The sequence below is a fragment of the Camellia sinensis genome, chromosome 11 (genome assembly GCF_055761805.1).
Source record: "Camellia sinensis isolate YWXY chromosome 11, ASM5576180v1, whole genome shotgun sequence".
Taxonomy (NCBI): Eukaryota; Viridiplantae; Streptophyta; class Magnoliopsida; order Ericales; family Theaceae; genus Camellia; species Camellia sinensis.
This window is the reverse complement of record NC_138971.1, coordinates 130,957,212-131,029,300: the sequence shown is the minus strand read 5'-3', so window position 1 is coordinate 131,029,300 and position 72,089 is coordinate 130,957,212. Positions and strand designations below refer to the sequence as shown.

Sequence of the window (72,089 nt, the reverse complement as noted above, 5' to 3'; positions counted from 1 at the left end):
CTTTTTAGAAGAAATTTAAATTTGTTTTCCAAATTATATTTCGATGATCAATTTAACTCTTATACTTCTTATAATTTCAATTTTACACTTAAAACTATTTAATTTTGGATCAATTTCAACTCCGTTGTCGTTTGCCGTCTATAATTAGACGATAATTGTTGCAATCTTTATTTGAAATTTCATTTTACCCCATAAATTATTTCCCAAAATATCAATTAGATCCCTGAACAATATAAATATGAGGTCTAATTGATATTTTTTAAATAGTTTGGAAGACAAAATAAAATTTCAAACAACATTTCGATATCACATCAGTAATGTCTGTTTGATTATAAACCGCAGAATGAGATAATCAGGTGGCGTTTGGTAACACTTACGTTTTCAGTTTATATTTACAAAAATTTAAAAAACTGCCATAAAAACTTGTTTAGTAATATTTTGGTTTATAAACTAGTGGTCTCAGTTTATAAATTTGACCAAAATTTGTAAACTTAAAAAATGAGTTTACGATTTCAGTTTTTTTTTTTTGACCACCTACCACTCGTCACCACTTGCTACAATTTTCCACCACCGTCTTCCACCGCCACCACCACCCTCTACCGCCGTCTTCTGCCGCTACCACCCACCACCGTCTTTCGCCGCTACCACTTGCCACCACCCGTCACCACCATCTTCCGCCACTACCACATGCCACCACTTTCTACCACCTTCTTCCGCTGCCACCACTTTCCACCACCGTCTTTCACCGCCACCACCCGCCACCCGCTACCACTTTCCACCACTGTCTTCCGTCGCCACCACCCGCCACCACCATCTTTTGTCACTACCACTCGCCATCACTTTCCACCACCATCTTCCGCCGCTACCACCTGCAACCACTTTCCACCACCATCTTTTGCCGCCACCACTCGTCACTTGCCACCACTTTCCACCACCATCTTCCGCCGCCACCACTCGCCGCCACCATCTTCCGCCACTACCACCCGTCACCACTTTCTACCACCTTCTTCCGCTGCCACCACTTGCCACTACCCACCACCTCCCACCACTTTCCACCACCGTCTTCCGCCGCCACCACTCGCCACCACCCGCCACTTTCCACAACCGTCTTCCACCGCCACCACCCGTTACCTGCCACCACTTTTCACCACCGTCTTCTGCTAGCACCACTTACCACCCGCCACCTGCCACCATCTACCACCACTTTCCACCACCGTCTTCCGCTGCCACCACCTACTACCACTTTTCACCATTGTCTTCCGCTACCACTATCTGCCACCACTTTCCACCACCGTCTTCCGCCACCACCCTCCATCACTGTCTTCTGCTGCCACCACCCACCACCTACAACTATTACCTATCACCCGCTACCCACCATCATCGTCTTTCATTACCACCACTCACCACCACCCACCACTACCGTCTTTCGTCACCACCCACCCGCCACCACCGTCTTGCGCTGCCACCATTCGCCGCCACTCGTCACCACCCACCACCCGCCATGCCACCATTTGCCATTTCTTACTCTTTTAGTTTATATTTTTTAAAATTTTCAAACATTTTGTCCAAACGCGTTTGTAGTTTATGTTTTTTTAAAAATAAACAAAAATCAATTTATAAAATTTTTGTAAATATAAACTGAAAACGTAAATGTTACCAAATAGACCCTCAGTGTTTGGAATGGACTTATGTCATGTTTTGTTTTGTTTTGTTTTTTTTTTTGTTTTGTTTTCTTTTTTTTTTCTTTCCATTTTTAGTGATTTTTAAAATAAAAAATTTAAAAGTTTTATGTTTCTACATTCAAGCCAACGAGATGAACTAAAAAATTTAAAAAGTCCAAAAAAAAAAAAAAAAAGTCCTCAAAAGATTTAAAAAAATAAAAAATAGTAGACTTTGTAGAAAAAATTTCAATTTACTTCCCAAACTATATTTCGATGATCAATTTAACTCTTATACTTCTTATAATTTCAATTTGACACTTGAAACTATTCAATTTTATATCAATTTCACCTTTGTTGTCACCTACCATGTATAATTAGATGACATTTGTTGCTGTCTTTATTTGAGATTTCATTTTATCCCCTAAATTATTCCCAAAATATCAATTAGATCCATAAACAATATAAATTTGAGGTCTAATTGATATTTTTTAGATAGTTTGGGGGGCAAAATAAAATTTCAAACAAAATTTCGATACCACATCAGTAATGTCTGCTTGATTATAAACGGTAGCTAACAGCCGGGGATAAAATTGATTAAAAATCAAATAATTTAGGTATAAAATTAAAATTATAAGAAGTACGTAGATTAAATTGATCAACGAGGTATAATTTAAGAGGTAAAATAAAATTTTCTCAAACTTTTAAGCTTATTTTGACTTTTAATTTCTTTTTGAAAATTTTCAATTTTGTTTTATTTTTAAATTAGTTTACACAAGACGGACGGCAAAAGTAAAACAGTTTTTATTGCAATGAGTTGTATTGTGTATATTCAAGATAATGTAGGGTGACAAGTGGGTTTTGGAGTTCCTGCAATGCTCATGTTCTTGTCGTCTTTTTCCTTCTTTTTGGCTTCTCCTTTCTATGCCAAGGTGAAGGTGAAATCGAGCCTGGTTGTTGGGTTTTTTCAAGTAATTGTTGCCTCTTACAAGAACAGGTATTTTGAATTATCATCGCAAAGCTCGAATGTGTCGTACTACCACAAAAAGGATCAATGCTGGTTATTCCGAGCGAGAATCTAAGGTATTATGCAGTCAATTGTCCACATCATGTGTCGCACCCCAAATCCGGGGCATGATCGGCCGTGGTTCACAGGGACTCAGCCCAAGGCACGTGTAAGCCTAAACATGAACCCAAAATCACAAAGAATAAATGTGATGATAGCCTATAAATAAATAAATCAAAACCCAATCCAATGACAAGTCACAAGTATAAATGGCAAAACCAACCATAACCAACTTCCAAAATATATACTAAATGGAACACAAATCGCCCACAAAATAAAATAATTCTAAATAAAAATCCAACCACAATGTATGCACAAAACCCGACATAACAAGCTAAAACAAAAATAAATGAATGTCCTAAAGGTCCATGCAATTGAGTCCCCACTATGCCATAAGTCCAGTCTAAGTCCTTCTAATACCTGGAAGTGATAAACAACTAAGTCAGCTGATAGCTCAGTGAGTTGCAACATGGATAGCAAATACAGTTTTTAAAATAGGGTTCAATTCCAAAATAAAATATATATCACAGAAACTAGATTGACATACAGTTTTGATACAGATAATCTGTTTAAAAAAGAAGGTTCCACAGCTCAACAGTTAAAATACTTATGTCTCTTAAGAACATGTTAAATGACATTTTTCATTTAAAACAGATTACAACATGAACACCAATAATTTTCTGGGTACCAAGAAATAACAAGTAACATGCCATACAGTTCTCAAGGCTATAAGCCCCGTTGGATCCAATACTGAACTAAGAGTAATCCTCAGGGTGGCAACCCGAGCCTTTTCTCTAAGACGATCCGACTGAAGGTCACCTAGCTTAACTTAGGTCTTTTCCTTACAATCGTTGAGCACTAGAGTCATCACGGCCCAACCCGGATCTGTTCCTTAGTGGCCAGAGTCACCACACATAGTGGAATAATTTCCCTGGACTAAAATATACAAATGGTCCCAATAATCAATACGCATCAGTTTCGCAAAACATGGTGGTTCACCATTATAAGCATGAGACCAAAACAAATAGTTTACAGTATGCCAAGTTCACACACGTTTCAGAAATAATTTGATTCCATTGATAATGTAATAATTTATCAAAATAGTTTAGTCCTGAAACAATAATTAAATTTTCCAACAGTTGAGGGTAGGGGAATATTTATAAAAATATGTAGCATGAAATTACTCAACTGAAAACGAAATAATATAATTCTCGAATAGAATATGAAAGTCCAACTAATGTCTTGAACCAAGTATGAAGACTACACGTCACTACTAATTTAAAAATATTAAAGGGAATAATAAACTAAGTACCCCACACTAAAGCACACTAACACAGCTCAACCCCACTCACCGTTACTCTTAAATGATACCTAACTTCATGTTCTTCAAGGTTTAAAATTACCCAAGACACGGGTTCCGATCGAAACTTAACCAAAAGTAACTTTAAGATAAAACAGAGTTTTAAATAAGTTTTCTCAATCTATTTGCTAACTTTGAAAATTAAAAACCCACTCCATGCTGTTCGAAAAATTCCAAAACCCTCCAAATATCAACCAATATATGCTAAGTTTCAAACCCAATTGGTCTCACTTGATTTTCTTATCAAAATAATTATCTACAATTTATTATATCAAAACAGGTCATTTTCTGCAGCACTTTAAAGAAATTGACGGTTCTCTTAGTATACACGAGCAATCAACACAAGGACAAAAATGTAAGAAACTAGACTCGTAACCAGTTCTAATGACGCTGATTTGATAATTTCTGGATTTATACCCAAAGAGAACGATGCTTCCGAACTTACTGTTTTAAATTAGTTTTCTGGACAGATTTGAACGCATTAGTTTATATGGATTTTGACTCCCAAAAATTATGAGAAAATTCAGATATGAAATTCAATATGTAATTAATCTACTATAAATATTTCATTTCAAAATTCATTCGTTTGATATGATTTTTTAATTTCTAAAGTTTGTTGGCAGATGAATATTCTTAGGAGCAACATTATGAATTCAATTAAAATTTCTAGAATACTATTGCATACACACATTGGCTCTTCAAAGGCCCACGACCTGCTAAAAAAATCAATCCCCCAACATCATCTTTACTTAATTCCTAAACTACAATGTTGGGTGTATGAACTCTCATGAAACACTCCACCGATGTATACATCATCCTTGCAATATAATATTGGTTAGGCATAATAATATATCATCCATCGTCTACCCAATTAATTAACCCACCAACCATGCAACACTCACAACGGCAACAAGGCAATTGATAAAGAAAATAAGAACAAAAAGGAAAGATAATGAGGAAAATTACCTTGCTAATGGACACCACAAAATTGAAACAATCTTAGGCACCCTTTACCCAACTACCTTGTCATCTCTTTCCCTATCTCTTTTCTTTCTCTCACGGCTGCTATGTGTTGAAAGTGTTGTGGAAAAATATTATCATAAGAGTTAGGGTTTTTGTTAGGAAAACTAGGGTTGCTTTATATATGTATATATATCTAAACTTAAAAGATTCTAAATTATTATCCTATGTTTTATTTTATTATATTTCCTCTCATCATTAATTTAAATAAAATACAATTATTATTAAATCAAAATATATTTACTAACTTGCCCCCTATTTTTTTTTTTAAAAAAAATAATAAATTTTGCCTCTAAATTAAAGACTTTCACCATAAATTTATTTTAGGTTTAAAATTAATTAAAAGACCCTCCAACAATATTTAGTTTACACTTTAGGATTCACCATCAAAATATTTGAGATTGTAAAATTATTATTATTCAATTATTTACTTTATTTTTATATTCGGGCTCTCACATTGTCTCCTCCTAAAAGAAAAGTTTCGTCCTCGAAAGTAACCTTAGTAAATCATGAGAATAGATGTGAGTACTTCTCGCACATCTCGTCCTTGCGTTTCCAAGTCGCTTCTTCAACTAGATGATTATGCCATAGTATCTTAACCAATTTGATAGCTTTTGTACGCAACATTTTCTCTTTCGAATCCAAAATCTGAATAGGCATCTCCTCATATAAAAAAAAAATCCTCTCTAATCTGAAGCGGCTCATAATCTATCACATGCGACAAACTGTGCACATATTTCCGCAGCATAGATACATGAGACACATTATGCACTCCTGCCAATCTAGGGGGCAGAGCAACACGGTACGCAACCTCACAAACCTTCTCCAATACCTCAAATGGACCACTGTATCTAGGAATCAACTTTCCTTTCTTTCAAAACCTGAGGACTCCTTTCCATGGTAATACTTTCAAGAATGCTATATCCCTCCACACGAAACTCTAAATCTCTCATCATACAAAACCTCATAAGGAACTACTCTCAAACTAGAATGATAACTATTATTATACGCAAACTCCATGAGCGGCCAATAATCATCCCAATTACCTCTCCACTCCAAAGCAGAAGCCTTCAACATATCCTCTAGGGTTTGAATAGTCCTCTTCGATTGTCCATCTGTCTGAAGGTGATAAGCTGAACTAAAATTTAACCGAGTTCCCATAGCTAACTGTAAGCACCCCAAAACTTAGACACAAAACAAGGGTCCCGATCTGACACTATTGACACAGGTGCACCATGCAATCTACCAATCTCCTTCACATACAACTGCGCAAATCGAGCTAGAGAATAGTTCATCTAAACTGTAATAAAATGTGCTGACTTGGTTAATCTATCCACAACTACCCAAACTGCATCATGATTACTACTAGTACGAGGTAATCCGTACACCAAATCAATGGTAACATCATCCCATTTCCACTCTGGTATAGGTACGGGTTGTAGTTTCCCCGCGGGTTTTTGATATTCTACTTTAACCTGTTGACACACCAAACATTGAGCCACAAATTCTACAATATCTCCCTTCATACCGTTCCACCAAAAATGTTCATGAAGATCCCGATACATCTTAGTGCTTTCAGGATGAATGCTGTAACTAGACCTATGTGCCTCTGTCATAATCTCCTTCTTCAAATCACCACCAGCAAGAACACAAATTCGGCTACGGAATCTAAGCAACCCATCATCACTAACCACAAAGTCTACATGCTTACCTCCTGTCATCTCTCCTTTAATACACTTACACTGGGGCTCAATCTCCTGAGCTAAACGATTCCATTCTCTCAAGGTCAGCTGAACTGTCAATTGACTACAATAAGCCCTATCACCAGGCGTAACAACCTCAAGCCTCAAACGTCTCTTGTCTTTCACCAAACAACTCTCAATAAACAAAGCAACTACATTTCCAACTGCGACCTTCGTACTCAAGGCATCTACAACCATTTTTGCCTTTCCCGGATGATATAAAATATTTACATCGTAATCTTTTAGTAACTCAAGCCATCTTCTTTGCCTCAAATTTAGTTCTTTCTGTGTGAAAATATACTTCAAACTCTTATGATCAGTATAAATTTCACATGACTCTCCATACAAATAATGTCGCCAGATCTTAAGAGCGAAAATCACTACTGCTAACTCCAAGTCGTGCGTAGGATAATTTCTCTCATGTACTTTTAACTGTTGTGATGCATAAGCAATCACCTTCCCATGTTGCATGAGCACACATTCTAAACCCTATCGTGAAGCATCACTATAAATCACAAAACCACCACCATCTGCCAGTAAGGCAAGGATTGGAGTTGATGTCAATCTCTGTTTAAACTCTTGGAAGCTATGCTCACAATCATCATTCTACTCAAACTTTACCTCTTTCTTGGTGAGATTGGTAAGTGGCAAAGCAATATGGGAGAATCCTTCGACAAACCGTCTATAATAACCAGCAAGCCCTAGAAAGCTACGTACCTCTGTCACAAAAGTAGGTCGTGACCAATTAACAATTGCTGCCACTTTCGTGTTATCCACAGATACCCCATCTTTACTCACCACATGACCCAAAAAGGATACATTGCTCAACCAGAATTCACACTTCTTAAATTTTGCGTACAGTCTTTTCTCCCTAAGGATCTGCAGTACTACCCTCAAATGCTACTCATGTTCCTCCTTACTCCTCGAATAAATTAGGATGTCATCAATAAACACCACTACAAATTAATTCTGCTAGGGTCTAAATACTCTGTTCATTAAATCCATGAACACGGTTCGTGCATTTGTCAGACCAAAAGGTATCACCAAGAACTTATAATGCCTATAACGGGTTCTAAAAGCGGTCTTAGGAACATCCTCATCCCTCATCTTCAACTAGTGATAGCCTGACCTCAAGTCAATCTTAGAGAATACCTGAGTTCCCTGCAACTGGCTAAATAGGTTATCAATGCGTGGAAAATGGTACCTATGCTTCATTGTGACTTTGTTCAATTTTCTATAGTTAATACACAACCTCATAGACTTATCATTCTTCTTCACAAACAACACAAGTGCTCCCCTAGGTGAAACACTAGGCCTAATAAAACCTTTGACTAACAACTCCTGTAATTGAGTTTGTAACTTCCCCAACTTCAATAGTGCCATTATATAGGGCGCTTTACAGATAAGTGTTGTATTGGGGACCAAGTTAATGGAAAATTCTACCTTACGGTTTGGAGGAAGACCAGGTAGATACTTTGGAAAAACAACACCAAATTCCCTCAGTACAGGTAACTCCTCTAACCTCTGCTTTAGTTGTTCGGTACGCACCAAACAAGCTAAATAACCATGACACCCTTTTCTCAACATTCAGTTAGCTTGAAGGGAAGAAATAAAATAAATAGAAGCCCCTTTTCCATCTCCCTGAAAGAGAAACTCATGTTGCCCCGACATTTCAAAAACTATCCTCTTTCTAAAACAATCAACAGAGGCATGATGCTTCGTCAACCAATCCATTCCCAAAATCACATCAAAATCCTTCATCTCTAAAAAAATCAAATCCATTGGAAAATTTTACCATCCATCTCTATCTCACAAGATCTACAAACATCTCCTAATACTAATATTTTTCCTAATGGAGTAGACACGGTAATACAAACATCAAAGGCTCACAAGGAATAGACAATACATGTAGATATCTAGGTGTCAACTCTTAACCTTCAAAATGAAATCCAGAAATCCATGTAGATATCTAGGTGCCAACTCTTAACCTTCAAAATGAAATCCAAAAAGATTTAACTGTAGTTTAAACAAAACTAACTTAACCACACACTACTAAGGACTATAGGGACCTGGACCTCGTCTAAATGATGAAATGCAAGATATGTAACTCGATAAACTACAGCTCTGATACCACCATTGTCACATCCCAAATTCGAGGCATGACCGGCCGTGGCCCACAGGGACTCAGCCTAAGGCACATGTAAGCCTAAACATGAACCCAAAATCACAAAGAATAAATGTGATGATAGCCCATAAATAAATAAATCAAAACTCAATCCAATGACAAGTCACAAGTATAAATGGTAAAACCAACCAGAACCAACTTCTAAAAATATAAACTAAATGGAACACAAATCACCCACAAAATAAAATAATTCTAAATAAAAATCCAACCACAATGTATGCACAAAACCCGACATAACAAGCTAAAACAAAATAAATGAATGTCCTAGAAGCCCATGCAATTGAGTTCCCGCTATGCCATAAGTCCAGTCTAAGTCCTTCTAATACTTGGAAGTGATAAACAACTAAGTCAGCTGATAGCTCTGTGAGTAGCAACATGGATAGTAAATACAATTTTGAAAATAGGGTTCAATTTCAAAATAAGATATATATCACAGAAACTAGATTGACATACAGCTTTGATAAAGATAATCTGTTTCAAAAATAAGGTTCCACAGTTCAACAGTTAAAATACTCATGTCTCTCAAGAACATGTTAAATGATATTTTCCACTTAAAACAGATTACAACATGAACACCAATAATTTTCTGGGTACCAAGAAATAACAAGTAACATGCCACACAGTTCTCAAGGCTATAAGCCCCGTTGGATCTAATACCAAACTAAAAGTCATCCTCAGGGTGGCAACTCGAGCCTTTTCTCTAAGACGATTCGACTGAAGGTCAGCTTGCCTAACCTAGGTCTTTTCCTTACAATTATTGAGCACTAGAGTCATCACGGCCCAACCTGGATATGTTCCTTAGTGACCAGAGTCACCACACATAGTGGAATAATTTCCCTGAACTAAAATATACAGATGGTCTCAATAACCAATACACATCAGTTTTGCAAATTCGCCATTATAAACATGAGACCAAAACAAATAGTTTACAGTATGCCAAGTTCACACATGTTTCAGAAATAATTTGATTCCATTGATAATGTAATAATTTATCAAAACAGTTTAGTCCTGAAACAACAATTAAATTTTCCAACAGTTCAGGGTAGGGAAACATTTATAAAAATATGTAGCATGAAATTACTCACCTGAAAATGAAATAATATAATTTTCGAATAGAGTATGAAAGTCCAACTAGTGCCCTGAACCAAGTATGAAGACTACACGTCACTACTAATTTAAAAATACTAAAAGAAATAATAAACTAAGTACCCCACACTAAAGCGCACTAACACAGCTCAACCCCACTCACCGTTACTCTTAAATAATACCTAAGTTCATGTTCTTCAAGGTTTAAAATTACCCAAGACATGGGTTCCGATTGAAACTTAACTAAAAGTAACTTTAAGATAAAACAGAGTTTTAAATAAGTTTTCCTAATCTATTCGCTAACTTTGAAAATTAAAAACCCACTCCATGTTGTTCGAAAAATTTCAAAACCCTCTAGATATCAATTAATATATGCTAAGTTTCAAACCCGATTGGAGTTATCTACAATTTATTATATCTAAACAGGTCGTTTTCTGCAGCACTTTAAAGAAATTGACGGTTCTCTTAGTATACACGAGCAATCAATGCAAGGCCAAAAATGTAAGAAACTAGACTCGAAACCAGACTCGAAACCAGTTTTAATGACGCTAATTTGATAATTTTTGGATTTATACCCAAAGAGAACGATACTTCCGAACTTACTGTTTTAAATCAGTTTTCTGGATAGATTTGAATGCATCAGTTTATATGGATTTTGACTCCAAAAAATTATGAGAAAATTCAGATATGAAATTCAATATGTAATTAATCTACTGTAAAAATTTTATTTCAAAATTCATTCGTTTGATATGATTTATTAATTGCTAAAGTTTGCTGGCAGATTAATATTCTTAGGAGCAACATTATGAATTCAATTAAAATTTCTAAAATACTATTGCATACCCACATTGGCTCTTCAAAGGCCCACGACCTGCTAAAAAAATCAGTCCCCCAACATCATCTTTAGTTAATTCCTAAACTACAATATTGGGTGTACGAACTCTCATGAAACACTCTACCGATGTAGACATCATCCTTGCAATATAATATTGGTTAGGCATAATAATATATCATCCATCATCTACCCAATTAATTAACCCACCAACCATGCAACACTCACAACGGCAACAAGGAAATGGATAAAGAAAATAAGAACAAAAAGGAAAGATAGTGAGAAAAATTACCTTGCTAACGAATACCACAAAATTGAAACAATCTTAGGCAACGTTCACCCAACTACCTTGTCGTCTCTTTCCCTCTCTTTTCTTTCTCTCACGGCTGCTATGTGTTGAAAGTGTTGTGGAAAAATATTATCATAACAGTTAGGGTTTTTGTTAAGAAAACTAGGGTTGCTTTATATATATATATATATATATATATATATATATCTAAACTTAAAAGATTCTAAATTATTATCCTATGTTTTATTTTATTATATTTCCTCTCATCATTAATTTAAATAAAATACAATTATTATTAAATCAAAATATACTTACTAACTTGCCCCCTATTTTTTTTTAAAATAATAAATCTTGCCTCTAAATTACAGATTTTAGACAAAAATTTATTTTATGTTTAAAATTAATTAAAAGACTCTCCAATAATATTTAGTTTGCACTTTAGAATTCACCATCAAAATATCTGAGATTGTAAAATTATTATTATTCAATTATTTACTTTATTTTTATATTCGGGTTCTCACATGAGTCTTTTTCATCTTGTACAAAACCTTTTTTCTGTCGTGAATCTAAGTAGAGTAATAATGATGTACAGGCAAAATTTCTTTATCTATGATTTGACTTAATCTTTTATTTCAAAACAAAACATGTATGTTTATGAATTTTATTTGGTAAAAAAGTAGTTTTTAAAGAAAACATCGAAAACGTTTTCAAATATATATATATATATATATATTGAACTAGTTTTCAAATGTTTTCAAATATTTTGGAAAAGTGTTTTGTCACCAAATAAAAAAAATAAAAATAATCTGAAAACAATGAATATTTTCAAACTTTTCATATTGTTCTTATTTTTGAAAACACGAAAAATGAAAACGATACCAATGAGACCTTTGCTTCCTAAATTGCCCAAGTTTTGAAGTAGATGTGATTTGTGGGACTCATTTGGAGAATTTATGATGTTGATCCTCTTGCAATTGACCCAAAATCATATTCATGAATAATTGTCTAACATTAAACCATGAAATTAATATTGTTCTCATGGATTATCTCTATTTTCTATTTAGTATATTTTTCTCTAGGTTCCTAAACAAAGCTTGCATAATAAGAGATCCTCAGCAAGACTCATCCCCTGATGGAAAGACTTCAGACCGTTGGATTTGCACAGTAGATCAAGTACAAGAACTAAAATCCCTAGTCAAGCTTATCCCATTGTGGTCAACCGGAATCATGATCGCCATAACCATCAGTCAAAACTCTTTTCTGGTCCTCCAAGCATCGTCCATGGATTGCCACATCACTTCGAACTTTGAAATCCCAGCAGGCTCATTGGGCATGTTCCTCGTCATTTCCCTAACCCTATGGATCGCTCTCTATAACCGTGTAATCCTCCCCCTAGCCTCCAAAGTCATGGAAAAGCCCGCGGACCTAAGCCGCAAACAAAGAATAGGTATCGAGCTTTGTTACTCCTTCTTATCCATGGTAGTTACTGCCATTTTGGAGTGCATCAGGAGGGCTAAAGCAATCGAGGAAGGGTATTCTGACATTTCACATGCCATGGATAACATGTCAGCACTTTGGTTAGTGGCTTAGTAGTTCTTGAGTGGGTTGGCTGAGGCATTCAATGGCATAGGGCAAAATGAGTTCTATTTTTCAGAGCTCCCATGATGTATGTTGAGCATTGCTACCACTCTCAATGGGATAGGAATGTCGATTGCAAACCTTTTTTTTTTTACCAGCAAAAGTAAACTTTTTTGAATTAGAACCAAGGAGAAATCCTTACATCTTACTTCAATAAAGATAAAAGAAAGTAGTGTTAATAGCATCATTGTCACGCCCCAATAAAAATAACTTAAACCCATCAATATAATCATACATTTATATACAAAAGATCCACATTTCCTCAATTCATCAGAGTACTTCATTTCAAAAGTATTACACGTTAACAACAAAAGCAAATGCCCTACGGGCTTACAGCTTTCCAAGTTAACACTTGGTTACAAAAGAGAGAACTGGCTCGGTTACACATTGAGCACTTGGCTTGAATTTACATGTAATACATCAAAAAGAAAATAAGGCAACAAAAGTATGTCTGCCCCTAGCCTCCCAAGCTATGTCCTCAGAGGTGGCATGTTACCTGTACCTGAAAATGATGTTCCCATATAGGGTGAGCCACAACCCAGTGGGAATATACTAAACCGACTATGAACAATACCTAAAAGATTAGCAACTGATAGATGGTCAATACTTACACTTCAATTTACATCTTATTAAAATTCCATGACAGTCAATTCAATATTACAATTCACTTTCCATTTCTTATTCAACTTTGAGTTTGAAAACAAGGCTCAGTACTCTGGCCAAAACATTTGATGAGATTGTAGTTCATCACTAGAACACTTTCGAAATTCAAGGTGGATACACATTTTGGTGTTGTATCAATAACACATAAACTACTTCCATACTTCACAAACGATAATGATATACATTTTAGTGCTATATCAAATCAAACAAACTTTTCAATAGATAAGCTTATGAGCTGCATCACTACTACAACAGATAAGCATATGAGCTATATCAATGCCACGACAGATAAGCGTATAAGCTATATCAACATTTCAATAGATAAGCATATGAGCTGTATCAACACTTCAACATTACAATGGGAGAGCATATGAGCTGCATCTCTGGGTCCATCCCCCATCTTCCCTTAGCCATAAACCGGTTTAGAGGTACATCCCCCATCTTCCCCTAAACCATTAACCGGTTTAGAGGTACATCCCCCATCTTCCCCTAAACCGTGGAGTACATCCCCCATCTTCTCCCATACACAAGTAATGCATATAAACACAGAATCACATACGCAATCAATCAATACAAAAAGTTAACGTATTCCATCAACTGTCTATACATAATGCATATAAACACATTGGCCATACGCACAATCAACCAACACACAAAGTTAATGTATTCTATCAACCGTCATACTCTATGACACATCCAATTGATTAGTTTTAGTTTGCCTAATCATCATGCATTGTCTACAACAATCAACACTACCCTCCACCGGTAGCCCAAAGCAATTATTTCTAAGCAGGAAATAAATGCACAATTGGATGATATATCAACATTTCAACTAGATGAGCAATAAAAGATTCAGCTACACTCTTTAGTCCCATACATTCCCAATTTCAACATTCTCAATTCAATTCCTCGTTTTCTTCAATTAATCATATGCATTAATTAATTCAACCAATTAGGGCAAATTACCATAACTCACAAAACAACCCTAAGGTTCCATTTCCATCAATGTCCCAACATTGATCTCATTTCTCTATGCCTAACATGCATATAGGTTTATATATTTAAAACCCCAACTTTTGTTACACAAAGGCCCAAACTTTCTCAAAATTACCCAACAACCCCCAACATATCAAAATGCTAAAATTTAAAGACAAAGTTCATAAGATGGAGTAGGTTATCCCTACCTCAAAAGCTGGCACTCAACGGAGAAGACGAAGAAACTCAACGTGCTCCAATGCTCAATATTTTTGGATCAAAAGGTAGCCCTCAACGATCAACCCAACTTTTAAAAAGACCAAAGGTAAGGAGAATACCCTAACTAGATCAAACCCTAGAGAGAGGTTAGGTTTCTAGTGAGAGAAGCTCTCCAATGGTGTTTTAGAAAAGTAAGAGAGAGAGTGTGGATGTAAAAAGTGATTTAAAATAGCCTAGTTGTCAATTGATATACGACTCTCTCGCTCGAGCGGAGAACACAATGCTCGAGCGTCAAGGACAAAAAGCTAGGTACACTCGAGCGCAAGAAGGCCCGCTCGAGCGCCAAGGCACAAGAATAAAGTACATCCGCTCGAGCGCGAAAACCAGTCTGCTCGATTGTAGATTTCTCCCTTCCAGAACTTACACCAAAAAGTACCACCCGCTCGAGCGCTAACAAGTACGCTCGAGCGTGACTCGCTCGAGCACAAGAAATCAGCTCGAGCGTAGAAAACACATCTGCAGAAGTTTTGCAGAGGCACGAAATACTGAAACTGTGAAAACCCCGCTCGAGCGCAAGAAGACTCGCTCGAGCGGACCGTTCAAAAAAAAAAAAAAACTGGGCAACAACAATGGGAACTAAAGCTCTACCAACCTGAAACAACTGAGCCTAACACATTCTAAAACTCAAACAAAAGAGTTTAAAGGTTGACAACACGATAGGTACAACTACCAACTCCACGGAACCGCGTCCGGAAAACAACAGAACAGTAAAGGGATAACCGGGATCGCTATAACCTCCCCCCTTAAAGAATTTCATCCCCGAAATTAAGGAGACACCTAAACACAAGGCCAACAAATCACAGAGCACTCAACACCCGAGCCCCAAGGAAAGAAATTACTCTCATAACAAACCTTCGATTCATTCTTACCAAGGAAGAGGCTAACCAAGGGAACACGTTCTAAATGACAACACTATAGGTACGAAAGCCTCAACAAACCAAACCTCTCCCGAAGCAATTCACCAATCACCAACTAGTGCTTCAAGCTAAGTCACTACTCAACAACACGACTAAAGCAAATCTTTAGAGTAGATAATAAGAAAACATTTTCTTGTTCAAGAGGCATTTCTCAAAGATGCTTAAATTTTCAACGTTAACGTTCCGGAATAAATCTTGCACTCTCCATGCGAAAACCCAAAAGTTTTGCAAACATTCTTCACAAACACGGTGTTACCCAAAACGCAGAGTCATCCACAGTTTATTTGCCCAAAAGATTAATCTGGAATTCTTTAAAATCCTTGAATTAAATCAACTTTTCAACAATGCCCTTAGATGGCCCAAACACTGGGAAAATTTTGTTTTCCATTTCTTTCCAAAACAGCACTATCCACAACCATCACTCACACAGTGATGCCACAACCGACACAGAATATAACATTTCTATAATGATAGTTAATAGAAATAACAGCAGTACTAACAACACATAAGGCATAAGAAAATCATGGTTTTGCAATTTCGTCCCAACAATACCCCCCTTTAATACATAAATGATACACATTTTAGTGCTGTATCAATATCAAGCCAAACATCATACATACCTAATGTATAAAAAGCCAATCCTTCACAATGATCAATCAATACATATATCAGATGTATTATTCCAACTGTAAGATTCAATGACAAAACATGTTCGATTAGTTTCAGTTTTCCCTAATCAACATACAAAGTCTACAACAAACGAGACTAAACTCAAGGTGACCAATGCCAACCCAAAACCCGATACCGACAAGCTGACTAATCAACTCAATAAACTCCACACTCAGTAATCCACACACTGATGTGCCACTCAAACCACTAACCCCAACCACGAAGTCTTTACACAAACCACAAATTTTGGAATCTCACCGGATCTCCTAGAATTGAACCGCATCAACACTGCGTCCAAGGAAATCACCGTCCCCCACCATGACTATCTAGCAAGCCTGCTTACTTCCTTAACTGAAGACCGACATGGTCAACCTCAATCACAACAATCCAAACATGAAGGACCACTTTGACCAACGCTATACTCATTACTCTGGAACACGAACTATTCTTCCTTCCAAGAATGCTACCGGCATCCACTCACAACCCAAACCCAACGATTGATAACCAATCACAATACGAACACTACCCCTATACAACCAATGGGGTCACCATGGACTCACTAACTAGCAAGATCCAAAACACGAACCAACATATAGGTACCATTTCCACTAACTCGAGATACAAATCTCACATTCCCTCGAACATTCTCACTTAGTCTTGCCAACACCGCGCAACTCTCGAAACCATCACATCTAACACAATCAACCGTACTAGGCAAAACCTCCTTATTTTGCAAGCCCTCTTACTCCCATACCGAATCCCACAATAACTCATAAGGTCCACTCGTTACTCTATATCTTACTTGTCACTCATCTCGAGAGTACCATCAAGAGGTCCAGCCTCCGTGCGGAACCACTAGTCAAAACTACCGCTAGGCAACCATCAAGAACCAAACCCCGACACCGTTACAGGTTGCCGACAAGGCTTTCAAAGATTCACTCTTCTAATTATCCAGCAGAGTAAAGGTTCTCACCCTCCTCACTATTAACCCACATCCCTATCCGCAAACACCATACCATTGTGACTCCATCCACGGATCACACCCTAACTACGGGCTGCACACCCAATCAACCCTTGCGATAGCATCTCCCGACCTAACCAGTGTTAAGGTACAAACCTATCACATTTGATCAAATAAAGGAGCCCAAAAACTTAGGAAATACCCATATACTACTACTCGAGATATAGCACCAACTGCTTACAATACATCACTCCCTGATGCCAACAACCATACCCTCACGTAGGGGCCAACACTCCCTCACTCGAAACAACCAACCAGTACATATGCCAATTCGGCAGCGTTACCTACCACGAAGGTACAAGTCTATTCCTAATAAGGTTATGCACTATGCCCTCGTAAAGCACCATGTTAAATACATACTACACCTAGTATTACTCGCACACTTCACATCCCCTCGAGGAGTCCTCACGACAGTAGATCAACATCACTTTCACGCACATAAGGTCAAATAGATAACACTAATGAAATTTCGAACACCCGGTAAGTATAACTGTTCTCGCCTCCTTGTAATCCTGATTAAGATAAATATCTCTCAGTAATCCTTTCAAATTTGAAAGCATGGCTCATCAGCCCTCATCTCTCCCAGACCAAAATGCACGCATAAAAAGGGCATTGATACCAAAAATTTTATGGTTTTACATCAACTTACTACATTAATAAAACTTTAGAGCTACAACATGCTCCAATTCACCCAATCCAGGGAAATTAGCAAACAAAGCATATATGTATATATATATATATAGATAAACAAACAGTTTAGATGTTTCAACATTCCCAAAACACATTGGTTACACAACAGAACCCAATGATCACAAAACAATAATCCACCGATTACAAAACGGATTAGTCAAAACAAAACCATCCCATCGGTATTACCACCACTACCGTTCCTTGCTAGACCGCCGAAGTTGGTCATCCCCGAACATAAGGTAACCTACGAGATTACAAGCCACGGACAAGAACTACTGACGTGCCCCCTCTGTCCACACCTGGAACAACTACAAACTTCCCCAACTGGGGCTTGGGAACTCGACTCTACTGAGGCCCTCACAATCTGGCCTGTTAGTCCCCCAAAACGATACTGTTCCTGCCCAGTCGAATGAAACTGAGCCTGGCTAGGTTGCGAAACCCCTAAAGAAGCCCCCGGCTGAGTACAGAAACGTCGAATATGACCTGGCTGATTACACATCCAACAAGTAGGCGGTGCCTGAGCACGAGACTGGTTCAGAATCTGAGCTGATGATGACCCCAATAACTGCCTCCCCACTGAGCATTTGATCGGTCCAAAACCCGGCTGGTTAGATGATCCTAGTGGTACAATTACTGGTTGAACTGCTAACCCTGCCCCCTCCCTCTGTGGGCAACCCGAAACCTTGTGGCCCAGTAGACCACATTTGAAACAAATGACACCCCTCTGTTTACGTTCTCCCGAACCCAAATCCGACACTGGAAGGGTAGTTCTAGCCCGACCTCCCTGTTGCGAGTTTAAACCCCTCTGCCTCTTAAAAGGCCTACCAACACCCTGAGTCACGGGAGTTGCCGAGATGGCTCCCTCCCCACTCTGCCCCATTGCTAGCACCGCAACCTTTACATGGGTAGCTGCCTCAACAAGCACACTATATCTCTTTTGCCAAGACCTCGCTATCCTTACATGGATGTCGTCACGCAGCTTACTCTCAAACTCGAAACAACGCAAGTCCTCTATTTCCACCAATTCTGGAGCAAACCTCGACAGGTTAGCAAACCATCTTTCGAACTGCACCAAAGGTGTAGTACCTTGGCGTAACTCCACAAACTGTTTCCGCAACTCTTCCCGAGCGGAAGGAGGGAAATCGCAACTTCCTCGCCTAGGCATCCTAGTAAAAGTAACAGAGACACGTTAGCACACTCATACATGTGCCGAAGCTAAACACTTACGTCTTAATACATGGACAACTGTAATTCACTCCACGTAAGCCCATAAACACATAAGCACTTACGAATTTTATTTCCGGATAATGATAGTCCCGAGGCGTTGCTAGAGTTCCGGTTAGAAACAACATTGATCAAGTGCCTTTCCAACAAGACTCCCAGAAATCCAAGGATCCAATCAACATCCAAGAAACTACATTCTATACCCAAATAATCACATAAACATGTTATCACATAAGTACATAACATTACGTCTAAGTCTCTAACAAGTGAGACAAACCCATTGTGATACTAATCACTTCCCACGTACCCAAAGTATTCGAACCCGGTACGCTCTGATACCAAGTTGTCACGCCCCAATAAAAATAACCTAAACCCATCAATATAATCATACATTTATATACAAAAGATCCACATTTCCTCAATTCATCAGAGTACTTCATTTCAAAAGTATTACACGTTAACAACAAAAGCAAATGCCCTACGGGCTTACAGCTTTCCAAGTTAACACTTGGTTACAAAAGAGAGAACTGGCTCGGTTACACATTGAGCCCTTGGCTTGAATTTACATGTAATACATCAAAAAGAAAATAAGGCAACAAAAGTATGTCTGCCCCTAGCCTCCCAAGCTATGTCCTCAGAGGTGGCATGCTACCTGTACCTGAAAATGATGTTCCCATATAGGGTGAGCCACAACCCAGTGGGAATATACTAAACCGACTATGAACAATACCTAAAAGATTAGCAACTGATAGATGGTCAATACTTTCACTTCCATTTACATCTTATTAAAATTCCATGACAGTCAATTCAATATTACAATTCACTTTCCATTTCTTATTCAACTTTGAGTTTGAAAACAAGGCTCAATACTCTGGCCAAAACATTTGATGAGATTGTAGTTCATCACTAGAACACTTTCGAAATTCAAGGTGGATACACATTTTGGTGTTGTATCAATAACACATAAACTACTTCCATACTTCACAAACGATAATGATATACATTTTAGTGCTATATCAAATCAAGCAAACTTTTCAATAGATAAGCTTATGAGCTGCATCACTACTACAACAGATAAGCATATGAGCTATATCAATGCCACGACAGATAAGCGTATGAGCTATATCAACATTTCAATAGATAAGCATATGAGCTGTATCAACACTTCAACATTACAATGGGAGAGCATATGAGCTGCATCCCTGGGTCCATCCCCCATCTTCCCTTAGCCATAAACCGGTTTAGAGGTACATCCCCCATCTTCCCCTAAACCATTAACCGGTTTAGAGGTACATCCCCCCATCTTCCCCTAAACCGTGGAGTACATCCCCCATCTCCTCCCACACACAAGTAATGCATATAAACACAGAATCACATACGCAATCAATCAATACAAAAAGTTAACGTATTCCATCAACTGTCTATACATAATGCATATAAACACATTGGCCATACGCACAATCAACTAACACACAAAGTTAATGTATTCTATCAACCGTCATACTCTATGACACATCCAATTGATTAGTTTTAGTTTGCCTAATCATCATGCATTGTCTACAACAATCAACACTACCCTCCACCGGTAGCCCAAAGCAATTATTTCTAAGCAGGAAATAAATGAACAATTGGATGATATATCAACATTTCAACTAGATGAGCAATAAATGATTCGGCTACACTCTTTAGTCCCATACATTCCCAATTTCAACATTCTCAATTCAATTCCTCGTTTTCTTCAATTAATCATATGCATTAATTAATTCAACCAATTAGGGAAAATTACCATAACTCACAAAACAACCCTAAGGTTTCATTTCCATCAATGTCCCAACATTGATCTCATTTCTCTATGCCTAACATGCATATAGGTTTATATATTTAAAACCCCAACTTTTGTTACACAAAGGCCCAAACTTTCTCAAAATTACCCAACAACCCCCAACATATCAAAATGCTAAAATTTAAAGACAAAGTTCATAAGATGGAGTAGGTTATCCCTACCTCAAAAGTTGGCACTCAACGGAGAAGACGAAGAAACTCAACGTGCTCCAATGCTCAATATTTTCGGATCAAAAGGTAGCCCTCAACGATCAACCCAACTTTTAAAAAGACCAAAGGTAAGGAGAACACCCTAGCTAGATCAAACCCTAGAGAGAGGTTAGGTTTCTAGTGAGAGAAGCTCTCCAATGGTGTTTTAGAAAAGTAAGAGAGAGAGTGTGGATGTAAAAAGTGATTTAAAATAGCCTAGCTGTCAACTGATATACGACTCTCTCGCTCGAGCGGAGAACACAACGCTCGAGCGTTAAGGACAAAAAGCTAGGTACGCTCGAGCGCAAGAAGGCCCGCTCGAGCGCCAAGGCACAAGAATAAAGTACATCCGCTCGAGCGCGAAAACCAGTCCGCTCGATCGTAGATTTCTCCCTTCTAGAACTTACACCAAAAAGTACCACCCGCTCGAGCGCTAACAAGTACGCTCGAGCGTGACTCGCTCTAGCATAAGAAATCAGCTCGAGCGTAGAAAACACATCTGCAGAAGTTTTGCAGAGGCACGAAATACTGAAACTGTGAAAACCCCGCTCGAGCGCAAGAAGACCCGCTCGAGCGGACCGTTCAAAAAAAAAAAAAAAAACTGGGCTACAACAATGGGAGTTAAAGCTCTACCAACCTGAAACAACCGAGCCCAACATATTCTAAAACTCAAACAAAAGAGTTTAAAGGTTGACAACACGATAGGTACAACTACCAACTCCACGGAACCGCGTCCAGAAAACAACAAAACAATAAAGGGATAACCGGGATCGCTATAATCATTGTGAACCTTATTCATCCCAACTAGGTTGGCACAAGAAAGCCACCCAATCATATACTAACACATGCCAAAAGCTAGTTGATAAGAACTCAACCAACAAAAAAAGGAACCAAGACAAAGAATCACAGAAGCACACATTAACAGAACAACACAACAGCCGCAGCTGAGCAACACAGAGCAGCTCTTCAGCAGCAACAACCCAACTGCAAGTAGTACATTGATAGAAAAATCCACCCCTGAGAATGAAGCTTCACCAAAGAGGCAATATGCAACTAATGGACACACAAATGATCACACTAGCACACCCTAACATATTAACACAGCAGCAGCAACACATCAGCAGCAGACACAACAAAACCACTATACCCAAAGCAAAGAGATATACATCAACACCAGCATCCACTAGCACAACAACGCATCAGCAACAGACATAACAAAGCCACTATACCCGAAGCAAAGAGATATACAACAACAGCTACAATTCAAAGCCCCCTGATGGATTCCAAATTATACAGTAGATCATTAATTGAACAAACCACCCCTTGAGTGTGATACTTCACCAAAAAGGCAATGTGCAACTTGATGGACTCATAAACTTCACACCAGTTAGCCCCTGAACCAGCAAATCTAATTTCATTCCTAACCTTCCACACAAACCACATAACCACAGATGGCAAGGCATCCCACATACTCTGGAGCATTTTCTTAAATTTAAAACCACTCCACCAATCCAAAAGCTGAGTTATATTTTCATGCACAACCCACACCAAACTCCACCACTTTACTAAGTCAGACTAGATACACCAAGCAAATGACAATGAAGTAGAACATGACTCACATCTTCATCATAGAAATTACAAAAGCAGCATAGAGAGGGACCACTGGGATCCAGAGCTCTAATATTCTGAAGAAACACATGGTTTAAGTCTGCCTCTCTATGCCAACCAACAGATGAATTGCATTTTAGGAGGAGAGATGCCTTTCCATAGCAAACTAGGCACCAGTAAACTTGATCTGTCAGTGCAAAAAAGCCATTCATAAGCTAATTTCACTAAATAAACCCCTGAGGCACCAAAAGTCCACACCAATTTATCCTCAACACCAGATCTTAACACTGGGCTAGAATTAAGCAATTGAACAAGATTAAAGAGATCTACAGATTCCCAGCAATAGAGTTTTCTTCTGAAGTTAAACACCCACCCACTAGAAGAAGTCCTTTTACTCAAAATATCAAAGACAGAGGCCTCATTATCCTGTGAGAGAATAAACAGTCTAGGGAAAGACAATTTTAAACAACTAGCACTAATCCATGAGTCATTCCAAAAAGAGCATCTATTACCATCTCCTAAATCAATTCTAATATGAGAGTGCAGATAATCAAAGAAGATAGGCTTAGATACAACTACTGACAATATGTCAGTCCATACCCTAGAGCCACTGATCTGGATATCAGTTGAAGGCAACCAAGATTTTGGATCATACTTATATTTACTGCAGATAATTTCTTTCTAAAAAGCCTTCTCCACACACCCAAACCTCTACCACCACTTAGCCAGAAGGCACAGATTCACATCTCTAATCCTTCTAATACCAAGACCACCAACTCTCAATTCTTTAGTAACTTCAAGCCACTTAACCATATGAACCTTTTTCTTAAGATTAGAACCCCCCAATAAAAAGGAAGCCTGAATTCTATCAAGTTCTATAGCAACTCCTTCAGGTATCTTGAACAAAGATAAATAATAGACGGGAAGATTGCTCAACACAGATTTGATCAAAGATAATCTTCCACCAAAAGACAGATGCATTTTCTTCCAGCTGGCAAGCTTAACTTTAAATTTCCTAATGATAGGAGCCCTTGTTGATTTGAGTCTAGGACTAACACCAAGAGGTAGGCCCAAAAAAGAAATAGGAAACACACCTTTGGAACAATTGAGTATATCAGCATACTGGTCCAGAATGACCTTTTCTATACCAACTCTAATAACCACACTTTTGTTGTAATTAATCTGGTTGTGGATTGCAAACTTGTTAGCGAGTGCTATAATGAATACGATTAATAATGTGACGGGGAGGGGAGGCAATGAGAGTTGGGTTTCAAGTAATATTAACAAGGCTCACTTTGATTACTACTACTGGGTTCTTGCTGGTTTGAGTTTGGTTAACATTTTCTACTTTTTTGTGTGTAATTGGGCTTGTTGTCCTTGTGTAGGAGAAGGGAATAAGGCTTGGGATGAAAGGGGTGATGAGATAAGGGGCGAGAGAAGTACTTGACGATGAAGCTCAAGAATTAGCTGAGGTGTATGCAAGCTAATTAGAACACCCGGTTATAAAAAAAAAAAAAAATACTTATAGTTTTGATATATATATATATATGTTTTCAGTGATATATAGCAAGTAATGCAGTAATGCTTTATACAGGGAGCTTAGAAAAACTTGGAAGATGGTTTGTACATATGTAAGCACCTTTATTAAGCTCTATACAAAGGGAAATCTCTATGAGATCTATATATATTAAGGGTCACTTGTTTTTCTCACATTGTTTACCAATTACTAGTTACATATGGCCTTTATGCTTTGAATACCCTATCTTGCATGATTGCATCATTTAAATTTTTTTTTTTGTCTGAGTGATAAGATTTAATCTTTTAACATCTTATAAGATGTAAGAATTCTGATCAACTGAACAAGTTTTAATTGGTTTGTATTATCATAATGTTATTTAGCTGCAAGCTTCTTGTTTAGTAGATTGAACTTCTCAAGAGAATTTAATCTTTTTAATTAATCTAATAAAAATTGGGAAGCAAATGATTAAAGGCAAAATTATCCTATTTATTTATGAAAAATGCTAATGATGCGCAAAAAAAGTCATTGATCTAATAAAAAAGTCACTGACGCGCAAAAAAAGTCATTCATTCTGTATCTTTAAAACTTGTTGATTTAGTGGTGTTTTTTTTGGCTTGTTTATGTTGTCTAGATGCGCTCGGGTAGAAATTTTGTGTGCTTGAGGGTAGAACTGCTGCAGGAATTTTTTTCTATTGTTTGTGTGGGATCGGGTGTAGTCAGAGGCTTGAGGGTAGCAAGAGTGCACTTAGGCGCTACCTTGGATATTTTTTGTCTGCGTCAAAATTAGTATTTTAGTTTGTCTGAGCAACTAGACTCCCATTGTTTGTATGGTTGGGTTTGGATTCCTGAGAAAACTCAGAATTGATTTTGATCTCTTAAAATTTTGTTTTGAGTGTTTTCTTACTAGTTTTGGATTGAATTGCAAGAAACATATTTTAACTTGGATTAACTTTGTGAGGAACTCAGTGACTATAAATATGTAGAGACTTTTGCTCATTGACTGAGCTTTTCAAGTTCTTTTGGTGCTTCACGGGGGAAGGGGTTCTTTGTGTGGCTTTTTTGTCCACTTGTTGATCCTCAATTTTAAAAAAGGGATCAATTAGATGTCTTTGGTATCATTTTTATTTTTTTTATTTTTTATTCTTGAAAATAGATAATACGAAACATTATATAAAGAAAGACTTATATAGCAAACTGTTTTGGGGAATTTTTTTTTAAAGAAAAACCATTTTTTAAGAAATAATTTTAAATTGTTTCTTGAATTTTTTAAAATCACTTTTGCACAAAATAAAAACCATGAATGTTTCCGAACTTTTTATTAATTTTATTAATTAAAAAAACAAAAAATTTGAACACAATACCTAAAATATGTAATTGGCTGACAAGTTCTTGATGAATTCCACAACAACTGTGACAGAGTTGTTAGCGGCAAGAGAAATGAATGTAGAAGCCTCATTGGACTGGGCAGAACCGCCATCGGAGAGAGCCCTGATGGTGATGAAAGGTATTCTTTGTTGAAGACAAATGAGTGCCACAGCTGCACTCTCCATGTCAACTGGGTTCACATTGAATTTTCCATATATGAAGTCATAAACTGCATTGTCTAGGTATATGCTTGCACTAGTTCCTCTTAGGATTCTTGTCACCTTCGGTGTCTCAGACAAACATGTTGTTGAGTTTAGGCAGGCCTCTAGTTCCAAACTCTAAATGATCAACCAAGGTAGATGGTTTTATGAAGTCAGCTGTTGGGGTTTTATGTGCACAGAATGTGATTATAGAATCAGACTTGTGTAAGAAGGTTATTGTGTTTGATTTTGTGATTGAATTTTGTGTACTTCAAAAAATTGTTAATGGAAATTCATTATGCAATCCACACAATTAGAACCGGTTTAGTTATCTTTTCATTTTCTCCATTTTTTTTTTTTTTTGGGATTAGATTCTCTAGTCTACGAATTGGGCTAGAGGGAGTTCATGTGCTATGTGCTCACTTTGGGTTCATTTTGATAATTTCAACCATTTATCAGTGTTCTCCAAATAGATCCTTATCTTCTATGGCGTCAGTAGTCATGGAATTAGATCACATTTGCCTTTGTTCTTGTTTTTATTTATTTATTTAAATTTGGCGTTGTGTATAATTTATAGAATAGATTATCTATTTTTAAAAATAAATTTGATCTAATTATATAACTGCCAATATACAATTAATTTGATAATCTACAAAAATTATTCATAGATAACTGATTAGTTGGGCCCAGAGTCGATTCACAACCTAGACCCTCCAATCCTAGAGAAAAGTGTTTTTTAGAAATAAAAACAACAAATTCTTTTAAAACACATGGTATTTTTATTTTTGTACCAATATTTTTAAGAAAAAATTGGTAAAAAGTCCAATTTAAAGAGGGTGTAAGGTATTAGATCAAAGATAAAATCTTATTTGGTAATAAGGACAAGTCGGAAAACTAGCCAAAAAATTTCATTGGCACCGAAAAAGTAGCCAAAAAATTGGCCAAAAAATTCGTAAGCAGCAGCAAGTGGTAATGATGATGTAGTGAAATATGTGATATTCAATAAATAGGTAGTTTGGTGAATTTAAGAAAATAAGCTTGGTAAATTTCAATAAATAGACAAATTAAGTAATTTTAAGAGATAGACATATAGGTTAATTTCAACAAATAATTATCCTTTTGAACAAATTGTATATTTTGCATGAAAAAAATTAGAGTTTTGGCCTTGACAAAAAAATTAAGAAATTGACTTATGACCATAATGTCCTATTTTTAAGGGAGATTGACCAATAAGTCCCATATTTTGGACTTGTAATCTATATAATCTCATATTTTTTCTTGTTCATATTTTTTCTTGTGATAAATTTAGTCATTTTGAATGTGTAATGACTCATTTGTCCGCCACATTAAAATGTCATATTTAGAAAAAATACATTAATCTTTTTTTTTAGTATTGCATTATACCTATCACGTTAAAGTGTCACATTTGTAAAAAGTATATTAAAGAGTTTTTAATTTTTTTAGAGTGTCACATCATATCCGGCACGTTGGAATGTCATATGTCACGTTTAGAAAAAATACACTGAAGAGTTTTTAATTTTTTTAGAGTGTCATATCAAACCCGTCACGTTGTCACGTTTGAGAAAAACATACTAAGAAATTTTTAATTTTTTTTAGAGTGTTACATCATACTTATCACGTTGTTACGTTTAAAAAAAGTACATTAAAGAGTATTTATTTTTTTTGAAGTGTTGCATCATACCTGCCACATTGTCACATTTGAAAAAAAGTACACTAATAAGTTTTAATTTTTTTTAGAGTATTACATCATACCCGCCACATTGTCACATTTGGAAAAAATACAATACGAATTTATTTTTTTTTGGAATAAAAGTTTTAGAGTGTCACATCATACCTATCACGTTATCACATTTAAGAAAATTACACTAAAGAGTTTTTAATTTTTTTGAAGTGTCAAATCGTTGGAGTGTCACAATAATACCTGCCACATTGGAATATCACATCATACCTGTCACATTAATAAAAAGGTATAGTTGTTCACCAAACACTACCAACATAAAAAATAAAACCATACGGAAAGAAACTCTCTACTAATAGGACTTAATAGATCAATAAAAAAAATTTGAAACTACTTGTAATACTTGTTTGTAAGATGAGATTTATTAATAAATATCCTTGTTTTTAAACCAAACTAAATAAACAAAGTTTTGATGTTAAATTCTAAGGAGTGGATGTACCATAGCCTTTTTCCTTGTTTTATTTCGTAAAGGAGCATACTATTCCTAGTCCGTCTTGGTGTACTGTTAGATAGTCCAATTAGGTTCGTGGGCCATGGCTGTTTTTGATCCATTCATTAATTTTTGTAGGTCTTTTGCCTAAATTATTCATAAAAAAATATAAATAAATAAATATATCAAATTAATCTATTAATCATAATTATATTATTTCATTATATTTATTTTCAAACAAAATCGACAGTTTATTATCAAATTCAAACTTATCATCTATTATTTTATTTTATTTTTATTTTTGAAAAAACTATAATAACATATTGTATGAATTTTATACACACAAATTACAAAATGAACAGATTCAATTATTAAAATAGGACTCGGTCTCAAGGGCCCAACTGGACGGATAGTTATTCAATAATTCCAAAGTATCACGTGACATTGTCTACATGATACTCTTAACTAAAATTATAACAACTCATCTTTGTTAGGTAGTTAGCACACAAAGACATCTTATTTAGTATGTTTTCTAATTTTTTATTTGTTAAAAATATCATGTAAACAATATCACATGCTACTTTAAATTGTGCAACTGAACAATTAAAAAAAAATGAGAAAATAATTATGAGGAGGCTTACCTCAAGGTTTTTGGATAATTCAAAGTAATGGGAATCAACTGGGACCCAAAAGGCATGTTGCCTTTCCTCAGGAGTTCCATCAATGGGGAAAACTTCCTCTGGTTGGTACCAAACATTGTTGAGGAAGTTGTCATGTAAATTGCATTCTGTTACATTTGTTGCATAATTTGCAAACTTTATGTATCCAATTTTTCTTGTGTAGTCTCCATCCTCTTCCAGTGATAGTTCATCTTCAGGCCCATCGCCGTACCTATGCATCATTTCAAGTTTTGAGTTTAGTAAAGACAACAATTATGTTAGGTTTTTATTTTTGGCAATCGCGTTTGACAAAACTCCTTTCAGTTGTAATTTTATTCGCTCTTGTATTTCAGTGAGGATATGAGTTTTAGATGTGAATCCAACCTGAATTGTGCATTGCAGAGAAGTTTGTAATGTTAATACTTTCAAGATTGCCACTTCGCTGATTATGAAGGGGATCGAGCTGCCCGGACAGTTCGCGGGGGTCCAGAGGGCAGCGCCCAGGCGGGGTAGAGGGGCAGTGCCCCCGAAAATGCAAAATTGCATTCAAAGTTACCTATCCCCCCTTGCTCGCTCGAGCGAAGGCTGCGTCTGTGTAAAAACTTGAAAGAGATGAATGTACGCTCGAGCGAAGCCACTTATGAAAAACATGCGTTTTTTGGTTCCTTGCTCGAGTGAGAGAGTCTTCGCTCGAGCGAGTTTCGCAGTCCCAGATTTCTATAAGTATTTGTTTTAGTCCAAAACTAGGATTACTGCTCCAGATCTTCTTCTTGGATATTAAGGTTCATATCTAGGGATATTTTGCGAGTTTTCTTTGATGTTTTGATTGAGTATTCAACTCATGATTTAAAGAGTATACATCAAAGGATTATTTGTTTGTTCTATACAAAAGAGAGAGTTGTTCTTCGGTGGATTCTAAAGAATTCGAGCCTGAAGCTTTGGTGGATTCTGGAGTGGCTCATCGTCAAGACAATTCCGAGGTGAAGACGGGGTTAGAAGAGGCACATAGGGGTTGGTTCAATTCGGGCGTGGATTCGCTAGGTAATTGAGAGTATAGCTGTGTAACTCCTTTATATCTTCTTAGTGGATTGTTTTGTGGCTATTGCCCGTGATTTTTTTTATGATAATTGGAGGTGCTCCAATTGTGGTTTTTCCACATTAAAATTGTTGTGTCGATTTGTCTTGATTGTTTGATTGGGATTGTTTTATTGCTTTAAATTGATACATAATCACAAATCAATATCTAGCGGATTTCTAGATTTTTCAATTGGTATCAGAGCAGGTCGTTCTATATTTTTTTTTAAAAAAAAATCTTTTAGAACGAGATCTTGTTTGATTTGTGATAATGGATTCAATTTGTGAGGGAAATTCTATGGTTCGACTACCCCTACTTGACGGATCCAATTATTCGTTTTGGAAAGCTCGGATGAGATCATTTTTAAAATCTATTGATGAAAAAGTTTGGCAATCTGTCATGTATGGGTGGACTGAACCGACGATTACCGTTGATGGAGTAATTTTTCCCAAACCAATTGATAAGCGGGACACAATTGATTACCAAAATAGTAGCTGGAATAGTAAAGCTATCAATTCTCTCTTTTGCGCTGTCACACCTGAAGAGTTTAGTCGAATTTGCAATTGTGAAGTCGCAAAAGAGGCTTGGGATATCTTACAAACTATTCATGAGGGCACTCCTTCTGTTAAACGCTCAAAACTTCAAAGGCTTACGTCTAGTTTCGAAAACCTTTCAATGAAAGATAGTGAGACCTTTGATGAATTTTATGCGAAGTTGAGTGACATTGTAAATTCCAACTTCAATTTAGGTGCAAAAATACCAGAATCTAAAGTTGTGGGAAAAATTTTGAGATCCTTGCCCGATTGGTTCCAACCAAAAGTTATGGCTATTGAGGAGGCTCAAGATGTTGACAACCTTAAGTTGGATCACTTGGTTGGAAATCTTCAAACTTATGAGGTACATAGGAATTTCAAAAAGAAACAAAAAGATGCTATTGCTTTTAGTAGTGCTCATAGAGTTGGAGAGGATTCTGAAGAGGATTGTCAGATAGATTCCAAGATTACAGATGCTTTTGTAAAACAATTTAAAAAATCTTTTCTGAAAAAGAATCCTAATCTTTTAGAATCTACTCATACTCATAAATCCAAAGGCAAAGATAAACTCAAAATTAATTCTATAGCCAAGAAGGAGAAAGGAAAGATACAAGGGAACTCTAAAAGAGTCTAATGCTATGAATGCCAAGGATTTGGTCACTTTGCTCAAGAATGCCCCACTCGTTTGAGGAAGAAGAAAGCCCTCGCTATCACTTGGGATGATGAATCAGAATCTGATAAAGATGAAAGTGACAATGAAGATCAAGGTGAAGAGGGACATAAACAATTCCTTGCTTTCATGGCGGCTTTTGAAACTGAAGGACGAACATAGTATCCGAAGAGGCCGATTGAGAATGCCATTGATGATGAATCATCGGGGAGTGAAGATGAAGAACTTCAGCAAGCATATCAAAAGTTGTATAAGGAATCTCTTAACTTATCCAAATTGAATGACAAACTCACTACGAAACTCAAAGCATGTGAAAGTGAGAATGTCAAATTAAAGAAAGAGATTTCCGAGGCTAGGAATGATGCCCTTAAGATTTCTAATGATCGACAAGCTCTTTGTGCAAAACTCTTGACTTGTGAGAGAGAGAGAAATGAGCTACAACAAATCTATGCAATATATGAAGAAAAAATTGGAACTCTCGAGATGTCTCAAGTTGCTTTGGAAGAACTAATGATCAAAAAAGAGGAAGAACTCAAGTGTGCTATAGCTACTATTGGTCTTTGGAACAGAGGATTAAAGACTTAGGAGGATATCATTGGGTCTCAACAAATGTGTTGTGACAAGAGTGGCATTGGCTTTGGTGATAACAAAGAGCAAAAATAGAATGCATCCATGTCTCATGATATAAGAACTCAAGGGCAAGGGGAGCACAAGATTCAACGAGAGGAAAGACTTCTCAATCTTCCTAAAGTTGGTAAGGTCAAAGAAAAGAAGGTACACCATGTACACCCTGTGTTTATTTGTCATCATTGTGGTATGCATGGTCATATTCGCCCTTATTGTTATAAGTTGCATATGAGAGTGTCTCATAGAGATGGAAGAAATTTCAACATCTCGTGGGGTAGGAGACACTTCATTGGTGGTAATGAGGTTAAGGGTTATATTAGACCTCGTTATTTTGATATGCTTGAGACCAAACATGGAGCGAGTTTGTATTTGCCTAGACCTAGAAATAGGAAGTTGGAAACCAAGTCGAGACGGGTTCCCATTGAAAGCAAAGGGAACCACAACGTCACGACACCATCCAAGAACCGCAATTCTCACAACTTTCTTCATACTAAAGCGGTTTGGGTGCGAAAACTTGACTTGTGTTAATTTGTTTATTTGTTTTTTTTAGGGTTTCTATGTGTTTTTTTTTAATGAAAAAAAAATTGTGTGCTTGTTCATTTTCTGACATGTTTTGTTTTAAAAAAAAAATGTGTGCATGTTCGTTTTTTGTCTTGCTTTGGTTAAGAAAAAAAAAAAATTGAAAAAAAAATCCAAAAAGATTTTCTTAGTATAGTTTTGCAAGCTTGAAATTTTTGATTGGACCTTGGTGCATATTGGAATTGATAAGAATATCCATTACATGTTAATATGTGTGTGCTTTCTGTGGTCATTAGTCATTTCGGAGTGTATATTCTTTGATTAGTATGTCTCATTATGTACACACTCTTGGATTAGTAAATTTTGGAGTTTTCCGCCTTAGTGATTTTTTTTTCTCTATGGACTTCTGGCATTGATCTTTTGCTTTTCTAGAGGAATTGACCTATACTAGCACATCATGGGTGATGCTGAGTCTCTTAACCATCTTCCATCTTTGTACATCTCCATGGCTTTCCCCTCTGTTCTTTGTAGTCCAGTCATGAGGAAAAGGCTACCTCAGAGTCACCAACCAGGTGTAGATGTGCCTGTGCGGGGGGCCTCGCTACAGTTCGGACTCGATTTGTGTCACGGTTCTTAATCTTGAACCAAAGAGTCCAAATCTGGCAAATCGTTTTGAGAAAACAGATTTTAGGAAAGAAGTGCCAAACATGGACTGCTTCGCCAGATACAGAGTCGCCACCTAAATATTTTTTATGGGGAAATTTAGGAAACCCTGACTCGGTGCCAAAGGCCACATGTCCGTCTGTAGCACGCGCCCGCGAGGGACCTCGCTACTACTACAGTTCGGACTCGATTTTTGTCACGGTTCTTGATCTGAACCAAAGAGTCCAAATCTGGCAAATCGTTTTGAGAAACAGATTTTTAGGAAAGAAGTGCCAAACATGGACTGCTTTGCCAGTTACAGAGTCGCCACCTAAATATTTTTTATGGGGGGGATTTAGGAAACCCTGACTCGGTGCCGAAGGCCACATGTCCGTCATCACCGGAGTTGTGTCGGCTCGGGAGCTTGGGTACGATCGGGGAAGGACAGCTATGAGCACCCCCTCTCGCCCGATCTGAAGATCGGCCTCTACTAACCGTGATATCCGTTTTTGAAAACTTTATGTGTTCTTACTCCATTTTATTAGCCTAGAATTACTATGTTATGCGCGCAGCAAACAAGTATAGACTAGATTGCCTAATTAGGGAAAAAGCATTGCATATCCGTTTGTCTTAAAAAAAAACGGTTTTGGAATTTTGCTACTCGCAAGTAGGCTAAAATACGGATTTCAATGAGCTATTCCAACTCAGGCAACCCAACCTTCACCCACAGGCATTCAAACCGTTTATCTCATATAAGCATCTAGCCGCATGGCAAACATACTGTCATAGCAATACTCACATGCATGCGGTATGCTAAAGCATAAATACTTACATCGTACTCCGTGCCAAAACAATAAACTAGTTGGCAAACATGCGTGTCCTAGTTCATGTCAAGTTGACTAATGCAACACATGCAAGATGCAATTAGAGTAGGCTCGGCTAACCTAAACATGGCATGTGAAATGCAACCAATTGATGCACGTATTCAATTTGGAATTTGAAATACAAATGCAGTTAGCATGATGTACCGAGCCCGGTGCATGCAGGACAAATGTATGAATGCACGCATGCATTGCATAAGGTATGCTAATTTTAAATATGCCCTAGTCTACCATCATAAGCAGGTAAATAAAAGGGAAGAAAGAAGTGGGGATTGGAAGACATACACAAACTCACCCACACTTATTACAGATTTGCCCTCGCTCGGGGGGTACAAATAAATATTACAGTCCGAATAACAAATAAATTAATTATTACAGAATTTCTACTTAATTAATAGAAAGAATGCAAAATGAAGGAGAGAGATGGCCACAGCCTCCGCCTCGAGATGCGCGAATGATGTATGCTCGAACCCGCCTTGCCTGGAAAGTCCGTACCATACCAAGGCTGTCTCTGTTTACACTGCCCTGTCCCTCTGAAAAATTCCAAAGTGCTGGGACAGGTTTATTGCATACTGTAGAGGACCACCGGCTGGGGGAAAACCCCACCGGCAGTGCATAATTTCCACCGGCTGCTTCTGGACTTATCGGCCCATCACCAAAGGCCGGTCGGCACTGAATTATGCCGGTCGGCAGAAACTTCCTGCAGGAGATAGTTTTGACAGCAACAGAGAACAGACAGCATATGGCATGGGATTTCAGGCACATGTGAGCATGGTCATGTTTCCCATCATGTGTTGAACTCAGGGAACATGGCCCTCGATACTCGAGCCATCAATGGTGCATGATAGCCCAAGAGATCGAGCTTGCCATTTGATGAAAAGAATGCATGCAACACACAAATGCGGACCAAGGCCTTATCATGTTGAAGTCAAAGGCCCCGGTGACCGAGAGTTAAGGCACGTTGCATCACTTATGGTATGAACGCCCCTTAACCCTCACACTTGGTTTGACACCCCAAACCAAGTAATGCAATGCATGTTATGCAAACATGGCTCAAAATGCAACATGATATCAAGATACAAGGCATACCAAGTGTCATGCAACTAATATGGCAAGCATGCAATGTTTAGGCATCAAATATGGACAATTTAAGCAATGGAATCATTATGCTACAACACCTAATGAAGCAACCATACAACAAACATGAAACAAGCATGCAATGGTGGCTTAAAATGGTAAAGGGGCAGACCTTCACCCACCTCAAAACAGTGGCCAAAAGTGTCCAAAAGGTGGACCAATACTCATGCCAACAATCAAACCAATGGTCCTAAGGTTAAGGCACAAAAAGGAGGCACTTCACTCCCACCAACATGACCACTCATGGCATGACTTGGACAAGCCAAAACAGAATTTTAACATGCAAAAAGGGACTCCAAAACCTCCTAATATGACAGCTTAGGTGGCTCCCATGAAATGCCTTCACCAAGACTCATTTCTAGGCATAAAAGGGTACACCCTAAGAGCATGGAAGAGGTCACAAATGCAAGCATACAAGCATGACTTATAGGCTAAAATATGACCCTAAATGGTGGTAAATCATGAGGAAGGCCTAAGCTATGCATGTTGGAGGTCAATGTGCTCAAAGCTTACAAGCCAAAACACAAAGAGATGACATCAAACAAGGCAAGCATGACTGAAATGGATGGCCAACAGACCTTAAACATGGTAAAATAATGCCGACACCTTCATGGAACCAAGCCAACACATGCAAGAATCATGGCCCAAACACAAGGTACAATTCTAGGCCAAATGGGGGAATGTAAAGCAAGTATATTAAGCATGCAAATGGGTACAAATCCGGCCAAAAACAGAGATCACATATGACCCAAAACACCCAAAAAACTTCTGAAATGAGGCCAAAAATGATCAAGCATGCATGTTACCCTTTTAAGCCAAAAAGTAAGGAAACAAGACAATGAAGGGAGAGGGGTGTCCCTCCCCTATGCAAGACTTCAAACCGCCTTCCTCACCACTGAAAATCCACTGGTTTTCAGTGGTGAGAAAACCAAAACACTTAAGCAAACAAAGCCTTACCAAAGAGGCAACAAAAGGGGCCAAATAAGGCCTAAGAGGGTGAGTTTGAACTCAAACCATGAAAGACTCTTAATGAAAGTTCTTAAGCATGGAAATACAAGCCTTTTTTATGTTATGCACAAAAACTAAATCAGCAAGTAAGATAGGTAAAAGACTAGTGCAAGTTTGGGGAAACTAAAGTAAAATGCTCACCCTTGAAGCACACTTCAAGAACAGCCAAGACAACCCCCTTCTTTTGATCAAAAACAGCCCAAAAACTCAAGAATCAACCCTCAAAGTCCTCAATCTCGGAGCAAGGTGTAATAGTGTGTGTATTGGTGCAAAAGTAAGGTAAAATCACACTTTTAGGCCAAGAAACACACACAAGGGGGGAGAGAGAGGGAAATATAGAGATAGGGTGTATCTATAAGTGTAAGCTCTGGTTTTTGCCTTCAAAGTTTCTAACCCCTAAGGCCAAGAGAGAAGGGCTCCTCTTATAGAGCTTCTTGTCTTGTAAAGCTTACAAGACAAGCTTCTAAAGAGGGACATCCCTCCATACACGTGTATGGACGGGAGCTAAATGCAAGACAGCTGTAATAAAATATCTGCAAAAGCAGATGAACAGTAGTCGGCTGCTCAAAAATTCCATTTTGGCAAAAGTGAGTGCCGACCGGTAATAAATAGTGCCGACCGGCAATATACATTGCCGATGGCAGAAAAAAACCAGCCGGTGGCCTCTGGTCATGGCCGGTGGTGTGTAGGGATGCCTCACAAGGCATTCCCTGCCCCTCCAAGGCAAAATGCAAGTGTTTGGTGCAAAACCAGACACTAAACGGTCGAGTTCGGAGATCCTGAGGCAAGGCGCGTAGCCGAGACCTCCGGGAACTCCAAACGAACACAAATAAGGGTAATCACCAAGTGTTCCAATGGTGACGTCCAAGTCTTGAGGACGGTCAAAAATGGGGTGTCTACACCAGGCCATCTCTATTATATCCATGCTTCTCTGGTTCTGTTTCCATACTTTAGAGTGTGTCAGCCGCCAATGAGTGTGCAAAAGAAAAAGAAAAAGAAAAAGAAAAAGAAAAGGAAAAAGAAAAAATATGCAAAACAAAGAAAAAAAATGTGCAAAAGAAAGAAAGAAAAAAAGGAATGATTCATTGATTGAGGGGGGAGCCTCCGCTTTTACTCACCAAATACCCCTTGTTTCCTAGTGGTTTGACTTTTCTTTATTGTGCTAAGATTCTCTTGCCGGAGGTCCAGCTTTCAGATCACTGCTAGGATTTAAATCTTGTGTTTGTCGAACTCCAAGAGTCACACAGACACTTTTATCATGGGATCTATGCTTTTCACATACTGCATTACTTTCTTTTATGAGGAATCTTCTAGAGGCTGCGCACATTGTGTTTTCAAGTAATTATGCTTCTTGGATAATCTTGTGTGTTCTAAGGTACAAATCTGAGATTTCTTTCTTGCTCCACCATATTATTTTTGTTGGTTCCTTCTTGTTCATTGTTTTCTGCATAGTGTTTGTGGTTGCTTTGAGTGAAAGGGAGATTGGCTTTAGTTGGTTTGCATGATGCTATGCACTGTTTCTTTATTATTTCCTTCTTACATGCTCCTGATATTTACATAATCTTATCATTGCTTGTGTGGTTTATGATCTTGCTTTTGTTGTTTGAGTTTCCTTTGTCAATTTGTGACAAAAAAGGGGAGAAAGTTGTTTTTCATGTGTCTTAGGATTTCATGTATTCATGTCATGTATCAGGTGCATGTGTCTTAGTTTTCTTCTATTCATGCTACATGTTCTTAAAATCTTCAAGTTGCATCTATTTATGTTTTCTATCTCATGCTTCAAGATAATCTTGTCATATGTCTATTACTTTTTCATATACTCTTGTGGCACTAATAGTTGTTTTGGAGATTGTGGCATTAATAGTTGTTTTGCAGATCTTGACCGTCAGAAAGAAGTTTGTTTTTGTTAGATGTAATGGGTTGGGTTGTTTAGATTTTATTTGTTAGGTGTGTTTTGTCACAGCATTGCCAAAGGGGGAGATTGTTAGGTTTTTATTTTTGGCAATCCCGTTTGACAAAACTCCTTTCAGTTGTAATTTTATTTGCTCTTGTATTTCAGTGAGGATATGAGTTTTAGATGCGAATCCAACCCGAATTGTGCCTTGCAGAGAAGTTTGTGATGTTAATACTTTCAAGATTGCCACTTCGCTGATTATGACGGGGATCGAGCTGTCCGGTCAGCTCGCGGGGGTTGGGGGGGCAGCGCCCCTTGGCGGGTCCGGGGCAGCGCCCAGGCGAGGTCGAGGGGTAGCGCCCTCGAAGCAAAATGCAAAATTGCATTCAAAGTTGCCTGTCTGCCCTTGCTCGCTTGAGCGAAGGAGTTCTCGTTCGAGCGAAGGCTGCGTCTGTGTAAAAACCTGAAAGAGATAAATGTACGCTTGAGCGAAGGGTGCGTGGCTCGAGCGAAGCCACTTATGAAAAACACACGTTTTTGGTTCCTCGCTCGAGCGAGAGAGTCTTCGCTTAAGCGAGCTTCGCAGTCCCAGATTTTTATAAGTATTTGTTTTAATCCAAAACTAGGATTACTGCTCCAGATCTTCTTCTTGGATATTAAGGTTTATATCTGGGGATATTTTGCGAGTTTTCTTTGATGTTTTGATTGAGTATTCAACTCATGGTTTAAAGAGTATATATCAAAGGATTATTTGTTTGTTCTACACAAAAGAGAGAGTTGTTCTTCGGTGGATTCTGAAGAATTCGAGCCTGAAGCTTTGGTGGATTCTGGAGTGGCTCATCGTTAAGACAATTCCGAGGTGAAGACGGGGTTGGAAGAGGCACATAGGGGCTGGTTCAATTCGGGCGTGGATTCGCTAGGTAATTGAGAGTATATCTGTGTAATTCCTTTATATCTTCTTAGTGGATTGTTTTGTGGCTGTTGCCCGTGATTTTTTATCACAATTGGAGGTGCTCCGATTGTGATTTTTTCACATTAAAATCGCTGTGTCGATTTGTCTTGATTGTTTGATTGGGATTGTTTTATTGCTTTAAATTGATACATAATCACAAATCAATATATGGCGGATTTCTAGAATTTTCAAATTATTTACACACAAAATCAGTGCACATAATGCAAGAGCTCTCACATAAAGGAGGGGTAAAACCTAAACAATGGCAGCAAATGAAATCAATCATTTTATTATTATCTTCTTGTAAGTTGCAAAATAGAAACAATTAATTCTAAATATATATATATATATATATATATATATATTACAGAATGATATAATAAGAGTATTGTTAACAACGCCTCATGGGCCCATCCATTAGCTTTCCTACGATCTTGGCCCGTGGGAGGCAGCCCATCGGGCCAGCCCTTGATCCCATCAGAAATTATGAAAATATTATGTGAAAAACAGAAAATTAATGAAAAAATAAGGCTTAAATCTTGCTTTGTTGGGCTAAGCCAGCGAACTTGGCCTATTAACTAGTAAGAGGCGATCCATTGACCTGCTCTGTTCGGCCTGCGCTCGTAAAAAAATTTATGTTGGGCTTGGCCAACAGGCTTGATCTCCATTTTTTTTCAACATAGACCGGCTGGGCACTACTTCATGCGCACATAAAAAAATACACAAAAAAATTAATGCATTTCATTTTGAATTTTATGACCATTGAATTTGGTCATACATACATACACACACACACACACACACATATATATATATATATTTCTTTGGGGTTACAAAGAGGCCAAAGCCAAGATCAAGTGGGCACTCGCCTAGGGGTTCCCAATCTTAGGTGTGAGGGGTTCCCCAATCTTAGGAGTGATTATTTGTTAAAAACTCAACATAAAATATTGAGTGTATTTTAACTAATAATTATCAATTTAGAACTTCGGCTTAACTGCCAAAGGAGGATAATATAGAATGGTATCCCATACAAGATTAGTTAGATACATTCAAGATCAAAACTGCTGGAGAGGATCTATATTCATATAATATAGCCCCATTCTCCAAACGTGACCAATGCTACATAAATTAACAATAATAATAGAGATCCTCACAAAACACAATTCTCACAACCCATAAAATGATCTGGACCATTCATGTGACTGTCAAATATAAAAAAAAAAAATTCAAACACATTAATGGTCAATACATCAATGGGGGTCATGGGAATTCTCCTTTGTGGGATCCCAAACATTTTTCATAAATTAATTATCTTCCCAATAGAGACTTTGATCTCCAAACTCACATTTTATTATTATTTGATTTCCTTTGCAGGATAACTTTTCAACTTAAAGCTAGCTAGGTGTTGTGTTGGTGTAGGAGGAGGGGTTTACCTGCCAATTCCAAAGAGCAGTATGGGACCAATACTGAGGAATGGTAACATCCCCTATCACTACAACAAAAAACACATTTGGCGACCCAAAAATTTGTCGCCAAAAGTACAAATTCCGTCGCCAAAAGAATCAGTGACAAATATACAACTTGTCGCCAAAGGCCTGTCACTAAAAGTATTGGCGACGAAATCAAAAATTGTCACCGTATGTAGACATTTAGCGACAAGCAAAATTGGTCGCCAAAAATTATATATTTTGTCGCTATAAAATTACAATTTGTTGCTAAAATGTTAAAATTTAGATAGGCTATGTAGTTTTAGCGACAAATAAATGCGTCGCCAAAAGTACTATCTAACGACAAAATTAATATGGTCGCTAAAAATCACGTTTTTAGATTAACAGCGACAAAAATACCACCTGTCACTAAAAATTCAGTACACAAATTTTGATTTTAATAATTTTCCTGTTCAAAATAATCCAAAACACATGTTTTTCTATGCACAATATATACACAAATGTAATGTAAATAATAATACAGCTGCGCAAGACATTCATACTAATTCAAAATTAATAGCTATGAAAAATCCCAATAAACATAATTACAATTCTCTGACAATCTAAAACATCCATACCAAAGTATTTACAAACTACTAACATCAAACCCATAAATACATTACCAAATCTTATGTCAGAATATTTTCAAAATTACAATCAAATATTTTGATGTTAAACATCTAAGCAACAAGTCATTTACTAAAATTCTATGTCAAAATATTTGCAAAAACACAACACCAAATATTTTGATGCTAAACATTTAATCCATAAATCATTTACTAAAATCCTATGTCAAAATATTTCCAAAAACACAAAATCAAATCTTCTGATGCAACCCAAACTATTTTCCACCATTGCCAATCTGTCATACGAAAAAAGAAAAAACAATATTAGATTGACCAAAGAAAAAAAAACCTCGATATGAACTTCACAATTTTGATTTTAATTTTGTAACGGGAAGCCCAATCGGGTGCTGTTTGCTTATACAACTCTATTTAGGCTTGAACAAGCTACCCGTGCCAAGTTTCAGAGGTTTCAGTGGTAATTTTGTAATTTTGGCCCTTGAACGGGCCTTTTAAGTCTTATGTTTTACATTTTTTCTTCTAATTTTCTAACCAGAAATCCAATCGAGGTCCCATTTGTTCCTATAAGTCTATTTAGGTTTGAAGAAGCTGTCCGTGCCAAGTTTTGGTGGTTTCGGTTGTCATTTCGCAATTTCGACTCCTGAACGAGCCTTTTAAGTCTTGTGCATTACAATTTTCCTTCTAATTTTCTAACGGGAGATCCAATAGAGGCCCTGCTTGTTCCTGCAAGTCTATTTAGGCTTGAAAAGGCTGTCCATGCCAAGTTTTGGTGGTTTCGGTGGTTATTTTGAAATTTCAGCCCCCGAACGGGCCTTTTAAGTCTTGTGTTTTACATTTTTCCTTCTAATTTTTTAACTGGAAATCCAATCGAGGTCCCGTTTGTTCCTACAAGTCTATTTAGGCTTAAACAAGCTGTCCGTGCCAAGTTTCGGTGGTTTCAGTGGTCATTTTGCAATTTCAGCCCCCGAACGGGCCTTTTAAGTCTTGTGTTTTACATTTTTCCTTCTAATTTTTTAATCGGAAATCCAATCGAGGTCTCGTTTGTTCCTACAAGTCTATTTAGGCTTAAACAAGCTGTCCGTGCCAAGTTTCGGTGGTTTCAGTGGTCATTTCGCAATTTCAGCCCCCGAACGGGCCTTTTAAGTCTTGTGTTTTACAATTTTCCTTCTAATTTTCTAACCGGAGATCCAATTGAGGTCCCGTTTGTTCCTACAAGTCTACTTAGGCTTGAACAAGCTGTCCGTGCCAAGTTTCGGTGGTTTCGGTAGTCATTTCGAAATTTCATCCCCCGAACGGGCCTTTTAAGTCTTGTGTTTTACATTTTTCCTTCTAATTTTTTAACCGGAAATCCAATCGAGGTCTCGTTTGTTCCTACAAGTCTATTTAGGCTTGAACAAGCTGTCCGTGCCAAGTTTCAGTGTTTTCGGTGGTCATTTCGCAATTTCAGCCCCAAACGGGCCTTTTAAGTCTTGTGTTTTACAATTTTCCTTCTAATTTTCTAACCGGAGATCCAATTGAGGTCCCGTTTGTTCCTACAAGTCTACTTGGGCTTGAACAAGCTGTCCGTGCCAAGTTTCGGTGGTTTCGGTGGTCATTTCGCAATTTCAGCCCCCAAATGGGCCTTTTAAGTCTTTTGTTTTATAATTTTCCTTCTAATTTTCTAACCGGAGATCCAATTGAGGTCCCGTTTGTTCCTACAAGTCTACTTAGGCTTGAACAAGCTGTCCGTGCCAAGTTTCGGTGGTTTCGGTAGTCATTTCGAAATTTCGGCCCCCAAACGGGCCTTTTAAGTGTTGTGTTTTACATTTTTCCTCCTAATTTTTTAACCGAAAATCCAATCGAGGTCCTGTTTGTTTCTACAAGTCTATCTAGGCTTGAAAAATCAGTCCATGCCAAGTTTTGGTGGTTCCGGTGGTCATTTCGCAATTTCGGCCCTCGAACGGGCCTTTTAAGTCTTATGTTTTACAATTTTCCTTTTAATTTTCTAACCGGAAATCCAATCGAGGTTCCGTTTGTTCCTACATGTCTATTTAGGCTTGAGCAAGCTATCCGTGTAAAGTTTCGGTGGTCATTTCACAATTTCGTTCCCCGAACGGGCCTTTTAAGTCTTGTGTTTTACAATTTTCCTTCTAATTTTCTAACTGGAGATTCAATAGAGGTCCCGTTTTTTCCTACAAGTCTATTTAGGCTTGAACAAGCTGTCCGCGCCAAGTTTCGATGGTTTCGGTGGTCATTTCACAATTTCAGCCCCCTAACGGGCCTTTTAAGTCTTGTGTTTTACAATTTTCCTTATAATTTTCTAACCGGAGATCTAATCGAGGTCCCGTTTGTTCAACACAACCAGACATATTAAATGAAATGCTTGTAGTGATTTAAAAAGTAAATTATGAAAAATATACTTACAAAAGTGTTTGTCAATAAGATTCCTCTGATGAATAATCATTTTCATCAACCTACATGCTTGCTTGATCCTTGGTCATCCTCGTAAACTTCTCAATCTCTTCAAATCTTTTATTTTGCATTTCAATCATTTTAGCTTGCTCTTGTGCTACCAGGTTCTGGGCTGTAATTTGTTCTTTCGAAAAATCTCGATTGACAGCTGCTCCTGAGTTAAAGGTATTGCCCTAGGCTCTAAAGACTCTTCATGTCACTTTTTCAAAGCTTCCTATCAATTTGTAAACAACTTCAACAAATACCATCATTTACATAAATATGTAACTCTATTAATTGGCATACTTACATTAGTGTCTAGTTTCCAGAAAAAGGGTACTACACACATATGAAGAGTCAATTAACATAGCTTGACTGCATCAAATCAAGGGTGCAGATATGTGAAACTGGAGATAAATATAAACACCCCACAACCAAAAATAACCACTAACAAGATAGAAGAAATATTTGACAAATAAGTATCGTATTTGTGAACATGTGAGACATTAATGGCCAAGCCTTCATGTACTGTCCACTCTCCCTGGCAAGCATCACGTGCAATACTCACGAGAGATAGCATAACTTGACAAAAATAATAAAACTATAGAAAAAAATAACTCTTACCGCAGGAGCTGCCTCTAATGCTCCATCAGCAGTTGAAAAAGTAACATGCTTCACTCCATTTGCCTTCATAAATTTAGGACCCAGTTGTGCACAAGAATGAACTACAAACTTAATCCCAACTAAACTTCTTAATTGAACTTATAAATAAAAAATATTTAGAAAGAAATAATACAACAGAAAATGATAGGACAAAGTGAAACGCAACATACAAAAGTGAAACCAGTGGCAACTCTCAGAGGTTTTTTAAAAGCACGAGTTCAGTTTCTTCAACATATTTATGCCACAGAATGCAAAACCACCCAAGGCATTCCACAAAAAGAAATGACTAGAGCCCTAATTTCGAAAGGAGTTCGTGTCATCGTGGAGTTTCTTCATAAAAAATGTAGGTCAGAGGTGAAATCAGAACTCCGCTACCTCCAATCTGCATTAGACAATACAGTTAAGCGAAAAAGTTCCAGAAAGTCAATATGAGAGTCCCAAAAACTTCAAAAGGCCAAAGAAGAAATGGAACCAAAAATTAAGAGGAACCAGATAAAATCCATATGAGGCTGCAAATAAAACAGGAAACATGTTTTCCTATAGGAGAAATGAAACAGAAAAAAATTGAAGATGAGGCTGCAAATCATGAAATGTACACTTCAACGCAAAAAAGATGGAACAGTGTTTTCGTATATTCAAATTCTAAAATAGTCACACACACCAAAAAAAAAAAAAAAACATTAAACAAGCCTCAAATCAGATTCAACCAAAACCAACCAATTTTCTGGCATTATTTACACGAAACATGTTTTTACTTGGAAAATCAGGGACAAGCTGACAACCAGTGGAACTGGTTGGCCCATTGTGCCAGAAATTCTATAGTGGTTCTTAGTCAAATTTTGATGTCCTCATCAGAGCCAGAAAGTTTTCGTGTTCTATATGTAATATGATATTTGACATGGCAAGTTATTACACAAAGTTGGTCCTATAAATGTGAGCTAGTGGGAAGTTAGACATGATACAAAATTAAATTACAGCATTATTTGCACAAAGTGGCAGCTCTCATTCTCTACCCCAAATAAGACTAAACCCTAAACTTTGTGGTCTTTCTCTAACTCTCTGCGTGTCGTGGGTGGATGGGTGGGAACTTGGGAAGGAATAGTTTCTATTGTTATAATTAATGGCATATATTGAGTAAAGAAAGAAAAAGTGTCTCACTGCTCTCAGCTGTTGGACAGACTTGTAAAGTAACTTTTTGGGCACACATATGACTATGGCATAGTAATCTGCTGCTACTCTCCCATCACGTTTGCAAAAAACAAGACTTATAGTTGGTCCCTGCATATATAAACATGAAAAGCATTTAAGGCAGCTCTTGGAACTGAGAAGAACTCAACATTTAATCAATAATTCAAAAATATCAAAGTATCTCCAGTGAGTGCTTCCACAATACACGCCATTTAGAATTAACTTGTACTAGGATAAAACAACATATATGGTTTGGTTTTCACATTTCTTTGAGAGAAAGAGAGATTGATTCACCTGCAAGCCCAATAATGATGTTTGGCTCAGTATTCACTCCGCCACCTCCTCTTGACTGCTTCCCCTCATGTTTGCAGTAACCTAACATAAATAGCATGAGACAATGAAATTATAGGCAACTACAACCATAACATAAAAAATAAATTATGCACACCGTGAACTGTCCAATTGCCCTCAAATGTGCCTCCAATCTTTCAAGAATTTCATGTGTGATGTCTAATACACCTTTCCGTTGGGTCAAGGACTTCTTGCTAGCAACAAGGACAGCCTGAAGACAACAGAAGATAAAGTAGAGAGACTTTCAAATTAATACTTGAAGACCCTCTTTAAAATAAATTATCAAAGACCGTTTGGCATGCTTGGTTAAGTCCAAAGAGAGTGCACCTGACTTTGCAATATAACTCCACCTTCAATTTCTTTTAAATTGTTCTCTCTCAATGTGGTTCCACTACTCACAAGGTCCACAATAGCTTCAGCTATTCCCATCTTTTTCAACAACAAAGCAAGCAGCTAATATTAATACCATTGGGAACTAGCATATATAATGCAATTTATATTAAATGAGTTGCATTAGGAGGCATGAACTATGCAATGCCAAATAAATAAGTTAACTTTATACATACTAAGCAACCAATTTCAAAAAGAAAAATGCTATAAACAATGAGCTAGAAAAAATGAACTGTTATGAATTTTACCTATTCAAAACAGCATCCAGAACAAAAAGGAAGCTGATGTTTATAGCAAGTCAAGCATGGTAAACTTTTCTAAAAATTTCATTTATTAAAGATTCAGTGATCTGATCACTGAAAAACAAAAAAAAGAATGTAAACAGAAGTAACAAAACGAAGGCACAATTGCCAGCCAAAATTCTAAAATGTCACGACAATAAATCAAAAAGCAAAATTCAGTTAGTTCATTACATTCATAGCCAATGGCAACAATAAATCAAAAAACAGGTAAGAAGCTAATTGAGATCTTGAAAATGAAACACATATATACATGTACCAACTCCTCTATATGTATACATATATATAGTATAACTTCAAAATGATATTGAAACATGCAGGGAATTCGGGTTCAAATTTTTGCTTCACTGGTTTAATTAGAAAATAGGTCAAATTTTTACCCAACCCCCCCCCTCAAAAAAAAAAAAAAATCATAAGAAGAAGAAAGAGGGTATTTTTACATAGTTATATTGTAAACTTCAATTATTTGACATGCTTCTACCTAGGTGAATGTCCAACCACAAGTGTCACATACATATCTCATACCTTTACATTAGTGTCTAGTTTCTAGAAAAAGGGTACTACACACATATGAAGAGTCAATTAACATAGCTTGACTGCATCAAATCAAGGGTGCAGATATGTGAAACTGGAGATAAATATAAACACCCCACAACCAAAAATAACCACTAACAAGATAGAAGAAATATTTGACAAATAAGTATAGTATTAGTGAACATGTGAGACATTAATGGCCAAGCCTTCATGTACTGTCCACTCTCCCTGGCAAGCATCACGTGCAATACTCACGAGAGATAGCATAACTAGCATAGCTTGGCAACTCTCAGAGGTTTCTCGGGTGTCCATTGAGGCATTTGCGCTAGCTCCTTCATTGAGTTTACATTCTCAAAAATCCCATATTTGGGTATCTGACAAAAAGAAAATATGTATTATACCCACAACCGTACAACCACGTGACAATCAGCGTACCACTGTATTGTGTTAAAGGAGAACAATGACTTACTGCCAAGGATAAACAGCAGTCTCCAAACTCAAGTGCATCATGAACAAGAACTAGATCTTCATTCCCCTATGAAAAGTAATTCACATGATAATTTTCAATTGTTAATATTTTCCCACAAAATCAAACTAAATGAAAACAAGTGCACAAAAAAATTAGCAGTGCCAAGATGAATGCAACATTAACAGTAAGGATGGTATCTTTTTTCTTTTTTGATAATCAAATTTATTTGAGAAAAACAATGCATCAAGAGGGAGATGCCATCTTTATATGTCACAAGTGTATGAAGCCAAAAGCAAAAGGAATTTTTCATATCGCTGATTAGAGAAGATTACTGAAGCGTATGTTAAATGAACAAAACTTCTAAGTCATAGTAGGAAACTTGCTCAACAGGTATCAAACGTGAGCATACAATCAACTATTCACTTCTCACAATTGTGACTTCTCCCTTATGTGAATAAAAAAACTCATTTGTACAATTCATACCTGCCCATATTCACTAACTGTATCAAGACCCACAATACCAAGGTCTAGATCCCCTGATACTAATTTTCGTACAATGTCTTTTGGCCGCTGAAACCAAACTTCCAGGTTTGAGAGCTGCAACAACCATTAAAAAAAGTCATGCAGCTACATAAGACATAAACTTAAGCATAACTGTAAATACTAAAATGTAGAGCATGAAGAGGTCAAAAACAATGCATAAACTAAGTGGCAGAAAACAGGATTTTTGTTTAGAGAAAAAATACACTACCCCATATATATGTTCCATATTTCGATAGTGTCTAACACATGGTTTTATTGATCAAATTCATTGAACCAATGGATGAATACAAGAGAGAGAAAATGTATTCACTCACACACTCATAGTTTTCAGTGAAGATGGGAAGGATGACAACAAATGCTGAAAATGGACAAAGTACCATCTAGAAGAAAGCTTACACAGCATAACATTATGAAACATGCAATGTATAATAGTATTTATGTAAGCAAGTGCATTGGCTTGCAGAGTTCACATCTGCTAACTCGCAGATGAGGTTGAAATTTTGCCTCTGTAGCCCATATTAACAGACAAAGTACATCTCTTGATAACACATTCTTAAATAACATAAAATTATTTAGGGCAATTACAAGCAGAATAACAAAAACCAATAACCTTCTCCAAATAGCCTAATATATTCTTTGGAAATGAAAAATGATCAATCATCAACCTGAACTTTTAGCAAGATGGGTTGGGTCTAGGTTTCTTTGACACCAATATACATTTTCAGAAGGGCTCAAACCCACCCCAACATCTTTGTTTATGTGACTTCTACTGCTATGTCACTCTACTGAAAAATGGCATGTTGAACCCTTAAGGACACAATAAGCTATTTGTGCTATTGAACGAATTGCAGTTTTGCCATTTATGTTAGTCAGTATTGTAGCTACAGCTTAGTTAGAGTTGCACCCAAAATGTGTGCCAAAACATACAGGAATATAGGTAGCTAATAATATACATACAAACATAACCTTCATAAAAATAACAAATATCACTTTGGATTAGTCATCATATTAAACTCTCCCCCAACAATTCCCATACGCAATGGTCAAGAAATCCTGCTCATTACTGCTTTTCCAATAAATAGTAAAATAATATGTACAGATTTATGAAAATGTACTAAAGAATAAAAGAACGAACCTGCAGGAGTTTTGAAACTTCAAATAATTAAGTCCTATCCTCCTACACATTCAGATTCAGAGCCTGAAACTATTATACCCTCCTAAACCAGATGATCCATACCCAAAATTATAATATCAGTCCCTAAAAAATACAAAACCAGTTCCAAAATCAGTCCGAAATTCAGAATATACTAGTCCAGAAAATCAGTTCCAAAATTAGTCCAAAAATTAGAATATATCAGTCCGAAAATCACAATATCAGTCTGAAAATCACTATATCAGTCCGAAAAATCAGATTGATGACAAAGAAGAAAAAGAGGAAGATGAGAGAGTGTGAGGGAAAAATCAGTCCTATTGATTGTGTTGTGTTCTGCAATGCCGAACAAGAGAATGAAATTGATGATAAAGAAGAAAGAGAGGAAGAAGAGACAGTGTGAGAGAGAGAGTGAGAGGGAGAAGGAGAGGGAGAGGGAGAGGGAAAGAGAGACGAAGAAGAGGGAGAGAAGACATACCTCTTTGTCTTCTGTGCTGCTCCAGGTTGTGGAATGAGAAGACGAAGAAGACTCATTTTAGCTCAATCTTGTTTATTTGGTCATAAAAAAAAAAAAATAATAATAATTCAAAACGATGTCGTTTTAACAAGAAATTTATTGGCGACGAAAATCATTATGTTTCCATAAATATCATTCACCTTTTAGCGACTATTTTAATTCCGTCGCCAAAAAATCCAAATTGGCGACAAACATTTTCGTCGCCATATATTAATTTCGTTGCCAAAACTTTTTTAGTGCTCCTGCGCAGAAAATTAAATTGGCGCTAACCATTTTTGGCGACGAATTAAGATATTTGTTGCTAATGGGGTATTTTTTGGCAACCAACATGTATATTGTCGCCAAAAACATACAATTGGCAACTAAATTCAATTTGGTTGCTAAAAAACGTCGCCAAAAATGCTTTTTGTTGTAGTGTATATTCAGACTTGGGTTTGCATTCCCTGCTATTCCATAATGCACTATTCCCTCCACTTCAAATAAACTCACCAATAGCTGTGTTATTATCCCTGCATTTATCTTTAATATATATATACACACACACATGCCAAATTATTTATAAAAAATAAAAATAAAAAAAGAACATAAATGTTAAGTGTACAGAACTGGAACACAGAAAAATGCATGGAAAGTGAATTTTATGATCTTGATTCACTTTAGGCGTGGCTCACGCAATAGGATGAATTTGAATCTTAAAGTGGACTTTGAACTTACTTTTTGTGCTCTAATTTCTGTATAAAGAACTCTCAAAAGAGAAGTAAAAAACTTCGTCCCATGCCAAGTCCAGTCATGACCAACATGACATCTTTTTCATCAATTTTTCCGAGTCGAAATCTCCTTCCTTTTTTTGAAAAAAAAAAATGAAACATGAAATGCAAAGTAAGTGAGAAAAGGTAATTTAAGCTAGAGAAAAATGGAGTGATCTAGGAAATTTTTTTATTTTCAAGGGAACACTTACCTTGAAAATCTATGGTAAGGTTGGAAGATGTGAAGCTTGGAGATTGAAGAAGAGGGTTCATCTCAAATGGGTTTGGAGTAACCAACCCTAGATAAGGGCCATTCTTGTTAGCCTCACTTATCATTTTTTGAGTCTCCATTTAAAACTCCATTTGTTTCTTGCAGGGTGCTGAGTGTGATGATGAGGGCATAAACAAATACAAAAATAAATTTTAGCAGCTGATGTTTCCATCACTGAGAGAGAGAGAGAGAGAGAGAGAGAGAGAGAGAGAGTTTAGCGTTGAGAATTGAGGAGCTTACGAAGCAACATTTATTAGTAGAAGAGATCATACAAGTAAATAGCGATATGTTCATGTGAAATGCGTGCCTTATTCAGTAGTTAGTAAGGCCTCGTTTGGAAATTATCTGTTTTAGTTTAAAAGTTAAAAAATTACTAAAAAAATTAAAAAATTATTCCAAATATACTAATTTTTTTATCTCATATTTTAACCAAAAACTTAAAAAATTACTAAAATAACTCGTTCCCAAACGAGGCCTATGTTGGTGTTTGATAATTCATTCAGTATTAAGTAGTTAATAAGTTGGTGTTCGATAATTCATTCAGGTTAGGTTTGGCATAGGCTACTTTGGCTATTTTAGTTATAAAAAAATAAAATAGGTTAAAAAGTTAATAAGATAAAATATCACATCAAAACTATAATCATTTCATATTTTCTCTCACAAAAGTCAAAAAAGCAAAAAATTCCATCATAAACAAGACTTTTTAGCCTTAGGCTAAAATAACTAAAAAGTCAAAAAGCCAATTCACTTCCCAAACAAAAGCTCAGTATCTAAAACTAAATTTATGAAGTGAAGATTAATTAAGTCATTTAATAATCACAATGTATGACTTACAAATTTAAGTAACATTTAAAATATAGATTAAAAGTTAAAAAAATTTAAGCAACATGATTTTTATTTAATTCTACCTATTTATGTATAAGTATTGACTAGTACTGTTATAACCACATCATCATTGTTGTCACCCTATTACCCTACCATTGTAGTTGTTGTCACTGCCACTACCTCTCCAGTATTACTATCACCACTTCCACCACTATTGTCAATGCACGCCTGCTAAAACTGTCCAATCCACACCAATCCACCCGCTAAGTGCTGGTTGGTTTGATCTACGGTTTGAAATTTATAATCTGCCTTAGAAACTGTCCCGCCTCTCCATAGTCAATACATTATTTTTTTTTAATACTTCTATCAAATATTAAAGTAAAAATTAGTGTGAGAGCGATTTGAGATGTGAAATTTAGTACAAATTAATGTTATATATATATAAAATATTATGTGAAATTAGTTAATTAGTGTTATATATATAAAATATTATGTAAATTAGTGTTATATATTATATAAATGTTTGATAATTATTTAAGATTATTCTTCTTTCAACTTTTTTTTTTTTTTTTTTTTTTTTGGAACTAGTCATTCAACTAATAGGTTGAAATTGTGTAAACCACGGTTTGGTTACGAATAGTAAATTTGTTAATCTGTCGTCCATGGTTTAGTTTTAGTTTTATCCTCAAATCACACCGAACTGCACTGTGCAGTCCCTTATGCACTGTTGGTGGAAGTGGGGGTGTAAATCACTTGTGGTGGTTTACAAGACAGGATTAAACACAAATCAAACACTATGATATTTATTAAAACAAGTTTTTGAAATACAAAAGGAGAAACATTTCTCTCAAACTCACACTCTCTTATTTTTCTTTTAATCTCCCACACTTTTAATTATTCAGATAGTACACAACCTATTTATAGAAACTATAAACACAATCTCTTCAAGAAGAATACATCAACTTCTTATCTTGTACTCATTCTTTTATTTTCTTCCAACTTGGTTAAACCTTGCTTGTTGCCGGAGGAAGAATTGTTCTTGCTTGTTGATGGAGATGATCCTTGCTTCCTTATTTCAGATTGCTTAAGATAAGCTTACTTTTCAACATCCCCCCTTAAGCTTATCTATCCATGATGCTTCATTCCAACCATCATCTTCATTCTTGTGAATGCATCACCCTTCAGTGGTTTGGTGAAAATATCTGCAAGTTGATCTTGAGACTTGCAAGGAAATAATTTCGCTTCTTTCAACTTCACATGTTCTTTGATAAAATGATAAAGAGTGTCAATATGCTTACTCCTTTCATGATAGACTGGATACTTTGCTAATGCGATTGCTGATCGATTATCAACATAAATCTCAATAGGATTTTCTTGTAGAAATCCTAAATGCTTCAACACATTTCTTAACCATATCGCATGACAAACCGCTATGTTGGCTACAACATACTCAGCTTCGCAAGTTGACAATGTCACAATAGCTTGTTTCTTAGATAACCATGTGAATGATGTATCTCCCATAAAGAAAATAAATCTGGTAGTATTCTTTTGTTCATCTAGATCATGTTCCTAGTCCCTATCTGAATAACTGACAAGATTGAAATTATCATTCGATTTATAAAACAAACCATCATCGATTGTACCCTTGATGTAGCGAAGAATCCTCTTTGCTGCATAAAGGTGTGATTGATCTGGTGTTTCCATATATCTGCTGATCAATCCTACTCCATAGAGTATATCTGGCCTGGTGCAAGTAAGGTATCGAAGACTTCTAACTAAACTCTTGAAATAAGTTGGATCAACATCATTAGCCTTTGTACCTTTTTTGAGTTCCACTCCACTCTCTACAGGAGTGTTCACTGGATTACAATTCTCCATTCCATATCTTTTGAGGATAGCCACTTTGGGAAATAAAGATCCCGTCTTTCCTTTGTACTACTTCAATACCAAGAAAGTAAGCCATCAGTCCAATATCTATCGTCTTAAATACTTTGACAATGCTTCTCTTGAAATCTTTGAACATGGCTGGTTTGTTACCAGTGAAGATTATATCATCAACATAAAGGTAGGCAAGCAACATGTTTCCATCAACTTCCTTCTTCAAATATAGCACGTGCTCATATAGGCATTTTTCAAACCCATTATTATGGAAGTACTGGTCAATTCTAGTATTCCATGCACGAGGAGCTTGTTTCAATCCATAAAGTGCTTTCTTCAACTTGTACACTTTGTCTTTATGCCCTTCTTGAACATACTCCGAAGGTTGTTGTAGACACCCCATTTTGACTGGCTCTAAGATTTGGGCACTTTCTTTTGATTACCCGATTATGAAAATAAGATGTGTTCTCATAACATCCTCAGAAGAAAGATGGAATTTGTGCTTCATTCCCAACCCTAACCTGTTTTGGCCAAATTTTTAAGTCCCAATCAAAACTCTCTTTTGAAACTTTCTTTTCGTATCTTGTTCCGGGGTATTTCTATAATGTTCCGAGACTCATTTTTAAATTTCAAAATGAAACATTTTCTTAGAAAAATGAGCAATGAACAATATGGAAATAGGAGGAAAAGATGATAATTCTATTGAAAAATCCTGTTTCATGCAAAATAGTCAGGCCAAGGCCAACTTTTTGGTGGTTGGCCAGCCGGCTAATTTGTCCAGAAACAAGGTATTTTCGGCAGAATTCTTGTTTAATGCATGTGGGACATGCCATTTCAGATATTGGTGATACATTCACGCACGAGATGCATATCTACCCTTTTTCCATTGTCAAAAGATATTTGTCTTCTTCTGTAAAAGAAGTATCCAATGCAAGAAGTATTTGATCCTTGTTATCATATCATCCCTTGTCTTCCACCTTGTCTCATCACACCTGCTCCATTGAGTCATGCATATTGTGTATCTACTCATCCTTCATTGTCAAGGGAGTTGGCCTCTCCAAGAAAGTCCTTCATCTTTGTCACCTTATGGCCCTTGTTTTCAACCTTGTCCTCCACTATCTTTTGGCACTAAGCACACTTGCATTGCCTATATGGAGATGATCAGATTATTAGAGGAGAAGAGGACTGAAAAAGAATTGATTAGAGAGAAGAGAAATAGAGAGAAGTTTTGAGAGTTAGCAAAAACACCCATTTTCTATATACACTGCTATATCTCATCTTTCATTACTAAAATCATCCAAAAATTATGTTATGGCCAAATTCTTGTAACTTTGATCAAAAGAGAGTGATTGTTGTTGTTGTTGAAAAAAACAGAGAGTTGAGCAACTCCCCCCCCCCCCACACTATTAAACAACCAAAAACACCATTCTAATAAGAATTTTAATTTTTTGAACTAAGGGTTGAGAACACACTTCCTAAACTTGAGGGTGATCAAAAGGAAGTTTAGAAATCAAATTCTTTCCTTGGAAGTTGAATTTTGCACACTTTATTTTCTTGTATTTTCTTTCTTATATTGTCTTTCTTACTTCAATTTCATGTTATAAACATGTTGTAAGCTAACTAGAAGTGGTTAGTTGAGTCACCTACATATTTTCCGTTTGTTTTTCTAGTGTTTGTAACAAAATAGAGTTTTTGGCTTGGTCTATATGGCCGGCTGGCTCACTTTTTGGCTGGCCAGCCAACTTCTTCTAGATAGAACCCAGTAGCCTTCCGACGTCGAGTAGAGCAGTCTTCGATGGTCTCCGAGGCCCCCTAGAGCTTCTGTTTTTCTTTTAATTTAAGAGAGATTTGTGAGGATATATCTTGTTGTAATATTTTCTTTCTCTCCTCTCTTATTCGGATATGTAATTATTCAAATATTGTAATAATTCCCCACCCCTCTTCTTCTATCTCGTTCTTTTACTCTTTCCTTATTTGCACATAAGTATTATATTTCATTTGTTATCATTTCCATACTTTGCATCCATAGTCATGTATCTTTATTCGGCTAAATTTCCATTTGTGGGTTTAATTGATTATTATGTGATTTTGTATGCAACTTCATGTTCTTGATATGAGTCACATGACATATTTTAGAAGCCGAATCACTAGTTGCATATCGTGAATGAATTGCAATAGAATTTTGTATATAAGATTATGCATGTTTTGCTAACTTTATTTTGTAATTGATTGCGGGACGCCAGTAAATATGTAAGTTTTTGTGCTTTAACATCTCGCATGTGTGTTTTTTCCTTACTATGTTTAGCATTCTACCATGAGGATATCTACTTATTTGATATAACTCTATGTATGCCGGTAGATGAAGGTTGTGTTGTTCGATTTGAAATAAAATTGATTTTCATGTTTGCAAAATTCAATTTTCTGTGTCTTGTATGCTATCAAAACATTTTCAAAATATATGAAATCAACCTATTCCAAAATGAATGACATAATCTATACTTGTTTGCTTCTTATAGTAATTTTAGCATTTATTCAATAATCAAAATATAAACATATAAAGAAAATAAAAATCATATCATGATTTAGTAGAGGCCAATCTTTGATCGAGTGAGCGGGGGTGCTCAATTAATGACCTTCCCCCCTTATACCTAAGGTTCCAAGCCAAGTATCCTTGGTTACGATCAACAGTGACCTTGGTACGAGTCACGAGTTTCCTAATATTCCCAAAATATTAGGTGGTGACTCTAAGATCTGATGACGCAGTTCATTTCTGGCAAAAAATTTGTAATAAAATGGATTTTCCATAAAAGTTGCTAAATCTAGATTCTTATCTATGTTTTACATTGCACTCGTGAGACTATATTAAAGAGACCAAGGGTCCGGACTGTTTACCGCGCTTGGGTACCCTCCAGACATGTTACAATTGTTCAATATAGATTTCTTCTTCCAGAAAACCATTTAGAAATGCGGATTTCTCATCAAGATGATAAATCTGCCACTTGTGTTGGGCAGCCAAAGAAATCATTAGCTTGATAGTTTCCAACCGAGCAACTGGAGCAAATACTTCACTATAATCAACTCCAACTCTCTGCTTGTAGCCTTTTGCCACTAATCTTGCCTTGTAGCATTGCACTTCACCTTGTGCATTTTTCTTTGTCTTGTATACCTATTTCACTCCAATGGGTTTGTGGCCTTCTAGTTAGGGGTGGTTGATTTTGGAAGATTTGCTGATCGGTTTGGACCAGCCCGTATGTATGCAGTTTGGGAAAAATTCAATCCACAATCACCTGCAGTGTGAGTTGCAGTTTGTGAGGATAGAGTTCGCAAATATTCGGGCGGTTTGCGGATTGGATTTTTTTCTTTAAAAATTTATTTTGGAGCTTTTTTTTCCTCCCATTTTGTAAATATTTATTTTGGGCCCTTTTTCCCCCCATTTTCTAAAATGCTCCAACGTTAATAATTAATGAATTAAAACTTATAAAATTAAAAACATAACAAAATCAATTCCTAACGCAAACAAATCATTCAAAATCTTAAACTTTTATATCAAATCATAAACTAACATAAGCACATCTTTCAAAATCCTAAACTAGTTCATCAATCTCATTCTCTATCTACTACACAACAATACAATTAAAGTAAAATCAATTAAAATCCTAAGCTTACCTAAAAGCAATTCTTCATTAACTGTTACATTAATTCAGAAAGCAGTAATAAAACAACAATGGTCCAGGTTTAAAAAAAAAGTCTAAGTGCAGGTGGGTTCTTGCAGGTACGGGTTAAATCAGTCGCAATTCGCAATCATGCCATATTCCAAACCACATCTGCCCGTATTGTGTTTGCGAAACTGCCCATTGTATGGGGATTGGTTTGGGTTGGGCAGGTTGGGCAGTTCGGATAACCCTATACCCAACCCTACTTCTAGTAGACTGGTGAGCTTCCATGTATCATTCTTCTCAATGCCATGAATTTCTTCATCCATTGCTTTCCTCTATTTATCATCTTTGATGGCTTTTGAGAAAGTAAGTGGATCATTGTCTGCGAGTAGGTAGAATGTAGCAACCCTAATTTTCTTAAGTCATTACTTATTATTATTATTATTATTACTTTATTTTATTTTTGGCTTTATTAATTGTGTGGATACATGAGATTTTAATGTGATATTTAATTATATATAATTAATCCGAATAATTATATGTGTATATATATTTTATATATATAAAAGATATTATATATTTATCTTATATATATCAAAGGTGTTAGGGCGATAATAGGAAATTAGGTTAGATAATAGTGATTAGGTTATAATCTTAAGAGGTGAAGAAAAGACCCCAGAAAAAAAAAAAAAAGAGTGCACTCTAAGAAAGCCAAGAGAGAGAGAGAAAGAAAGAGAGACGGCAGAGGAAAAAGGAGAGAGAGAGAAAGATGACAGAAGAAAAAGGAGAGGAGAGAAAAAATGGGTTAGGGTTTTGTTTTGGTGGCTTCATTAATTCTCAAATTATTTCTTTGATCTTCAAAAAATAATTGTGAATGCAAAACCCATTTTCCTTGATTTATATTTATTTTGTTGATTTCAATTATTTTGATTAGTTGTGTATGCAAAGTTTAGGATTTTTATATATATTTATTTTATGGATGTAATCACATTCAAGGATATATGACATTAAAATAAACTAGGAGCCCATAGATAAATTTTGTATACTCCACCATGACTCCATGGATTGTTGTTTTATTTGAGTGCTGGTGAGAAAAAGTGTATAAAAAAAAAAGTGAGGATTATGAGATTTATTTGAATGCCTTAAACTCGGAATTATTATGTTTGTTTTCATAAGTAGATGAGGGGTTGTGTATATATATATTGTTGCCTCATTCTCAGGAGTAGACAAGTGTTTTGATTTACATGCGTACATATATTCTAATTGTCCGGGGAGTGTGGGTCAAGCTCGGGATGATATCCCCGTGCAAGTTTGGCTTCAGAGCGGTGTTAGGTATACGAAAGGCACATGGGATATATGTGTAGGTTAGAAGTGAAGGGCTGAAGTGGTGGAGTTAAGGTACAAAGAATTAAATATGAAATTATTGGTATAGTTTGAATTGTTTTGATTTGTACATAACGAAAAATAGTAAACCAGCTCGATAAATTATGAAATTTGGGCAGAGACATGTATACGTAATTCTAGACAATTTTTGTATTTTAACTTTTTACGGAAAAGATCGATTAGAACTCGTAATCGGATGATTTTAGTTACAATAGATTTTATTCATTTTAGTAATGCAGACTTTAGATGCTATTTTAACCCATGAAACAAGCTCATTTTCATTGATTTCATGTTAAAAATAGTAAAACATTATTCTAAACACTTTTCATGTTTTGAACTTTTCCAAAAAAAATCATTTTAGGACAATTTCGTTTCATTTTTAGCCTTAGGTTTTTCGGTCAAATTCTGTCTAGGTTCTTTTATTAGGTTTTTCTCTCAACCTGTTCAGTTTTTACTAAATCCTTTTAGAATACCTTGTAGGAAATTTGATTATGTATAACTTTTGTTCTTTGAGTTTTGGTCGATTCGAATGATTTAAGTATAAAGCGGTGCATTTTTGTACTTTTTCAATAATTTACTTATGATTAAATTATACTAACTTTATTTTCTGCAGAATGGTGAGTCGTACTAACTTTTTATGCAGGGCTGACCCACCATATTTATTTTTATTTTGATTTTTTTTTATATACTAAATTATATCTAGTTGTGTACAGGTAAGAAACTAAATGCCACCTTATCTCCAGAAACTACCCCTTTGTCTCGGTGCGGATGGAGCTACTTGTCTTGTCCCGTAGTAAGAATTAACTGTACTTTTGTTTGTGTCTGGTGGACACGTGGGTGTCGAAACTTGTATTCATGCTAGTATACTTGTATACTGACTCGTTTTGTCTTTTGGTATCTCAGGTACGTTCTGTTTGAGCGCAGTTAAGCTTCCTTTGTAGGATTAGTTGGGACTACGGTTGTCACGACCCAAACCTACCCCTTTAGGTTTAGTGTCGTAATCGGCTAGTAATCCTAGGATTACCAAAGGCCTCTTAATAGAAAGATACATGATAAGGGGTTGCGAAAGTAATTATAGAAATATACATTGTCTATAGAGCTGTGATAACGTGTATGAGACGTAAATTTCCAAAACAAACTTACATAAATATATGTGATGTTGTAGATACATTAGTCTTACATCACCCATATGCACAGATGTAATCAAAAGGAAACTTATCCCTAATTACAGATAAACAAAAACAAACAACAAAACATCTTTGTCAGGTTTACAAAACTTGACTTCTTCAAAAAGGGAACCCCCCGGGAGGCACAGTGGTTGGCTGAATCAACACTCTAGGCAGCAGCTTTGACCTGGTCATGCGCTTGCTCACCTACATACATAAAATAAATAGTGAGCGGGAGCCAAGTGAATAATAACAAAGTAAAGAGTTTTAATGAATGATGTCCATGACAGATTCAGAAATCAGAGTTCATATCAAATATAGATTTATAATAATGTTCTTATTCAAGCTACATACAAAAATAAGAGTTTATGCTTAATCATACATGGTACATCCATTAGCATTAACATGCTTATTAGTTCCTTTAAGGAACCTCTGGTGCCAGGAACTTGTAACTTGCTTGAACCATGGTATTGGGGGTGTTTGTTTCAGCTTTTCAGAGCCAACTTATGGCTTTTAGCTTTGAAAAAGTTATTTTGGACTGTTTGGTTAAACTTATTTCAAACAGTTTCTGATTCTAACAGCTTATTTTAACTCAAAAAAGCTGATTCTGAGAAGCTGCTCACCCCTTGCTTTTGATTATCAGCTTCTGCTGTGGACATGTTAATTTATGGTTATACTCTTAAATTTTTTTATTTTTTATTTTTTTAAAAATAGAAAAAGACTCAAATGGACTATAAATTATTATTATTATTTTTTATGAGAAATGTAGACAAATAAAAAATAAAAATTAATTGAAAAAGCTATTTCACAGCTTATTTAACAAACACTACTCAGCAACTTAAATCTATAATCCAACAGTTACACCAAACAGAATAACAACTTCTGATTAAAGTCATAATCTATAATCTGTTAAGCTATAATCTATAAGCTGTTTTAACAGCTACACCAAACGGGCCATTATCACCCCCGGGCAAGGACCTGGAAAACCATGGTATTATTATCCCCGGGCAAGGGCCTTGTACTTATAGACCACGATATTATTATTACCCCCGGGCAAGAATCTTGTGCTAAGGATGCTACAAATACATTTCAAAAATTTGAACAATCATTCATTCATACAAAACATCACATTTCAGAAAATTGATCATTTCATAGCATCAAAAAATAATTAAACTTAAACATAACTTTACAGAGTTATTACTCACAGGAGGCTCCACTTGCAGAACAGACAAATCAGATAACTTATGGCACGTGACCTACACATATAGCAGAAAGGCATAATAAAACACACACTTGGCTGGCACTTAACTCTTTTCATTTTGTTCTTAGTGTGTTTCTAAGTCTTAACATCTTAATGAGTCTTAATCATGGACTAGGAATGCCTAGGATGCAATGTGGATGCTAAAATGCACTTTGGAACCCTTAACAAAACTTGCTGGAAACAGGGGTCACGCTCAAGCACAGCTTCCTTCGCTCGAGCGGACATGCAAACATGTGAGAGGAAGCTTGAGCACAGATTCCCTCGCTTAAGTGGTCTGCAAACTTTGAAAAAGTACTGATTATGTGATTTTCACGCTCGATGGTCCCTCAAGCGTGAGACTCAGGTCGCCGCTCGAGCGCAACCCTTGTTGCTTGAGCGGTCTGCAAAAACATGAAACTTCTGGGAGCTTGCATTTCACCCTCGAGCGTATTTTTGGTCGCTCGAGCAGAAGTGTAAGATCACAGAGTGGTCGCTCGAGTGTAGGGTTTGACACATGAGCGGAGAGCAAAATTCTGGGATTTCCAGATTGCTCTTCTCAGCTCAAAACTCAAATTCAAAGTTGTAAAACAAGGTCTTTTGGGCCAAAAACTTGAGGAAACAATAGGAAACAATTGTAAAATGGTGAAACAATGGTGAATTCAAAATCATTTCACAAGATCAAGGCCTAGAAGCTTGCCAATTGTTCAAGACAAAACCTAAATCTTTGAAAACATAACATTGTATGTCATGCATGTAAAGGTGCAAGTTCCAAGCTTTCAAAACATGATCCAATGAGGTTGTCTAACTCAAAAATATGTTGAATTCTTAGACCAAGGCCAAAATGAGGACATGCATGAGGGAATTCTTTGAAAACAACTTCAAATTATGATGAAATGAGCATGCATGCATGATATGGTTCATTTTTCTTCAATTCTAACTCAATTCTTGTATCAACCTACTTAATTCTTTAGAACTCATATCCTACACATTATAATTATGCAATTCAAGGGTTGAATCCTTACCTAGGCTTCCCAAGATGTGTGCTAGAGGCTTAATTCTTGAGTTTCCAAGTCCAATGCCTTCAATTCTTAGCAACTCTCCCATTTCCTAGCTTTGATTCCAAATTCCTTCCTTTTCTCACTCTTTCTCATGTTTTTCTCTCTAAATTGGGGGCGATAGGAGAGTGTATATTGATCTAAAGAGTTCACATGAGCCTTATATAGGCTTAATTAATGGCTTAATTAAGTTATTGCTTAAGCTAATTAATCAGACACTAATTATTGTAATTTAATCATTTTGAATTGAATTTTAATTAAACATATCATAAAATTTTAAAAATCCCGAATAACACATAAATCAAGTCAATTTCGTAATCAGATGCCAATAAGGCCTTCAATTCGCAAAACGAAACAGAAACAGAAACAGATATTTCTACGATAATAGATATAAGTACAATCATGCAACACACACATGCAATTAATTCAAAATTTCACCTTGATTACTGATTAGACTTATTTAACCATGAATTAACGTTAATCATAGGTCGGGGTTGTTACAGTCTTCCCCCTTAAAGAGTTTGGTCCTCCAAACTCGAAGTACCTTCATTTTGGAAGAACGTTGGGTCTAGCGTAAACAAATCTAGATATCTCTTTATTATATCATCTTCTGTCTCCCAGGTTGCATACGTCCCTCTGTGGTTCTGCCAATCCATTTTACTAATGGAATTTCCTTGTTTCTTAGTCTTTTGATTCTTTGATTTACAATTTGAATTGGCCTCTCCTCGTAGGTGTAGTCATCCTTCAAAAGTACATGTGTTGGTTCAATGACATGCAGTGGATCTCGTAACTAATCTTGAATCATTGAAACATGAAAAACGTTGTGCATATTTTCCATCACCAGAGGTAAAGCCATTTGGTATGTTATTGAGTTGATTTTCTCTAAAACTTCATATGGTCCAATGTATCTTTGTGCTAGCTTTCCTTTTACCCCAAATCGCGTCTGACCCTTCATTGGAGTTACTTTTATAAATACATGGTCACCAACTTCATGTTCCCTATCTCTTCTCCGGACATCTGCATAACTCTTTTGGCGGCTCTGTGCAGTTTTTAGACGTTGTTGAATCAGTTTCACTTTCTCAGTTGTTTCTTGTACAAGTTCTAGTCCCAACAACGATCTGTCGCCTACCTCAGCCCAACAAATTAAAGATCGACACTTTCTACCATACAAAGCTTCGTAAGGGGCCATGTTGATACTCGAATGGTAACTATTGTTATACACGAATTCGGCCAACGGTAAGTGGGTTTCCCAACTGCCTTGGAAATCTAGGGTACACATCCGTAACAAGTCTTCCAAAGTTTGAATGGTTCGTTCAGACTGATCACTTGTCTGTGGGTGATAAGCATTACTTAGTCTTAATTTAGTTCCCAGGGCTTGTTGTAGACTCTGCCAGAATCTTGAAGTGAACTCAGAATCTCTGTCGGATACAATAGATACAGGTACACCATGTAATCTCATAATCTCATTAACATATAAGTTAGCTAACTTATCCACGTTATACAAAGATTTAACAGGTAAGAAATGTGTGGATTTAGTCCAACAATCAACAATTACCTAGATAAAGCCCATACCTCGAGGAGAGTGAGGTAATCCTACAATGAAGTTCATCGTGACATGTTCCCACTTCCATTCTGGTATTGGAAGCGGTTGTAACAATCCGGCAGGTCATTGATGTTCAGCTTTAACTTGTTGGCAATGCAGACATCGAGCCACAAAATCTGTAATGCTTTTCTTCATTCCTAGCCACTAGAAATTTTGTTTCAAATCACGGTACATCTTTGTATTCCTCGGATGCATAACAAATTTTAAATTGTGAGCCTCAGCCATGATGCGTTTCCTCAAGTCACAATAATCTGGCACGCAAAAGTGACCTTGAAATTTCAATACATTGTTCTTAAGTGCAAACCCGGGCCTTGGTTTTGAGTCAATTTCATCTACAATCTTTTTTAGAAACTCATCTTCAAATTGCTTCTCTTTGATTTCTTCAACGATTGCAGGTTGAGCAGAAATGGCAGCTAAGATCCCACATTGTTCTCGCAAAACAACTTCAATTTCATTCTTTTCCAAGTCACATAGTAATTCTTTCTGACTGGTGAGCAAACATGACAAATTTCCAATTGATTTTTGGCTCAAGGCATCCGCCACAGTATTAGCTTTCCTCCGATGATACAAAATCTGCAAATCATAGTCTTTGATTAACTCTAACCATCTCCTCTGTCTCATGCTCAATTCTTTTTGGGTGAAGAAGTATTTCAAGCTTTTATGGTCAGTATACACCTCACAAGTTACTTCGTATAGATAATGGCGCCAAATTTTCAAAGCAAACACCACAGCTGCTAGTTCAAGATCATGAGTCGGGTAATTCTTTTCATGAGGACAAAGTTGTCGAGAGGTGTAAGCAATTACCTTTCCATTTTGCATTAACACATACCCCAAACCTTTGTAGGGGGCATCACTATAAATCTGAAATCCATCAGTATCATTAGGCAAAGTCAAAATTGGTGTAGTTACTAACCTGGTCTTTAACTCTTGGAAAACAATTTCTCTTTGATTAGTCCAATCAAATGGTGTAGCTTTCTGTGTCAATTGAGTGAGTGGCAAAGCAAGTTTGGAAAAATCTTTTACAAATCTGCGATAACAGCCTGCAAGTCCTAGAAAGCTTCGAACTTCCAATACATTTGTTGGCCTAGGCTAGTCCACAATAGCTTAAATTTTTTGTGGGTCAACGGAGATACCATTCTTGTTGATTACATGCCCCAGAAATGCCACATTGTCAAGCCAAAATTCATATTTCGAAAATTTTGCATATAACTTCTTTTCCCATAGGGTCTGCAAAGCAATTCTCAGATGATTTTCATGTTCCTCTCTACTTTTAGAATAAATTAATATATCATCGATGAACACAATAATAAACTCATCAAGGAATTGTTTGAACACTCTGTTATTAAGTCTATGAATGTTGCAGGTGCATTAGTTATCCCAAATGGCATGACTAAGAATTCATAATGTCCGTATCTAGTTCAGAAAATGATTTTCTCAATGTTTTCTGCTTTCACCTTTAGGTGGTGATATCCGGATCTAAGATCTATTTTAGAGAACAATTGTGCTCCTTGAAGTTGATCAAACAAGTCATCTATTCGGGGTAGTGAATATTTATTCTTTACGGTTACCTTGTTTAGTTCTCTGTAATCTATACATAGTTGTAAAAACCCATCTTTCTTCTTAACGAACAACACTGGGGCACCCCAAGATGAAGTGCTTGGGCGGATGAACTTTTTGTCTAACAGTTCCTAAAGTCGAGTTTTTAATTCTTTCAATTCAGAGACAGACATTCTGTATGGGGTTTTAGAAATTGGTTGTGTCCCGATGTGGCACGCCTTTTTTTGCGCCCTGCCTTTTGGAAGGTTTGAAAAGAAGGCCTCACAGTTCGGACTCCCGCGATTCTGAATCTAGTCTCACAAGTGCAATATGAAACTGATAAACACCAAATAGTCCAAATCCGGCAAATCGTTTTGGAAAATCAATTTTGAATCAAATAATGGCAAAATTGGACTGCTTTGCCAGATACAGAGTCGCCACCTAAATATTTTTTATTTTGGGAAAATTTAGGAAATCCTGACTCGTGCCAAAGGCCACGTGTCCGTCATCCCCAAAGTTGCCTCCGCTCGGGAACTTGGGTACGAGGGGGGAAGGTCATGAATTGAGCACCCTCGCTCACCCGATCAAAGATCGGCCTCTACTAATCATGACATAAAATTTTATAAACATTATGTTCTCTTATTCCGGTTTATTAAACTAGCTTTACTATGTGACGCGCACAAGAAAGTATAGACTAGTTTGCTCAATTTGGAACAATCCAACTCATGTTTGTTTTGCGAAAATGGTTTGAATTTGCCACCTCAAGTGGACTTAAAGTTTGCAGGTTTGCCACTCTACAAAGTGGGCTTAAAACGCACATTTGCAGAATTGTTCCAATTCAAACAACAAGCCTTCATCCACAGGCATTCATGCAGTTTAACATTTAAGCACATAGCCTCATGGCAAGCATGCTAAACATGGCAACATTCACATTCATACAAGTATGCTAAAGTGTAAAAACTTACCTAGTACTTCAAGCTAAGAAAACATGAGTTAGAAAAATATGCATGATTCCTAACTATACAAGATGCCTAATGCAACACATACGAAGAATGTAATTAATAGGCTCGGCTATTAATATGGCATATGGATCGATTCGATAACATGAAGTTAAACACGTATTCAAAGAAGGTATTGTAATGATGATGCAGTTTGAATGATGCGCTGCGCCTCGGTGCATGCAAGACAAGATGAATGTATGCAAGCATGCGATATGCTAATTGAAATATGATGTCCGTAATCTAACCATCAAAAGCGATTAAATAAAAGAGAGAAAGACGTGGGGTTGGAAAACATACACACGCACACTTATTACAACATTACGCCCTCGCAAAGGAGGGTCCGAATGAATAAGCTAACCAACTAGCTACGCTAATTAGGGATAAGCTAATTAAGTTAATTAATCTAATTAAGCCAATTAGGGCTAATTATTACAAATCAAATGAATAACTAGCTAAACTAATTACTAATTATTACAACACTTTAATTAACTAGTAAACTAATTAATTAAATTACAAAACAAACGTACACAAAGTAAGCATGTAAGACATTTAAACTATGGTGACACTACTCCGTCTTAGGAAGTGGAGGGTGCACACGCTCGGTTTTTGCCCCGAAAAGACCAACATTTTGCTTTCGGAAGCCTCTGTTTGTAGAGTTGAACAATTCCATAATCTTTCTGCACCACCTTACAAATATTCTCTGAGGCTTACATCAGTGGCCCGCCGGCCATGTATGGCTGCTGCCGGCCCTCTGTCGGCCAAAAAGGTGTATTGCTGGCTAGAGATGATGTACTGCCGGCCACTAGTGGTGCATTGCTGGCCACTGATGTTGGAACACCATGCTGCAACAGAGCACAAATAGAGCAAAAATGGGGTTTTTCCAAAGGTTTGTTTGTACTGTATCTCTCATTGTCATCTCAATACCTCAAAGGAGTGACACATTTGGATCCAAAACCACTAATCAAGCAAGTTCATTGCATGATGGCCAAAGATCCAAGTTGTACAATTTCGATAAGTTCACAAATATACCACCCTATCATGCATGATCAAGGGCAATGGAGACCTAGGAAAGTGGCACATTTCATCACTTTTGAGTACGAAATGTCCCATTTTCCTTGTGTTCAAATTAACGTCTGATTTGAACGCATGCAAAGAGATGCTTATCTTGCCTCTTTTACTTGTCAATTTTGTTTACACATTTTAATTACCAAATCATTCTTTATTCACTTAGCCCATTGGTGAGTGTTCTCTAAGGTGAAGGAAGTGTCAACCAAGGGATAGTGTAAGGCAAGAGAGAGAGCATGCCTTTGATAATGAACCTTCAAAGAGGATTAAACCATTAAGCATGACCTTAATCTCAAGCTTAAAGGATCCCAAGCTTGAAACAACCCTCAAAAGAAAATGAAAGAGCGAAGCAAAGAGGGAGGTTGCAGAGATTTAGGTGCTGAAATTGAGTGATAAAAGCACTAAAAACATGCAACCAAGTCACACCAATGATGTTTAAAGCCTTAAAATAACAAGCTAGTTGTCATGACCCGAACCCGCCCCTATGGATTGAGGTTATAACCGGCCAGTAATCATGAGATTACCTGCGGCCTCAAACCAAAATAGACGTATAGCAACAGAGTTAAGGGGCCAAAACAGAAGCAAACTTAAACTTTTGTCCAATGAGCTATGTTTACATGGCAAATCAAAATATTTCACACATACTTAATAATACCTAACACCACATATCAATAGTTAACATCTTGCATACCCAAGATCATTCAAATACATAGTCAGCTAAACCAAAAGCTTATACACATAAACGGTTTATGATGACCAATAGAAATAGCAAGAGAAATACAAAAGATTATAAACAAGCCTCTTACGTAAGGCACCTGGGTTGACTTCACAAAACTCGGGTTCCTTTCTTAAATTCCACTAAGGCTGTGGTTGAACGTCCCTTTGCTCACCTACATACATATAAATATGAGTGAGCTAACGCCAGTGAATAATATCAAAATAAAGAGGTTAGTGAATGAGATTCGTTTGTAAATGAGTTATACTCATAATGTAAACATTTGAACCACTATTCTCATTCACATCAGATTTTCAATCTTAACAAAGCAAGACGACCTCGAATCCAACACATCATATCCGTATGCAAAACGAACTCAGGTCCAAATCTTATATAAAACGAGACGACCTTGGGTCCAACCAACTCTTTATTCAAAACGACCTTTGGTCCAATTCAAACATATTAAATGGCCTCGGGCCTAATTCAAATATATTCATATCCATGTGTATTTTCTATTCATGATCATGATCCATTTCATTCAAACGGCCTTTGGCTCATCACGGTATTCAAACATATCAAATGACATATTCAAACGGCTTTTGGCCTATCTTTGTATTCATGTCTAACGGCCTTTGGCCCAATCGTTCATGTTTGACAGCCTTTGGCCCAATTCAGATATATCAAACATATCAACGGAAAATGACAAATAGCAAACGGCAAACGAAAAATAGCAAACGGCAGACGGCAAATAGCAAACGGCAAACGGCAAACGACAAATGGCCCAACCCAAATATATCAAACGTATCAAACGGCCTTATACAAATTAGGCATATGGAGTACTCATTCATATTTCATATCAACAAATCCATGGAGCTTATATAGAAGTAGCATTTGGAAAGTAACATACTTGAAAATATCTTCACTAAGATATTACTCACAGTGTTCTGCCGGTGGATTTGCCCTTGAGCTCAACCCTACACATTACATAACACATATGGGTCACAAACGATTCAATTCGTTCTTAACTTATGCATTCCTCTTAGGCCTCTTTATTATCTTCTTAATCCATTTATAATGTTCAATGCATGCCTAAGAGTGCTCACAAAAGTACTTTTACAAACTTTCTGAAACAAGGTTCTCCGCTTGAGCATGGCTTTGGCTGCTCGAGCAGACCCTTTAGGTCTGCAAAAGTATTGGTTGCCTTGTTTTTACACTCAAGCGTGAATTTGGATGCTCGAGCTGAATGTCACACTACATGGCTCCCCGCTTGAGCAGACATTGTAGACGTCCCCGAACGTCCCGGGAGAAATCCCGTTTTGTTCATTGGGGCTTACTACAGTTCAGACTCAATGTCACGGTTCTTAATCTGATCTCGCAAAGTGCAATACGAGATTGATAAATCACCAAAGAGTCCAAATCTGACAAATTGTTTTGAAAAATTGATTTTTAGAAAGAAGTGCCAAACATGGACCGCTTTGCCAGATACAGAGTCGTGACCTAAATATTTTATTTTGGGGGAATTTAGGAAACCCTGACTCGTGCCTAAGGCCACGTGTCCGTCATCACCAGAGTTGCCTCGGCTCGGGAACTTGTGTACGATTGGGGAAGGTCACTTCGTGAGCACCCCCGCTCGCCCAATCAAAGATCGACCTCTACTAACCATGATATCGAGTTTTGAAAACGTTATGTGTTCTTAGTCCGGTTATTAACCTAGAATTACTATGTGATGCGCACAGCATACAAGTATAGACTAGATTGTCTAATTTGGAACAAAGCATCGCATATCCGTTTGTTTTGAAAATGGATTGAAGTTTGCTACTCGCAAGTAGGCTAAAAACACGAGTTTCGACGAATTATTCCAATTCAAGCAACCCAACCTTCACCTACAGGCATTCAGGTAGTTATATCACGTAAGCAGATAGCCTCATGGTAAGCATGCTATCATGGCAAAAATCACACTCATGTAAGATGCTAAAGCATAAAAACTTACCTAGTACTCCGAGCCAAAACATGAAACTAGTTAGGAATCATATATGATCCTAGTTCATGTTAAGATGGCTAATGCAACACATGCAAAATGCAACTAAAATAGGCTCGGTTATTCTAAGAATGGCATGTGAAATGTGGCAACTCGATACACGTATTTAAGTTGGAATTGAAACACAATGCAGTTAGCATGATGCGCCGAGCCCGGTGCATGCAAGACAGATGAATGATGCAAACATGCGAGCATAAGTATGCTAATTGAAACGTGTCCTAAACTAACCATCAAAAGCTAGTAAATAAAAGGGAGAAAGACGTGGGGTTGGAAGACATTCACACACGCACGCATTATTACAAATTCGCCCTCTCGACAGAGGGTCCGAAAGAATAATACAAACCCAATAAATAATTAACTACTCTAGCTAATTGATTATTACAGACCCTAAATTAATTAACAAATTAGTTACAAAGGGAGGCTGCTGCTGCCCCGCCTCGGAATGCTTAGATGATGTATGCTTGATTCGCCTCGCTCGGAAACCCGTCGCCATGACACTGTTGCCTCTGTTTGCACTGTTTTGCAGCTCTGATAATTGTGAAAATTCTTGGGATGCTTCTGAATTACTCCTTGATCATTATGGGATATCACCGGCCAAGATATCTGACCATCGTCTATGGAAATATGGTAACCGACCAGAAGTTGGTCCATCGGCTGGACTTTTGTGGTCGGTCGGCACTGAAAATTGCCGACCGGCCATTTCTTCCTGCAGAATACTGGTTTTGCTGCAACAGAGGACAGACAGTGCATGTCAAAGTATTTTCAAGGCAATGTGTGCATAGCCACTCTCCCTATCATGCAATGAACTCAAGGGAGCATGGCTCTTGGTCCTCGGACACCAATCACGCATTTCGATGCATGATGGCCAAAGGTGCCAAGTTTGCAAATCAATGTAAAATGAATGCAACGAAAACAAATGAATGCTACACTCTATCATGTTGGAATCAAGAGTGTCGGCGACCGAGGATTGAGGCGTGTTTCGTCACTTTAAGTACAAACACACCTCATACCTCATGTTTGGTTTGACACCACAAACCAAACATAATGCAATGCATGTATGCAATATGGCTCAAATATGCAAAATGGCTCATGTATGCAATATGAGGCTAAGTTAGCAAAGCATGCCAAATGTAATGCAACCTAAACATGCAAATGTACAATGTGCTAAGCATGCAACCTAACATGCAAGCTAAGATAATGTAACACAAACACACCAAGTATGCAACAAGGTTATGTGATGTAACTAGCTAAATGACATGCAATATAATAAACACGCAAACATGGTATAATGCAAGCATGCAACAACACACCAATGCAACATGTCAAACATGCAACTATATGCAAAGATGGGCTTAAACCGAAATGGGAACACCTCAGCCAATCCTAAAACAGTGGCCAAAATACCAAAATAAAGGCACCAAAATGCAAGATAAACATGCACACATGTTGGTCCATCAATTTAGGCCATGATGCACAACCTTCAAACATGAGCGAGATGTGATAAATATGAGGATATGGCATTGCAAATAAACTCTGAAATCACATGAAGAATGACGCCAAATCGACTACACAATGCAAACATGGCATGTTAATGGAGTTAAAGCTCAAAGCTAGCTACGGGACTTAAACCATGACTATGTCAACCAAGCTCCAAATGGTCGAGGCGACCCAAAACAGTCTCGATGTAGACCAAAATGAAGCTAAAACTTATATGGAACAAAGCCAAAACATGCGATGAAGAAAGGCACAAAACAAAACGCATACAAGGCCTAAAAGGGCAAATGCACTACACCTCTTATAACCGAACATGGCATGACTTAGACTAATGAAGTCAGAGTTAAAACAAGTCAAAATAAGCCCTAAAACCCACTGATATGGCAGCCCGAAGACTTAAACAAAGAGGCATGCATAATGGCCTAACCATGGAGTATAAGACAACAATTCTTCAAAGCATTGAAAGGGTGTTAAATGCAAGCATGCGAGCATGGAACATGGACTGAAATGGCATGAGAAGTGATTCCAAATCAATGAAATAACCCAAATGAAGCATGCTCAAGACTCACATAGCCAAGGCTAACAAGCCAAAATGCAAGGTGGCCATACAAAGCATGGCAAGCATGACCAAATCGACACCAATTAGAGCTTAAACATGGTAAAACATGACTAAAAACTTCACAAAACTAAGTCAAAACATGCAAGCATGGTGGTCTAAATGCATGATGCATTTCTAGGCAAAATAGAGGAATGCAAGGCAAGTGTATTATGCATGCAATGGACTAACAATCCGACCAAAAATAGAGGTATAATATGATCAAATAACACCAAAAGCCCTCTGAAATAAGGCCAAACAAAGCTATGCCAACATGCTACTATGGTGAGCCCTAAATGTAAGCAAAGGAGACACAAAGGGAGAGGGGTGTCCCTCCCCTATACAAGACCTCAAAACCACTTCTTCACCACTGAAAATCCTCTAGATTTTAATG

General features: G+C 36.9%; 2 protein-coding genes and 2 pseudogenes across 3 annotated transcripts; 1 reads left to right on the top strand and 3 right to left on the bottom strand.

The window, feature by feature from the left end:
* The first annotated feature begins 12,276 nt into the window (after positions 1 to 12,276).
* LOC145802630 (protein NRT1/ PTR FAMILY 1.2 pseudogene) lies at positions 12,277 to 24,449 on the top strand (annotated as a pseudogene).
* Positions 24,450 to 25,833: 1,384 nt separating this feature from the next.
* Positions 25,834 to 50,592, bottom strand: LOC145802629 (uncharacterized). The gene is made up of 6 exons (XM_082895389.1): positions 50,387 to 50,592; positions 50,203 to 50,269; positions 49,857 to 49,948; positions 47,740 to 47,745; positions 40,257 to 40,315; positions 25,834 to 26,175 (listed from the first exon to the last, which is right to left on the bottom strand). Exons 1-6 carry the CDS (start codon positions 50,523 to 50,525, stop codon positions 25,834 to 25,836), a joined length of 705 nt encoding a protein of 234 aa, XP_082751515.1. The 5' UTR covers positions 50,526 to 50,592.
* LOC145802137 (ATP phosphoribosyltransferase 2, chloroplastic-like) lies at positions 44,215 to 46,589 on the bottom strand (annotated as a pseudogene). Its single transcript, XR_014344522.1, has 5 exons — positions 45,854 to 46,589; positions 45,624 to 45,737; positions 45,470 to 45,550; positions 45,146 to 45,265; positions 44,215 to 44,369 (listed from the first exon to the last, which is right to left on the bottom strand). The product of XR_014344522.1 is annotated as an ATP phosphoribosyltransferase 2, chloroplastic-like (transcript).
* A 12,803-nt stretch (positions 50,593 to 63,395) lies between the features above and the next one.
* LOC145802628 (uncharacterized) lies at positions 63,396 to 63,872 on the bottom strand. The gene has a single exon (XM_082895388.1). The coding sequence runs from the start codon at positions 63,870 to 63,872 to the stop codon at positions 63,396 to 63,398; it is 477 nt and encodes a 158-aa protein (XP_082751514.1).
* Between the last annotated feature and the right edge of the window lie 8,217 nt (positions 63,873 to 72,089).

Bases quoted from the DNA above. Each gene is read 5' to 3' on its own strand.
- LOC145802629 (XM_082895389.1), bottom strand. From the start codon at position 50,525: ATGGAGACTCAAAAAATGATAAGTGAGGCTAACAAGAATGGCCCTTAT. The intron at 50,270-50,386 runs GTAAGTGTTCCC...TTTCAAAAAAAG, and splicing joins CCTTACCATAGATTTTCAAG to GAAGGAGATTTCGACTCGGA. The intron at 26,176-40,256 runs GTAAACCCCTCC...TTGATCATTTAG, and splicing joins CTGCTCTTTGGAATTGGCAG to AGTTTGGAACTAGAGGCCTG.
- LOC145802628 (XM_082895388.1), bottom strand. From the start codon at position 63,872: ATGAGACAGAGGAGATGGTTAGAGTTAATCAAAGACTATGATTTGCAG.